The sequence below is a fragment of the Gekko japonicus genome, unplaced genomic scaffold, assembly GCF_001447785.1.
Source record: "Gekko japonicus isolate JY-2015 unplaced genomic scaffold, Gekko_japonicus_V1.1 scaffold989, whole genome shotgun sequence".
Classification (NCBI taxonomy): domain Eukaryota; kingdom Metazoa; phylum Chordata; class Lepidosauria; order Squamata; family Gekkonidae; genus Gekko; species Gekko japonicus.
The window spans coordinates 200,098-255,223 of record NW_015167080.1 but is presented as its reverse complement, the minus strand read 5'-3'; the positions used below and the strand labels follow the sequence as shown (position 1 = coordinate 255,223).

Below are 55,126 nucleotides of genomic sequence, written 5' to 3'. Positions count from 1 at the left end.
CACACAGCACTGGGTGGATGCGAGGCTGCACAGGTGTCGCCGCCAGTACCTGTGCTGCCACGTTCTGCACCAGCTGCAACTTCCGGTGCTGAATCAAGGGTAGCCCCACGTAGAGAGAGTACCAGTGGAGCCCCATCAAAGGTTGGGAGCCTGATTCTCTGACTCAGTCCCCCGCGATTCAGGTGCAGGCTGGATTCAGTTTTCAAAGTTCACACTGTGAAATAATCTCTTAAACATTTTTTAAAATTTATTTTTAGATGTATAACCCGCCCTCCCCAAGCGGGCTCAGGGCGGCTAACAGATGAGGCACGCATGCCCAGATTAATAGAATTAATGCCAAATAATACAATTAACACGAAGCTCTGATCATAAAAGTTTTTTGTTCATTTACATATTTGTATTCTGTTCATCTTCCAGTAAGTTCAGGATGATTCTGATTTTATTTTTGCGGTAAACCAAATCCAATAACCAGCCGGGAGGTCATGACAGGACCACGTGATCTTCGTATCTGAGCCTAGTCCAAGTATCGTACGATGTTGTGTGACTCTTCGTGTCTTGATGTTTGACATGTGTCAAATTTTCTCGCTCCAGCCAGAAATAAGCCTCCTCTGGCTTTTTGACCATCAAGCACTGATGCAGAATGCTAATGAGTTATGCTAATGAGCTCCGGCACCTCTTTTTCTACGAAATAACCCCTGTATATAATCAAAGTGCAATGGCTTTCCATCTGACTTCGAGAGTAATGATCCATGGCCTGATTTTTATGCTTCCATTTTTGCAGAATAAACAGTTGATTCAGAGAGGCACAGGGGCATATCTGAGATGTTGGGCTCTAGGGCATAATGTACCTGTTGCCTGCCCGTTGCATTGGTTGCTAGCAAATTTCAGGTTCAGTTCAAGATGGCTGTGGCTGCTTTTAAAGCTTTACACGCTTAGGGCTTTGTATGTATTAGGAACGTCTTCTGTGTTCATAATGCAACTCTATTGCTGGGATTCCACTTTGGCTCATAGGTATCCCCCCCCCCCGGTAGCTAGTTCCCTTGCGAGTCAAAAATAAGAGTATTATATATGCGGCTTCTTTTCATGTTAAACCCTTCTTGCATTCTTGCTCTTGGTCATGATAATGTTGGGTACACACAATTTACGCTTTGTGTTCATTACCTTTTGGGGGAAGATTTTTATAAGTACGGTGGGGCACTGTAACAGGCTGAAAAGCACTTTGACGTTTTAAAAATAGTCTTGGTGTATTTGTGAAATCCAACAGAGTTGTGTCTGACTTCAGTTGTTGTGATGGAGCAGAAGCTGGTGTGCTTTGACACTTCCACTCTATTGATGTCTAGATATCTGGTAGGTAGAGGCTTCCTAACAGAAACACAGAATATGTGCTAGGGAAACTTGAAGCTTGAGGGATGTACAAAGGTAGGGCTATCTTGATTCCTGTCTACACTGTCTCTTTCCATTTCACCCCTCCCTACTACAGTAGTTAAAATCATATACCTAGTGAGCTCTGGTTCTGCCTTGATTGTGGAATACAGCCCGTGATTTCTCTTCCCACAATGCTGCTTGGCTTTTTTCTGCCAGCGCACAGTGGAAGCATACTAGGAAGCATACTGTTCCACCTTCTACAGACTCAAACAGTTTAAATGAGACAGTGGGCTCATGATTAGCTCGTACGGACCTAATGGAAACAGCAGGGACACCAGCAATCTGCTAGCTGGGGTTAAAGGTGTACTGGTGCGTAAATATTATGTGCGTAGGAAATCAGTGCATGGATTTAAGAGCCCTTTGAACAAGTATACCAATTTATGTGGAGTCCTGGCTGTGATGAGGGTGTTTCTCAGGCTAAGCCTCTGTCTGAAATCAGCCCCACACCTGGATTTTAGTTCAGTCACATAACTTTTTACAATGCATAGTGAGTGTGATGGGGCTTTTCCTAACAGAACCTTCCAAACCTGTCTTAACGATCAAGGTGGAGCATCAACACAGTTTGGTGTAGTGATTAGGAGCGTGGACTCCAATCTGGGAGAAGCGGGTTTGATTCCCCACTCTTCATGCAGCCGCTGATGTGACGTTGGGTCAGTTACAAGTTATTTCAGAGCTGTTCTCTCAGGAACAGTCCTTGAAAGAGCTCTCTCAGCCCCACCTACCTCACAGGGTGTCTGTTGTGGGGAGGGGAAGGGAAGGAGATTGTAAACCATTCTGAGACTCCTTCAGGTAGTGAAGGGCAGGGTATAAATCCAATCTCCTCCTCCTCCTCATTATGTTTTTTAAATAAAGATTTTATTACTTTTACAACACTTTAGGGATGGGCGGGATATAAATGCGAATAAATAAATAGATAATAAAGCTACTGGGATAGGGGAGTGCAACTCTAATACACTACAATTCTATTGGGGAGTGGGAGAGTGGAGCTAACAAGGTGACCTCGATCTAGATTACATGTATATATAACTATATCACCTACTAATGCAAAGATAGCATTACAAATAAAAGTTTAAGAATAAAGATTAGCTTTGGATATCGTTTTAACAAAAACTGCAGTTAAACATCTATTTTAGTTTCAGAGTCTTTTCTTCTTGCGTTCCTCCTCCTCATTATTAAAAGAGTTAAGACTCTTTGTCTTAAAGGTGCCATCGGACTCTAACTTTGTAATAGATTTACACGTGGATCTGCTTCCACTCTCCACCTTGAAAGTCATGGATGTAGCCCAATGTTCCCTCTAAGCTGTGGAGTCTTGTGAGCAAAAATTCTGCCTTGTGAGCTACTGGCATTAAAGCTGTGAGCAAGTGATTTGGCTACTGCATGAATTAGTTGGATGTAGCCTGAAGTCATTGTGCAGGTTAATGACAGTAATATGCTTGGCATGGGGAAATCTGCAGAGGAGGCAGGGGCAGTTCTTGAAGAGGGCAGGCTTCTTCCTGTTTCATTGTGTGTGTTCACTGTTGTAGGTGTAGCAGCCAGTGGGTGTGATTTTCAGCATACAGTTCCATTAGCTAGACTGTTCTGATTCATTCTTTTGGCACCATCTGTTCACTAAATGAAGGAGGGGGGGAGAAGGTGGAAGAAATGGCACATGATTATGTAATAATGAGTGTGTTAGAATGAATGACGCTTAATTTGTCACTTGTGGTTGTCTGATGTTCAGCTTTAACAGTTTTTATATCTGAGTAGTGAACAGCACAAACCACGATGCAGGCAAAACCTTCCAAGATGTATGTTTTGAACTGATTTCTCTTCTAGGGTAACTACCTTTTTATCTATAGGGTTATTTGCAGAAATAAAAATCCTGCTGTCAACGACTTGGTTAGCCAGTGTAAAATATCCCCACCCCCCTCAAAAAAGGTAAGGGGATAGAATCACAAAGTAGTTGTAACGATTTAACTATTTTGTGCTTTTTTAAAACCATGCACGCAGCAAACCATAGCTGGCTTTTGGCCGTATACGAGAAAGGTATTCCAAACCTGTGATCTTTTTAGCTATCATTTTTTGTACTTTTTCTCCACTTTGGGAAAAAGAGATGGCATTTACACAGTAGCAGTGATTGTGGTGGTTGAAACTTGGCCAGTCTTGCCTTTCTTTGTGAGCATACCTTCTTCGTGTGGAGAGCACATGACTTAACATCCCAATATGTGTATCTGGAGTTACTTTGGCCCAAAGACCACGAGTTGTTACCTGGGAGATTTCTGCTGGTTTTAACCTTGACAGTGCACCTGATTTTTCTCAAATTAGCAGGCAACATTCATCTTTTAAGACTGTCGGAGGATTTTGCACAGGTTGACCAACTGTTACTTGATTATTGTTCCTTATAAACGTAACAGCGTTGGTTTGTTGCTGTATTTATAAAGTGCAATTGGACATTGTTTTTATTGAGACAAGCAAGTCACCAAGCTGACGTCTGTAGTAAAATAACTTATTCATATTGGAGCAGCTCATCTCTCAGGGTCATCGCTTCCTTTTGTTGCTAAAACAAGAGAATCCATTGATGCGTTCTCATTTTCTGCTTAGAAAACAGGTGTGTGTGTGTGTGTGTGGGAACTTTCTTTGTTATAAACCAGGAGGCCGGTTCCGTGTGCATTTTTAGGTTTTGTTTTTGTTTTAAAAATGAAAAATGGTTGGTGGTTGGTGGGAAAGGATATGAGATACAAAGGGGGCAGTAGCTTGACAACAGAGTTGTGTTCAGACTGTTTCGATCAAGGGAGTGTGTGAGCCAGGGAAGAACTGTGAGCTGCAGCCCCTTCCCCGACCCCATCAGGATACAACCTTGGGGAACAGGTCACAAGTGAGCAGCCCTCGCCAGAAAGCGACGATTACTGATAGGAGTGGGAGACCATTGATCTATCTCTGTGTGAGGCAACTGCTTATGTTGAATAGGTCAAGATGAGATGGGGAACACAGAGCTTGGGAGAGTCTCCTCTAGTGTCCTACTTTAAGCGGGAAATCTTTGCCTTCTGACAGCGTTAACTCCTGCTTGATTTTAATTTTGGTTAGACTCGTGAATTTTAACTGTAGAAAATTGGTGAGACTTCCCCTACCTGTCGCCTTGTGGTGACAGGGAAGAATGACATGTCAGCTGGATTTCAATTAGTTACACCTGCGTTAGCTCCATATGTCTTAACTTTTCTTCTCTTGGCTTTGGCGGCATCCACCGTCTTTAAATGTCAACGCTACTCTCCAGATTGATCGAGTTGGTTTTCTAAATTGCTGAATGTGCTGAGAACAACGTCCCTTTGGTGGCCGTAGTGTTAATTTTCAGTTTGTTTTTCCCCCTGTCTTTTCAGGTCTCTGGATGGCAGACTCTGAAAAGAAATGCAGTTTTAAGAGGTATGCCTCCTAGCAAAATGTTACTGTCTGTCTACCATCTTTCTGTCACATTTCTGTCTTTCCCTTCCTCCAAGAATCTCAGAACAGTGTACACTTACTCCTTAATGTTATCCTAACAACAGCTTTGTAAGGTAGGCTAGGCTGAAAGATAGTAAATGGCCCCAGTTCGCTTAATGATCTTTATGGCTGAGTGTGGTTTTGAAGTCAGGGTTCCCTGATCCTGCTCCAACCACTACACCACATTGTGTTTTACCATGCGAGTTACTGGAAGTGTTTGGGAAGACTCTACTTAACTGATGGTGGTGGTGTCTTATTTCAAACCAGTGAAATATGAAACAGAAAGCAGAGTTAACGCAACCAAAGCTGGCCCCTTTGGAGGTCTGATCAGCGCTAAAACAGAACAGTTTTCCCTCTCTCTCCTTGAGAGACACGTCTTTCTGTTATAGTCACTTTAAACCAAAGCACTGCTGTCATCTCACCAGCCAGAGCCAGTTTTAACATGAACACCAGACCCAGCGTAAGTTAGTTTTATGTCGGCCTCCGACATTATTGTATGGCAGCTGTGCTTCATGTTAAGATGCATATTGACAGGAATCCTGCTTAATCTGAAGCATCTTGGCACTCTTCCACAAAATGCTATTGAAGATATCGATGTCTATCTAAATTATATACATAAAATTCTTGAGCTTTTTCCAGCGGATGCATCCTTCTGCGTAAAGCTAGGGAATCCTTAGCAGCAAACACTCTTACTCTGGTCACAAGAAAATATTGACAGAGTCTTAATATTTTGGAGTACTACTGATTTTTTTTTTGGGGGGGGAGGGTGTCTAGTTAAGCTTGCAAACTTACTGAGAGTGGCCAGAAGTCCCAATACAAATCATTATCGTAAGGGTCAAAGGACAATAATCCATCTGTGTAAGAGCCAGTCTCCTGATTTCCATCATTCCATCACCCTCGCTAACGTGCCCAAGAAACAGAATAAGAAATGGACGAAGCCCTACCCCAGTGGTGTCCCTGAATAGCCCATGTTGGTGTCTTGGATGTAAGTGAGTGGGTGTACTTGGGAGGAAACGTTATAATGAGAGCAAACCTCCCCCTACCATTCTTGACAGTGGCCTCACCTTCTCAGGGGTGGCCAAACTTGTTTAACCTAACAGCCGCATAGAATAAACGTCAGATGTTTGAGAGCCGCAAGACATGAACAAATACTACACACACGTTTTTATTGAAAAATATGCAAGTTTGCTTTTTATTAATATTAAATTAGACTGTATGAAAGAACCACATGCGGCTCCCAAGCTGCAGTTTGACTGACCCCGAGATGCTTGGTGCCATCGGTAGGCCCTCCTGCCCTGCGCAACCCCCTGCCACAATGGTGGGCACTGAGCATCAGGCCAGTTTCTCCACTTCAGCAGCTGGAATTGCCTTCTGTAGGATTGGAAAGGTGAAAGGCCAGAGCGGTGAAATGTGCATCCTCCTCACGGGTGGGCATTTTGGGCTTGCAGAAAATGGCCTGTGAACTGTGCCCTGGCACGCAGTTTGGGAATTGTTGAGCTTCTGTGTGCCCTGCTTGCTCCTGTTAGAAAGCTGCAGACCATGACTTTCATTAAATCACCTTTTAATAACCATGCTTTAGAGCAGGAGTCAGCAACTTGTAACTCAGTATGGGACTGAGTATGGCACTTTAGAAAAGAAAATGAATGTTTTTAATGTTAAGGTATAGTGAGGAGATAGGTTGGGTGCTGCTCTGTTATGTAATGTGTGTAAAGGGAATAGCAGGCAAAGATGTTTATGAAGACTACAAGGCTTCATAGAGAAGCTTTACAGAGAAGGAAATGATAGAGGTGAATGGTTGCCTGTAATCCCAAGTGCAAACCATGTGTAGATTTATGGCAGTGCACTAAAACAATCATGCAGGGTGCTCCTGTAGACATTTATTATATATTGTGAGACCTCGCATGTGCCACTGCCTAATAAAAGAGTCGCATCAACCCGAGTTTGAGCTGCCAAAACGATGGATTATTAATCAGTATGTCAATTATCAGTAACGTTAAGCTGTATATTTTCATTTGTACAAATGGCTTTTCTTATACAGGCTGTTTGTTGATCTCTTGCTCTGTGTTTTGACGTAGTTTGGCTCTTTAATTGTAAAGGGTTTGCTGTGACCCCCTGCTTTAGAGCGCAGCGTTTCCCTGCCAGCTGTGCTATGTCAGCCTCAGGCATATAAATGACTGTACACACAACACGAGTCATTAAGTAGATGCCAACATCTGGCTTTTGATGTATGTTTTCATACTGGCACAATATGTATCTGGTGCCGAGCAAAATATCCCTTTTGCCTGGCAGTATGAAAAGCCAGAAGAGGTTTTGCATATGGAAAAGTGAGCTTCTTCCATGATTTAAAGTGCTTGTTTTATTCTGAAGTGATCTGAATTTTTTATCAGATGTAGATTTTCGAAGAAAAATTGGAAGTAGTATTGACAGGAGGAGAGTTTGGAAATAAAGCATAGTGGGGTGGGTACGCTGACTTTGCAAGATGCCCCTTTGGATGGGGAGGGGCTAGGAACTATGCAAGGTCGAGGAGCTCTGTTCAGTCATTTGATGTGTGCTTGCAAACACAAACCAGACTCACCTGAGGACTAAAAAAATTCCCTCTTTCAAAAACAGAAGAGAACGATGTATCTAAAACCTGTGACAGATGTCAGACTGTTTAGGATTGCTCATGCATGGAATTCCACAAGAACACAGCCTTGGATGTGGGGTAACCTGCTAATATTTGATGTTTTTCCTAACCCTCAGCTGGGGCTTTTTATTCCCCTGAAGCACCTGAGGTTTCTGTTTTTGCTAAATCAGCCAGGATTGTGTTGTGCATTTTGAGGACTGGAAAATCTTTTTCAGTGTTACATCGAGGCATCTGGTATCTCGGGTCCGCGGCACATGGTTTGTGTCCTGGGTACTCTGTAAAGTGCTCTCCTAGAGGAAATACTGCTTCACACAAGATGTAATTGAGCTCCTGGATTGAGTGCCCAGAAGAATGGTGATGAATGAATTCCTGCTCTGTAAAGCATTTTAAAATTCAGTAAACAAAATGTAGTAGTAGTAGTAGTAGTAGTAGTAATAATAATAGTGATAGTAGTAATAATAATAATAATAATAATAATAATAATAATAAGGAAAGCTTGGGTCACAGCTGAAGTTTTTGTAATGAACATGTGAACCTCCTTTCAGAACTCTCATTTATTTATGATTTATTTATTTATTTAAACAGCTATATCCAGCCTTTCCTTGAAGTTCAAGGCAGTTTAAAATAGTAGTTAAAAGCATTTTTCAGTTTAAAACAAAAATAGCAAGCCCCAAATCTTTCCCCTCTACCCCACCTTTAAAGATGCCTGCCCAGTTCAGACCCTCTCAAAAGCCCTGGCAAACAGGCAGGCCTTGCAGGACCTCCTGTAGATCTCCAAGGAGCCCCCCCCCTTCACATCTTCAGAGGGCCCATTCCATAGAGCCAGAGCCATGATGGGAAAGGCCCAGGCTTGGTTTGATGCTTGATGGCCACTCTAAGGGGTTGGTAATGTTCAGTTGTATAGTTTCCATTATGCTGTGGAGCTTTCTTATACTGGCTGTTTGCTGATCTGTCTCCAAATTTTGACATAAGTTGCCTGTTTAATTGTAAAAGGTTGCAAACCCTGGCCCGGGAGGTTGAGTGACTGCCACAAATAGCAGGCAATGTGGACGTAGATTTATAGCTGTATTCAGACATTGTGATAAAACTTCTGCCACCTCTGGTTTGTCTGCCAGATGTAAATGAACAGGTCCTCAGTCCTTTTAGCCCTTGCATCTAAAAAAATAAGAGATAAGTGTCTTCTGCTGCTCAGGATTCACAAATCAATGAGCCTCTAAGGGTACAAAAGGAAAAGGAAATAACAGATCTCAGTTTGCAGGCAAAATGTAGTTTGTTCACCGCTTGCCTCCTGACCTCTACCCAGTAGGAGGAGATATTCCTTCTGCTGTCATCTCTCTGGCCACGAAGGCTGCTCTTGTTCAACAAGCTGAGTTATTAATTTGAGTGCAAGCTGTGGTTAGTCACTCCAGAACACAGTTTGAGTCCAGTGGCATCTTTAAGACCAGCGAAGTTTATTTCTGCTTATAAGCTTTTGTGTGCATGTATACTTTTTTTCCCCACAAAAAGCTTATGCCCAGAATTAATGTACACAAAAGCTTATACCCAGAATTAAACGTTGTTGGTCTTAAAGGTGCCACTGGACTCAAACTTTGTTCTGAATCTATCTCCATGTTAGTAAGTCTAGTTTTGAAACTCTGCTTGCCACCAATCAGTAAACCGGTTTGACGGACTGACTACATTCAGATGGCAACAAGCCATAGGTTGATCAAATCTCTGGAGTAGGTTTTTTGTGTGTATGTGTTTTATAGTACAGTCCAGGAACTGGTTGAGCTGACCTCCCTTAGGCAGATTGCAGAGAATGTAAAACTTTTTGTATCGTTTGTGAGTTCTTTAAAAACTTTCAGAATAATTTGTGGGAGGTCTCCTGCAAAATTGGGGAATTATGTTAATCCTTCCATTGTTTAAAAAAATTCAGAATCTCCCAAGTTTGGCTTTTGCCAGGAGCTTTTATATAATTACAAACATACGAAGCAGGAAAGGAATATGGCAGTGTGGAGTTTTTAAAGAATCTGGGTGTGCTTTTTTGTGTGTGTGTTTGTGTGGAGAGCCTATTCTCAGATCCAAAGACTCGAATAAATTTAAAATCTTTGCTGCATTCAAGTTAGAAATGTGTTCCAAAATTTAAAAAAAAAATTAATTACGGTGTTTTCTGAGTCAACGAGTCTCAGCAGCTCTTACAGAAAAGCATCTTAATTTGGTGACACCTGCAGTGTAGGAGCCCATTGCAACAGATGGGAAAACCAGTTTTCCCTCCTGTTTTAATTATTTAAGTCTGCATTTCTCTTCCAACGGTGCACGTTTTTCCCAGTGAGAGAACGTGAGCAGGTTGTTTACATTTTGCTTCTCTTAGACTTCAGGAGTTCTGGGAAGTAATTTTCTGAGATTTCAACTTGGTTTTTTTTTTATTGCTCAAGAACTAAATGTGCTAGTCAAACTTGACTACTGCCTTCTTTAAAGTAATAACTTTGGTTGGGCCAGTTAGGAGTGGGCTAATTTGTTTTCTAAGCACAAAGGTTTTCAGGCTTTTTTACTATCAGACTTCCCAAATTTCTCCTTGATGAAAGGAGAGAGTAGGAAAGAGAGCAATACATGCCAAACCCACACACGTCTCCTTTTGAAAACGAGTAAATATTTGTTATCTCTTACAGACAGGGGTCATTTCATAGAAAAAGAGCTAGGGGAACTCATTAGCATAACTCATTAGCATATGCCACACACCCCTGACATCAGGGGCCCGCGACCTCACCCGGGGGAACTGTGTTCCCCCGCGTTCCCCCCCGAAATGACCTCTGCTTACAGACTTGTGCATGATACAGCAAAATCACATAAATAAGCTTTTAAAACCACCTTTTGGTTTGTAGGTTATAAAATGTGCAGCCTGTTCCTCCAGGGCAAGCTTCCAACAATTCATCACCCTAAACCTAGTGATTCCACATTCCTTGACCCCGTATGCCTCGGTTTCTATCAAGCCAGTTTTCACTGACCAGAAGTCAACTGCAGGTTATGTCAATCTAAGGGTGTGACAGTGACAGATCCACTCATATCGTTGCACACAAAATGATATTAATCATAGTTTGAGTTGTTTCACTAGACCCACTCCTGAGGAACACATTGTATTTTGCGTTTTTGTTCCTGCATACAATGTCTGGGTGTTCTCTCCTTAAATAGCAAGCAGGGGAACAGTGAAGTTCCTCGGAATAAAGTGCTACCATAGCACTATTTTTTGGGGTATGCATGTAGCAAGTCTGCAGCGTTCAGTGGTTAGTGTTTGTGTTAAGCCAGCTCTCTTAAAACAATGCTGCAGAATTGCTGGGTTCTTCTTTGGCAGTCACCTGGACAAGATTCTAGTAGAGACGAGAGATAATAGAACAGCCATGCCTAGAACCTTGAGGCATACAAACAGGCGGCAATTCAGTCGAGCTTCCTTTCGTTCCCAACATGTCTTGCCCAGATATAGACAGGATCAGTGAAGACCCAACTGAAACCAGCCAAGATCCATCTATAAAAGAGGAGGTCAGCAGTAAAACTTAAGCAACCTGGCCCTAGAGCAGACAGACTTGACAGGGCAGGGAAGCAGTCTAAGGCATGACGCCTTCGATCTTCCAGTGGGGGGATGGCTACTTCAAAGAAAAACGGACCCAGTTCCAAGCAGATGCTTGGACCATCAAAGTAGTCTCCAAGGGCTATACAGTCAACTTCTTCAACCTCCCACCAGGTCGCTTCATACTCTCTCTGGTCTCCAAGAGACCAGAGAAATGACAAAGAACCTACCAGGCTATTCAACACCTTCTCTTCATACAAGCCATCAATCCAGTGCCACTTTCAGGCAAGAGATCAGGCATCTACTCTCTGTTCTTTACGGTCCCAAAGAGGAATGGAAACTGGAGGGCCATTCTGGATTGAAAGATCATGAAGATCATTTTCAGTTCAGAGTGTTCACATTTGGCCTTGCCATGGCTCCAAGAGTCTTCTCCAAAATGCTAATAACTCAGAGAGAACAAGGGATTCATATTCATCCTCACTTAGACAACCTGCTCATCAGATCCAGTACCAGAAGCAAGGTGCAACTTGATATGCAAATGACCATTCAGTGTCTTCAGGACCACAGGTTTATGGTCAACCTTCAGAAGAGCTCCCTCTCTCCCACCACCACCTAGAACATCTGGGAGTCTTTATTGACACCTCCTTCAGTCATCTGTTATTACCCCAGGCCAAAGCTCAAAAATAAAAGAACTGACAAATTGTAATTAAAGCCAGTCCACACCACTTGTGATCTTGGTCAGACTACTGGGGCCGATGATTTTTGTTATGGATGCTGTGCAATGGGCATGTCTACATGTGCGACAACTAAAGCGACTTCTGCAACCCTGTCAGTCTCAGATTTTGTGAAAAGAAAATCTACTAATTTGAATGTCACCCCAGGTAAAAACCAGCCCCCTGTGGTGGACCAAGCCCTCCAACCTACACCAAGGCAAGGTATATTGGAAACAAGAAATGCTGCAGATATTTACAGACACCAACCTCTCAGGATGGGGAGCAACACTGGACAACAGACCGATTCAGAGCACCTGGACCAGTTCGGAATCCAAGATGAACATCAGTCTCCTGGAACTGAGAGCCATATGGCTAATAAGAATGGACAACATCTCAGCCAAGACCTATATCAGCAAGCAGGAAGGGCTGGGATCATCAACTCTACACAAGGAAATTATAAAAATATTATCCTGGGCCGAGAAGGAGCTGTCATCAATTTCAGCAGAACACATCAAAGGGTCGGCTAACAACAAAGGAGATTGGCTCAGTGGACAGACCATATGGGATGGGGAGTGGTCTCTGAAGAGGGAGTTATTTCTTCATATCACTGAATGATTTGGGAACCCACAAGTTGGTCTAGTTGCATCTTCAGAGAACCGTCAACCAAGGTGCTTCTTTACAAGGTTTTATCACCCTGGAACAAAAGCGACGAATGCACTAACATCTCTGTGGCTCAAGGAACTACTTTTCACTCCCCCCCCCTCCCAGTTCTTCCAAAGGTACTACAGAAAATCAAGGATCAGCAAGCGGATGTTATTCTGGTGTCTCTACATTGGCCATGCAGAGCCTGGTTTTTGACACTTGAGGAAATGGGGGTAGAATGCCCCTGGAAGTTACCAGTGTCCTCAGACGTCCTGCAACAGGGCCCCATCTGGCATCCAGACCCTGGCTGGGTTTGGAAGTTGACTGCTTGGAAGTTGAGAGGAGACACTTCCTACATTTTGGATATGACTCAGGTATGACAGAAACCTAATTGGCATCTAGAAGAAAGTCTACTAACAGTGTATATAACACTTTTATTGGAAAGCCTTTATTCACTGGAGCAGGAGGAAGAATATTGGCCCACAACCCTTTGCTTACCTCCATTCTATCATTTTAAAATGATTTTAAACAAGGAAATAACAGATAAAAAAATTCCTTGTAACAGTTGAAAATTATATGACTATGAAGAATTGGTAATCATTGGTTAACTGAATAATCAAAACACAATATTGTATCGCTCATAAAGCTCTATCTATAATTAGTATTAAAAGTTCTGTATTTATCCTCAAATTCACTACTTGGTCTATTATTTATATGGTTCATCAATTTCACCATAATAGCATATTACTCCAGCTTATATTTCCAGTCTTCAAGATTTGGGCAAAACTCCATTTTCCATTTAGCTGCAAATACTACTCGTGCCACTGTTAACATATATTGGAAGAGTTCATGCGTTGCTCTCTCACTATTCGTGGGAAGAATTCCCAATAGCATAGTCTCTGGTTGCATAGCAAATTTAATGTTCAAAATTTTGTGAATTTCAGCATGTAGTTCTTTTTAGTATTTACTGGTCTTTTTACAAGACCACCGCATATAATAGAAATGGGGTGTCAAACATGCGGCCCGGGGGCCGGATCAGGCCCCCAGAGAGCTTCTATCAGGCCTGCAGTGGAACTGGCTATCTCCTGCTTTCAATTCTGCTGCTGCTGCTGCATCATAGCTTGCTTTGCCAGACTCTCTTAATCACTCAGTCATTTCATGTTTTAACCTGGGTCCTAGACTCAGAACTCTGAGCATGAGATTTCTGTGGCGAATGTCAATAAATCAAAAGTAGGTTTGCAGCTTACAGATACACACTTGAACAGCATACTCAAGATTGCAACAGCACAGACATTTTGATGCAATTTCAGAGCAAGAGGTGTCATTTATCAGATACTGTTAAATAAACAAAATATTGCAAGAGTGCTAATGTTTTAAGCATGTTTAATTTAAAGTTTTTAAAAATCTTTAACTGTATTTGTGTCTTTTATAAAGTTTATATCTCTGCTACTTGGCATTACATTTTATGACACTCATGGCCTGGCCCAACAAGATTTCATTTATGTTAGCTCCGGCCCTCATAACAAATGAGTTCGACACCCCTGTAAGAAGGTACCATCAATCTCTTTATACTCCCAGCATTTTCCAAAATAATTTTGTCCATTTTCTCTATATCTTTTGAAGTGATATACAGCAAAAGAACATCCTATACCAATTTTCTCTTAAGTGCCTGACTCGCTGTACATTTTATATTCTTTGTCCACAAATTTTCCCATTGTTGAAATGAGATCTCTTTATCAAAGTTTCATTTCACCATACACATCTTGACTTATTCTGTTTCTGTGTCATATTGAAGTAACAATTTATAAATGTGTCCTAGAAGTTGATATTTTTTATTCAGTACTATCTTTTCAACATCTGTCAGGTTTCTCAGTCTGTCTCTTCCTCCACACATTATTTCTTTAAGTCTCAGTGTCAGTTGGAAATTTGTTAACCATTGTATCTTTTCCCCTTCTGCACTAATAGTCAGCCAGGGTTTAATTTCCCCTTGTGTATTAATCATATCTTGATATGTTACGAAATCGTTATTTTCCCTCTCAGATTTATCATAATAAGCATCTATTGGTGGTGATGTGGGTGGACTAATTCATGTATTTAATGACCACCAAGTTTTCAGTAAACTGTCTCTAATAACATTACTTTTACATTACTTTTTATTTCAAATTTTTCCAATTGAGATTCCTGATAAAACACTTGAAGAACTGGCAAAGTCAAATAAATGCATTTATATGGAATGGCAAGAGACCAAGAGTCAGATTTAAAGTATTGCAGGATGGGAAGAAAAGAAGAGGCCTAGCTGTACCTAATATCCAGCTATATTACCAAGCAGCTGGTTTGGTATGGATTTCTGATTGGATTAAAAATCCATATGAAAGACGAAATTGGAAGCCGCTGACCTGACGGAAGGCTCGCACAGTCATTTTTGAATTAAAAAACCTGGAAGAGTACTTCAAAAAGCATGAATCTGTTGAAGAGATATGCAAAGCGGAGACATGGTCTTCTTTGTCTACCTTTGTCAGACATTTCAAGATTAATGCTCTCAGCTCAGCAGATGGTGCCATTGGTTGATGGGTGCTGCAAAAATATCTTGAGTGATGACGACTCCATCTCACCCAGTAAATGAGGGCACTGCTCTGGCAGGCCCCAATCAAGATGTCCTCCACCTCAGAGGGAGAACGGACCGTTGGATACTCACCATAAAGGGTCCTTCTCCTCTGAGGAAAGGAGGGCATCTTGTCCCTCCTGGAGTCATTGCTAGGAAGATGTCATGCAGATTCCTCTTCTTGTCTTGGCCTTCCTCTCTCCTGTTCTTTTCCTTTTTTCTCCTTGATTATACTTGGCTATAGACTGTGGCTGGAGTTGGCTAACTGGAGAGGGTGACTCCCACAAGGTCAGAGACAGGAAGCTAAAAAATTAGTTCCCGTCTCCCTTAATCGAATGGTGGGAATCACCCATTCAAGATGTTCTCCTTTCCTCAGAGGAGAAGGACCCTTCATGATGAGTATCCAGAGGCCTGTTAGCACACGTATTTTGTGATAATAACAGCCAGTCTAGAGCCAGCTTGGTGTAGTGGTTAGGAGTGCAGACTCTAATCTGGGAGAACTGGGTTTGATTCCCCACTCCTCCACATGCAGCTGCTGGCATGACCTTGGGTCAGTCACAAGTTCTTTCAGAGCTCTTCTCTCAAGGGCAGTTCTCAAGAGAGCTCTCTCAGCCCCACCTACCTCACAGGCAGTGTTCCCTCTAAGCTGAGCTAGTGTGAGCTAGCTCACAGTTTTTTAGCCTCCAGCTCATACATTTTTATCCTAGCTCAGGAAGGATGGCTCCAGAGCCAACTAATGTACTCACAACTTTAATGCCAGCAGCTCACATAGTTGAATTTTTGCTCACAAGACTCCACAGCTTAGAGGGAGCATTGCTCACAGGGTGTTTGTTGTGGGGAAGGGAAGGGAAAGGAGATTGTAAGTCGCTCTGAGACTCCTTCAGGTAGTGAAGGGTGGATCCAGTCTCTTTTTCCTTTTCTCTAGACAGAGCTTTTGTCATGAGGAATGGGAAGCCTGTGGCAAGTTTTTCTCCACCTGATTTCACTGTGAAGCAGTATTCACCGTCACTTGAAAGGGTGCCCCTAAGCAGTCCTACACAGAAGGAAGGTCCCATGTTATTCAGTGGGGCTTACTCCCAGAGAATCATCCTTAGGATCACAGCCTCTTTGAATCTCCTGCCCAACATCAGTGGTGACTTGGTAACATGAAATGGGGAACTCGTTGCATGATGGCCTCCATTCACATGTTGATCTGAGCTCTGTGATGTGACTGGGAGGTAGGACGTTTAACGTGAAAATGCCAGTTCATGACATCAGAGGCCAAGATAGCCTCTTTGACGAAGAATAGTGAGCTCAAGTCCCTTAGTTTTAAACACCGAGAGAAACATTTTGACTCTAGCGTTGGCACACCAATAGAACAGGCCGACTACTGGTGTTGTGGGGCGATCAAAGAAAGATTAGCGAAGGGAGTCTCCTACATCCGAACATGCTTCTTTGGTTTGTCCATTGTGCTTGTTTCTTCTCAGAGCAGTTGGAAACCAGTTGCATGAATACCTGGCACTGTAGTGACCGACATAAGTGGATCTTTAGGAAAAATCTAAGTTTAACCCTCACATTTCTGGCCTCAGTTTCCTGAATGAGGTGGTAGATCAGCATCAGGCCTGTACCATTTCAGAGTGCGGGGGTGGGGGGAGTATGGTTCTTCCAAATGGACAGATACTTTTCACATAGCCCAAGCAAACATAAGGTAGAAGTACAGAAAGGCTAGGCTAGAGTCTTCCTCCCTGACCTGCTGGTTTTGTGTGGGCAGGGATATTCTTTTTCATGGATGGGCTGTGAAGAAGTATTGGATTGTGCGAGGGCCCCCCCCCCCGCAGTTTAATGTGGTATCATACTCTTCCTTTTTACTCTGATCTATTCTTGTGTGTCTTGTCTTTCTTTGTAAAGGTAGTGAGTGTGATGTTAAAGTCTGTCTCTCAGTTGATGTAAGCCACTTAGGAGATAACTGTTGGGAAAGCAGGATAGAAATGTACCACTTTTGTTACAGCCCAGACAGTTCATCTGCTCTCGGGAGAACCAGCTCTCTGTTAAAACCTTTCCCCAGCTAGTTAACAAAGAAAGAAATGTACCTTCTGGGTACCAATTTTTATGCTCCTTGTTCTTGTACTAACCTTCTCCTATCAAAGTCTTGCAAGCAAGAAAGCTTATGGCAAGCTTGTCCTGGGTGTCAAGTGTTTCAGCTAGCCAAATGCCATCTTAGAACAAAACCTCGGCTGTCTTGATTATCTTACAGACACCAAAGATGCTGACGAGAAAGATTAAGCTTTGGGACATCAATGCCCATATAACCTGTCGTCTTTGCAATGGTTACCTTATTGATGCTACCACTGTAACAGAATGCTTGCATACATGTGAGTATGGAAATCTCTGTTTGTATAGTGACATTAAATTTTTTAAAGAAAATGTAGGGTAAAGGTGTTAGAGCTAAGTTTTTTGTTTCTGTTTTTGCTGGGTGATGGAATAAGATATGAGTATTTCATGTTTATTTTATTTCATGTTATTTCATGTTTATTCATTTATTTACAGAATACATACTCTGCTTTTCTGCCTACTTAGGGCCACCAATGTGGCTAATGGTTAAAAGCGAAACATTATAAAACTGTGATAAAACAAACCAAGAAAGATAGGACCTGCTTAAGTGTTGTAAATCTGGTGCGTAAGGCAGAGAGGGCCTTGCTGTGGTTCTCTCTGCCATCTGAGTTCCAACTAAGCAAAATTCAGGTTTGTCTTTATCCCAGACCTCACTGAACTTGGAATTCAGACATCTAGGAACAGACAGTGGGTTTGATTCAGACTAAATTGGCAGGTTCTGCTGATTCCCCATTCTTGCTGTAGACCCCCTTGTGCCATTTGTCAAGGTCCAGTAGCCCCCCCCACCCCCACAGCATTTTATGCAGATCAGTGGGCTGCAGGGGGAGGCGGCAGGCGAGGCAGGCCAATTCCATGATGTCTTCGGAAAACTTAGTCTGGGGTCCAACCCTGTTTGACTCCAGGAACATTTTTAGATAAAGCATTTGGCCTACTCAGGTATTACTTTCTACTGAGGAAGGTAGGCCCCAATTCTAGTTCCTTTCTGCTTGCAGAGTATAGATTCTGTATTGTGACATGGCCTCTTTCCTAGGAGCATGGAGAATGTGTATAAACTGGGTGAGCAGTACGACGTCAGTTAACTTCTTCTGCCCTGACCTGGATAGGCCAGGCAAGCCTGATCTCGTCAGATTTCAGAAGCTGAGCAGGGCCGGCCGTGAGAAGTATTTGGAAGGGCGACCTCCAAGGAATACCAGGGCTGGGATGCGGAGGCAGGCAATAGCAAACCACTGCTCTGAATGTCCAAGCCCCACTAGGGGTCGCCACACATGTACACACACACAAATACCCGCCCCCCCTCAAGTAACCTCTTTTGATGCTCTGGCATTATTGAGTGATCAGGTGGTGTGGAATGTTATTAAGTTTTTGGAAATGTTGGAGGGGAGGGGCAAACTGTCCTGAAAGAAAAGAATAATGGACACCAAGAGGAGATGGTGGCTGTAGCAGGCCCCAGTGTAACTAACGTCTTGTGTTTGGGAGAGCTCAACTTTTCTTCTTTCTCCCATCCGAAGCAAGTGAAGATACTACACTGATGGACACAGATGACTGGCTGATGTTAATAACATGTGCTTAAAATTTGTTTAGATTGACTAATGAAGTGAATGGATATTATGTAAGGAATATCTGAAAGAGTTAAACAGATGGTTCACGATCTCTCTGTCTGCCATATGTGCCTGTCTGCTAATGAGGCTGAATGCAGAGCTCAGTCCCATTTTAACATGATTTACTCATTCTCATTTAGAGGATGCCAGAAAGTGTTATAACATTGGCCTGGGTGGAGCCTTCCGATATCAGTCTCCTTAGTTACATTAGTAGAGACTGTGGGCAAAATGGAGAATAAACAATAGCTTTGTGACTCTAAACTTGCATAGACATAGCAACTCCTCCATGCGAGAGTAATACCATCAGTATATGACTGATACATTCTGCTTATATTCGGAGCTCCACCCTGCCATGTGTCTACTTCATTCATATATTTTCAGCCAGATATTAATGCATGGAAAACCTAGGTAACTAGTTGTTTCTATCCCCGTATTTCTTTGCGCCTTCTCAACGGGCTCCCCTCTAAGGGCTGAGAGGGCCTTGTTCAGGGAACTAGCAAATTCTATCCTTGTGCATGCTTTTTTGATTTGGAGCTTAAAACAGATGAAAGGTGCATTTTATTGTATGAGATGTAGATGGCACTGTTTAACTGCAGAAGCCAAGTTTTCAAAGCCACTATGGTGTTGCTGGCTATTGGAAGAGGCAGTCCCTCACAGAGGAGCTCTGGGCAGAGAGAAATGCTAGAAGCATCGTTACTGGAGGGAACTTCAGTTACCCAACAGAATGAGATGCCAGAATAATCTCGTCTGCTGTCGGAGAGAGCCCTAACCCAATTTTTGGCAAGTCCCTTATAAATAAGATTAGCTACCTATACAGAACTCAAATTGACACTGAATGTGAAGTAATAAAGTGCTGTCAAGTCGCAGCCTGTAGAGATGTTTGGAGGTGGCTTGCCATTGCCTGGCTTTATGTAACAAACCTGGACTTCCTTGGTAGTCTCCCCTCCAGGTACTAACCAGGGCCAGCCCTGCTTAACATAAGAACTTAAGAACATAAGAGACGCCAATGTTGGATCAGGCCAAAGGCCCATCCAGTCCAACACTCTGTGTCACACAGTGGCCAGAAATACCAGGTGCCATCAGGAGGTCCACCAGTGGGGCCAGGACACTAGAAGCCCTCCCACTGTTGACCCCCCCCCCAAGCACCAAGAAGACAGAGCATCACTTGCCCCAGAGCCCCTATCTATACCTTGTGGCTAATAGCCCCTGATGGACCTCTGCTCCATATGCTTATCTAATTCCTTCTTGAAGCCGTCCATGCTTGTAGCTGCCACCACTTCCTGTGGCAGTGAATTCCTTGTGTTAATCACTCCACCCTGCTTAGCTAGATAGTGCTATCCTGGGCCGTCCAGATCAAGGTCTGTACTAGACACATGAATGCAATTCCACACTGCTTAAAGTTAAAACTGAATGAACAGCTCCCCCTCTCCAGTTCTTGGGTATTCTTCAAGTCCCTGTTAACAGACCAGTGTGCTGGATAATTTCTTTATATCCTGAAAAGAACCAGAAGTTCGTTGGAACCATGCAATATTTTCTTAATGAACATAAGTACTTTACTGGGTGCTTTTGCTTGTTAAAGCTGGAAGGTGAATACAGTGTAATGCGTACTGTTTTGTATATATACACACTTTTGTATATGTTTTGGTTTGTACGGTTTTGGTTTGACTTGGCTGTACTGGTAAAGAGGTTTTGCACGGTTTAAGTGCTTGCTCAAAAGTAGGGCCCTTAACACTGTATCCCTGTAAACATTCTGACCACCACGAATTCTTCTGTAAACAGTCTGCAGGAGTTGCTTGGTAAAGTATCTGGAGGAAAACAACACCTGTCCCACATGCAGAATTGTCATACACCAGAGCCATCCGCTACAATATATTGGGTAAGTAAGGGTGTGAAATGCACAGAGATCCACTGGGCTTGCTTTTCTAGTTAGCAAGCCAGTTCATAGTTGCATTTTAACTCGTTCTGTTTCTCATTATTTGATTATTTGTTTATTTATTTAGTTGTATTTATACCCCGCCCTCCCCGCAAACGGGCTCTAGACTCAAACTGGTGTGAGAAATCACCCGTCTTTGCTTTTATTTAAGCCGCACGCATCCTAGGGTCAAGAGATGAGAGACTTCAGCTCTCAATCCAACATTCAGTGTTAACCGCAGACATTCTTCATGGCAGAACGTACTTTCTGACTTCTATTTTTCTTTCTTCTCGCCAGTCATGACAGAACGATGCAAGATATTGTTTACAAACTTGTTCCAGGTCTTCAAGAAGGTAAGTTGTGCTGTGCTCTTGAGTGAACGTTACACATGGTTAAAGCTCTTCTGGGTGGAGCTTGGAAGGCATGGAACTGTGGGTAATATGACATCATGTCTGATTATGTTTCCACTTGCTTTAGCCAGCAAGTGACTGCAGACAGAGTAATTTTTCATGACCATATCCTTGTTTGTGCATTTGTTATTATCAGTATGAGAATTTTGGAAGATACTGACATTTAGCAGTAATTCTTAAGATTTTAAGAGGCTTCGTTTATGGTGGAAATGCTCCCGTTTCTGGGTATATTGGATCCACATTATTGGTGTCACTTCACAAATTACAGGGATATGCCTGAAGACTGATGCATTTTATTGTAAATTATGTTAATGAGGACTATCAGATAGCTGTTATTTCAGATTCTGCAAGTTGCTGCAGAAGTGGTGTTGCCACAATAATGATAAACAATATCTGTACAGTCTCAGAATGGTTTTTCAGAGTCTTGGATATAGCAGAAATGAATGTATCAGTGAATGCAGTACAGGAAAGAAATGATATGTTCAGTAGTGTAAACATGGTGGAAAAATGGAATCCCTTCATGTACTGGAAGCTTGGAAGTACTGATATACTGTGTGAGAAGTATTTTATTTCTGTAATAAGTATTTTTTAAAAATATATAGAATAAAAGGTGGTAAATGTTTAGATTTCATTCTCATTTCCACCATACAGCAGTAAAGCACACATACTAAAGAATGGTATGTGTAAGAAACAGATATAAAAACAAAAAAGCCCCATTGGACCTTCTAAAATGTCAAGAATTACTGGTACAAGTGAACATCCCTCAGATCTCTGGTATTTAAAATACAACATGTTTTTAAAGATGGGAATCAAATTATTTTCAGAATATGGATTTCTGTGCTTTTCTTTTTTAAGAATAATAGTTTTTAAAATGTGCAAATTGTTTGCTAGTAGAAACTTCGTAAATTGTGAAGTCCAGTTTCTTTGTAGTTTAGTTCACTGGGAATACTGTAAGCCTTTGAGAATGCGTGTATAGTAAATGTCATTACTATTTTTGACTGAAAAGTTGCATTAAGAAAAAAATCTGACAGAAGTGGGGAAGACTCTTCCCTGTCTTAATTGTAAATCTTACCATGTACAGCTGGATTACTGCATGGGACAGAGAACAGTAATGTGTAATTTTTGGTCCAAAAATAGAATTGCACCCTTTGGGAAGTGGTTGAAGGTTAGAGAAAACGGGTCAAGTTGCTGCTAAGGGAATTAGCTGCAGAAAATCAGGGAAACATTAGAGGGGGCTCTTGATACATTTGCTGAAGCTGCACGAAGAGTGAACTGTTTACTTGACTTGGTGAAGTCCACTGATCTTAACAGAAGACACTGTTTTAAAATGTTAAACAGCGGAAATGAGGAAGCAGAGGGAATTCTACCACAAATTGGGCATGGAAGTACCAGGTGACATCAAAGGGGAAATGTGCTCGGCCAAGCAACATTTAGATTCTCACCGTAATGGTAAACAGGCTTTTATTTTTTTACTGTTTTTATGTGAGTACTTTTGTGTGTGTGTGTATGTGCTTGCAAACCTGGAAGTCATGGTGACTTCTGGTGACCCCTAGTGGGGCTGGGGTGTTTCTGAGAAGTGGCTTGATAACCTGCCTCTGCGTCTTGGCCCTGGTATTCCTTGGAGGTCGCCCTTCCAAGTACCTGCCAGGATCGGCCCCGCTTAGCTTCCGAGACCTGACGAGATCGGGCTTGCCTGGGCGATCCACATTGTGTGTGTTTTGCCGTTTTAAAAGAATCCTTGTGTTTACCAAAGGAAAGGTGTTTCTTGTTGGTTTGAAATAGTTTGTGTTTCACTGAATAGCCTTAGCTTAAGGAGCAGGTAGACCATGGCGTGTATGGTATGATGAGTGTATTTTCCCATGGGTTGGAAACTGGGTTTGCCAGCAAAGCGCTGGCAACTGACAGGAGGCCTGGGTGGGGTGGGTATGTTTAAAACGCCATCACTCCAACGGTGTGACATCACTTCTGGATTTGTGCAGGAAGTGATGTCATACCGTTGGAGCAACGGTGATTTCCCCAGCATTTCCCTTCTGCCACCCTATGAAGTGGTGGAGGGGGGGCCTGGGGGCTGCCAGCCAGTGGAATACCTGGCAGGCCTAGTTGAAAAGCAGTGCTTGCGTTGGCTTCCTGACTTCCAAGGGTTCATAGCATGCTTCGAATACAATACTTGGTTTTTTCCATCCAGCATGTTTATATGGCCCATTTGCTGCTGAAGTAGAGGACTTGGCCCTGGGATCCTTATATGTAAAGATTTTCTGGTGTAGAGATCATAATCGATTCAACAGGCGCTGGGATTTTTGTACTTCCCTTGGCAGGAATAGAGGCATGCTTTATTCACACTGCTGCAAGAAATGGGTTAAAGCAGTCTGTGCAAAGGGGGCATTTAAGATTAGGCATGCAGATTACTACTCCAGCATGATTTATCGAGATACTGATGTTGCACAGATCACGCTGGTGTTGCGGGTTGCTCTTTAGCCTCTGGAAGAGCATTACTCATTAATTAATTAAAATATTTGTATCCTGCCTTTCCTCTTGGCATTGAGGGTAGTGTCCATACTGTCCTAGTTGCAAGGCTTTTAAAATGGGATTTAGTTTGTAAACATAAAATATAGGGATATTGCATTCAGACTCTAGGAAATATTGGTTCCTCAATTAGCAGAGCGTAATACTGAGACCTGGTTGGCAATTGATCTTTTATGATGAACTGAGCAAGGGCTGAAGGGCTCCATGCACGGATGTACTCCTAAGGAGAAAGGGCTCTTAAATCCTTTCTCTGCCCGCATGAATACCTGCAAAAGCCCCTGCAGAGTCCTTCCTCAGTTGCTTATTACCATTTACCTGTGTCTTTGCTTGCATGGGGGCGTAAGCAGTTGAGGTACATAACAAAAGAGAACCGCCTCTGTTGCTGGAGAAGATGGGATAAAAAGCCCTTTGCCCCACAGTGTCTCAGTTTGGCAGGCAGTGTCTCAGGTGTATGTCTATGTATAGGGCAAGAGCAGGGAGGAAAGGAGGGCAAGGCTTGAAATCCTAGCTGAAACTGTGGGTCTGTTAGGAGCGAAACTGGAAATTCTTCCGGGGCCTGATTTGATGTTGAGCCTCCAGATTTCCCATTCCTAGTAGGGTGGTGGTGGAAAGTGCCATCAAGTCACAGCTTATTTATGTTGACCCTGCGGGGTTTTCAGGGCAAGACGAACAGGGGTTGCTTGCCATAGCCTGCCTCTGCATAGTGATCCTGGACTTCCTTTGTGGTCTCCCATCCAAGTACATACCAGGGCTGACCCTCCTTAGCTTTCAAGATCTGACAAGATAGAGCTAGCCTGGGCTATCTAGTTCAGGGCTTCATTCTTAGTAAAGAAGAATTTTAATGGTTGAAATATCAAAGAAAACTTTGATAGCTAATGTGTTGTCATTGAAGAATGCATAAACGCATGTTGATGAGAAATCTGGAGGATTTGCTAGCAAACTGTTGACATTCAAAGCAACAAAGGCTTAAGCAACAAACTATTTCTGTAACCTTACCTGAAATTAATAGTCTTGGAGGCTCCTGTTTTTGACTTCTGAATGCCCAAGTCCATGGCAATAAATAAAGCATGCAGCGACATATCAAACACACAAAAAACCGTTTAGCTTGAATGGCTCTCTTAGTATGCAGTCGACACACTTGCTTACTTAAAAGCAGAGAGTGAATTTGGCGTCTTTAAAGTCTTCCACTTCATCATAAATGTGCTTTTCTTTCAAACAGGGGAAACAAAAGCAGATGAGAATACGAACAAAGAAACGTCAGAAGAGAAGCAGGAAGAAGATAACGATTATCATAGAAGTGATGAACAGGTATTGCTTAAAAGTGGGCTTTTATTTGAACAGGTGTTTCCCCTTTGTGAACAGTGCAGCCAGTTCAGAGTAGCATTATACTTTTACAAAAATAGTAGTTTTAGAGGCTTAGGTAACTTCAATATTTTGGAATGTTTGATTTTCTAAAATTAGTACTGTGCTTCCTTGATGCTATGATAACTTGGATATGTCACTCCTGTTTCGTGTGAGGATAAAACCATTCTATGTTTTTAATTGCTGGGTCTCTGTTTTTTGTCTATATGTTTTACTCTTGGTACTTAATTTAATTGTTAGCTGTCTTGATGACTCTGATTGGGGGAAAAGTGGAATATGAATTCTGTGCATAAGGAAATAAAAAGAGCCTGCTGTACTGGACCCATAAACTCCAGTATGCTGCTTTCCACAATGGACAATCGGGTAGCCTCAAAAGGCCTGCAAGCAGGGCATGGAAGCTAAGAACTCCTCCTGTTGTGTGTGCTCCCCCCAGCCCCACATCTAGAATTCAGAGATGAATATGAACACTGCCTCTGAACATGTGTTTCACTCTCAGTGATCCTCAGTGTGGTATCTTTGCCTCCTAAGGCCTTATATCATAGCTGAAACAATATCTTATTTATTTATTTATATTTATTTTTCACATTTATATCCCACCCTCCCCAGTGGGCTCAGGGCGGCTAACAAGGGCAGGACAACAGCCATGCCGAAGGTAAAAACATATAAAAACATAATAAAACATTCAACATTAAAACCACAGTGCTCACTCCATTAGGATCCATTACTAATGTCCCAAGTTGCTCGCTCACAGCTTTCATGCCAGTCGCTCACAAAGTAGAATTTTTGCTCACAAGACTCCTCAGCTTAGAGGGAACATCAGAGTAGTCATAAACTATATAGCAGTCCTGAGCAGTAGGCAATGCTCCCTCTAAGCTGTGGAGTCCTGTGCGAAAATTCTACTTTGTGAGCTACTGGCATTAAAGTTGTGAGTGAGCGATTTAGCTGCTGCATAAATTGGTTTGCTCTGGAGCCCTCCTTCCTGAGTGAAGACAAAAAATGGGTGAGCCAGAGGCTAAAAACTGTGAGCTAGCTCACACTAACTCAGCTTAGAAGGAACACTGGCAATAGGATGTATTTTATGGCTGTTTTGTTGATTATGCGGGGACAAAACCAAATATGCCATTGAGGTTCCTTTCCCCGCTCATCCTCTTCCTCCCTCCTCTTTCCTCTTGGCCTCACGACCCTCTTGCAAGAGAGTTGTGACTTAAGGTTTGGAAATCATTGGTCTATAGAATTTTCGCTGCAATACAGTGAACATCTTCATACTTAATTGGAAGGTGAATATTCATGAAGTTCAGAGTTCTCCTTTCTCAGTTTTTACTGCTGCAAAACCAGTACTTACACAAAACCAGTACTTACACATTAACAAACATGGGCTGTTTTTGCTTTTCCCCGACAGGTGAGCATCTGCTTGGAATGCAACAGCAGCAAATTACGTGGATTGAAGAGAAAATGGATCCGCTGCTCGGCTCAGGCCACAGTCTTGCATCTAAAGAAGTTCATTGCCAAAAAGCGGCAGGAGCTGCCGGGGCTCGCTTCGGGGGGGGGGGGGGGGGGGGGGGGAGGGGTGAGCTTGTGTGTGTGTGTGGAGGAAATTAAGCATACCACTGTGGACTTTTAAGTTTTTTTTTTTTTTTTTTTAAAGAAACTCACATCAGAAGTGTTTGGAGATTATTATTTTTTTTAATTTGAAGCTTTCTGGTAGCTTAACAGCAAGTGGTGACATGTGGAAATATTCCTTGGGACAATGCCCATAATATCAAAAAAATGACCACCTGAAGATCTAGTTCTGGGGCTTTTCATCTTCAGTCCTATTGTTCCTCAGTTGCATCTTGATGCATTTATAATGGAACCTCTAGGGGCACAGGGATGTAGAGCGCCTTGGCTTTAGCGGCTTACCGTAAATGAACCCCAGCCTTTCTGTTCATCAGTGATATCTGATAAAAGCAGCCAAAATGATTTCAGGCTTTCCTCTTCATCCTGAAGGTTATATAAATTTGCTTCCAAAAGAAAACCGATATCACTGTGACCACCCCAGAATCCTGATGAAATAGCTGGATATTGTGTGAGAAGCCACATGGATGGTGATTTTGGCCTTGCTGATTTTGAGCATTCATGCATTGGGGGAAAAAAAGTTTCTTGTCATGCCAAAATAGCCTTGAAACTCAACCTTCAGTGTGGTATAGTGGTTAAGAGCGGCGGACTCTAATCTGGAAAACTGGGTTTGATTCCTCACTCCTCCACATGCAGCCAGCTGGGTGATCTTGGGTCAGTCACAGCTCTCTAATCTGGAAAACTGGGTTTGATTCCTCACTCCTCCACATGCAGCCAGCTGGGTGATCTTGGGTCAGTCACAGCTCTCTCAGAGCTGTTCTCTCAAGAGCAGTTCTCAAAAGAGTTCTCTCGGACCCACCTACCTCACAGGGTGTCTGTTCTGGGGAGAGGAAGGGAAGGAGATTGTAAGACGCTCTGAGACTCCTTCGGGTAGTGAAGGCTGGGGTATAAAAATCAACTCTTCTTCTTACAAGGGAGGACGCTCTTTTGTTCTGCAGGTTTGTGACTTTACTGATTTTTGTTTCAAAAAAGGGCTGTCTGTTCTCTTGGGGATTCTGCTGGGTCAAACCAGTGGGCCATCTGGTCTAGTATCCTGTTTCACACAGTGGCCATCCAGTTGCCCTAGAGGGACAATGTACAGGGTCTGAAAACGTTTTACTGCCTCTCAATGTAGATCTTCTCTTTAGTCCTTGTGGCTGGTAGCCATTGCTGTACTGATTCTCCATGAATCTGCCTTGACTCCCCCCCCCCCCCCCCCCCCCCAAATCTGGCCTTTTGTCCAAAGGCAGCATTTTTTTGAAGGGGATTTTGTTTAATGGATCAAAGTTTAAGCACGAATTAACTGGTTCCAGAATGTTGGTAATATATCCCCCCCCCCCCAAGCAGTCTTAAATTGTGATGTGGGTAGGAATCTCATGTGCCTGACACATCCGTTTGCGTCCCCCTTCATGGATAGGCTTAGCTATTATGTCAATGGGGTGGAAAATCAGGGATTTTACTTGGCGTGGGGAGGCAAGAAACAGAGAAGGGCTCTGGTTTCTGAGCCCCGTGGTACCCTTTCCTACAACAATCATGGCCTGCAAAGCCCTGTCCTGTAAGCTAAAGCCCAGCCAAATATAGGACCTCCATTCTGCACTTGTTCATCCCATTTAAGGTGGTCCTGGTTCATCACTGCTGCTCCTGGTGTCCATTGGAATCCTGTCTGTTTTGCGCTGGCTGTTTCCCCCCGTGCTCTAGGGCGGGATGCCTGTAAATGTACTTTTCCAGTAACAGTTACTAAACAGTTGCTTCTACACGCTTTCCTCAGGCCTTCTCTTCACATTGAATCCTGGCCAGAAGCCAGTTCTACATGAACTCAGATCTATCTGCAGGAGTGCTCAGAACTCATTGCACACGCACTCATTTTGCTAACCAAAGCCAGAGCTGGGAACCTTTTTCTGTAAGGGAGGGGCTTTGGGTCCTTTGTAGGGGAGGGGTGCACACATCACGACCCAACGTTTCATTTTTCTCCACACCAGCGGAGTGTGCAGTTTTAAGTCCCGAAGCAAGTATGTGCAAGACTAGTAAGTGTCTGAATATTACTTCCCCGCCGCGTGGCTCAGATTCATTTGTTAAAATATTTGCATTGCACCTTGCCTGCTGACTGTAGCGACTCGCCAGAAACAACAAGACTGCAGCGGTGACCCACAGGCAATCAAAAGCGGTTGTGAGGATGAAACAAAAACCAGACAAGGACAAGATTAAATGAGCTGCCAAAGGCCCACCTAGAAAAAACGGCCGTACGTCTGTCAGAAGGCCAGTTGGCTTGGGGACTCCCCGTGCCCACTTGGGAGTGGTGGCCCAGCATGCTGCAGCTGCCACGGGGAAAAGGATGGGCCTGCACTGGTCAGAGAGCTCCAAGAGAGGGCTCCACCAGGGAGGAGACCTTGGCAGAACCTGAGATGGCGAAGGGCTCTTAATGGGAGAGATGGCCCTCCAAGGAATGAGCTATGTAAATATTTTGTAGCTTGGTTTAGATCGCACACCTTGCTGCTACAGGGTATTCGATTGTCTTGATGTAAATTGATCTTTTTTGTGTGTGAAATAAACCTGGTCTTTTTTCTTTTTTTAAAATTAGCTGGATATATTATGCAATGAAGAAATCCTGGGCAAGGACCACACTCTCAAATTTGTAGTTGTTACAAGATGGAGATTTAAGGTACGTCGTCGTCATCGCTGGTAGATCAGTGCATTTAACATTTTAGACTCGGCCTGTGAGTATTTGTGACTTAATTTAGGGGTTGTGAACTAGCGGCCAACAGGCGGCGTTCAGCCTTTCTCAGATTCCTTGTGGCCCAGTGCTGTGTAGCGGTTAGAGTGCCGATCTACTGGGGAGACTTGAATTCAAATCCTGACTCAGCCCTGAAGCTCACTGGGTGACCTTTGGCCAGGCACACTGTCTCAGCCTCACCTGTCTCACGGGGTGGTTGTGAGGATAAAATGAATGAAGGGAGGGGCCGTGGCACAGGGGCAGAGCATCTGCTTGCAGTCAGAAGGTCCCAGGTTCAGTCTCCAGCATATCTAGTGAAAGGACCAGGTAGTAGGTGATGTGAAAGGCCTCAACCTGAGACCCTGGGAAGCCGCTGAGTAGCCAGTGCTGACCTTGATGGGACCAACGGTCTGTTTCAGTTTAAGGCAGCTCCACCTGTGAGAACCGTGTAAGCTGCTTTAAACCTCTTGGAGGCAGGACAGAATAAAAATAATACTTCTTTCACTTCATTTGTATCTGCCTTTCTCCCCAAGAGGGACCCAAAGCCGCTTCCATCGTTCTCTTCTCCTCCATTTTATCCTCCTAACGACCTTGTGAGGTAGGATAGGCTGAGTGTGTGTGACTGGCCCAAGGTCACCCTGCAAGCTGCCACAGCAGAGTGGGGATTACGAATCTGGGTCCTCTGACACTGAGCCCCACTGACTCTCAGTAGATCTCAAAGTATATAATTGACTGGCCCTCCATGTCCCAGGTCGAAGCTGCAATGTGCAATGCTTCTCCCATGTGAATGTCAAGAATATCCTGTAGGTCCATCCTCCTTGCTGTCATACAGGTCTTTGGGGTGTCCTCTGACGGGAAAATCTCCTGTGCTGGGTTGTTTAGGCGTGAGGGAGCTCCTCCTTGACCGGTGGTGCGGTGGGGAAGGTCTGTGCCACTGTTGGGATGCTCTGACCTTCCAAGTAGCTTTGCTGTGAAAGAGCTAAAAACCCAAGGCTGAAAATGTTTTGCTTTTGCTGACATTCCACATTTGAATAAGCTTCTGTTGGCCTTTCCCTCAAGCGAATGTGTGTTTGTTTTTTTAATCTTTCAGAAAGCACCTCTACTGCTACATTACAGACCCAAAATGGACTTGCTGTAAGAACTATTCTGTCCTTCTGGACGGTTTTTTTTGCAGAGACTATCATCAGGCACCTTCTTCTTCTTCTTCTTCGTGCATCACGCAATTCACCCGTGATACAAACCAGCAGAATCCATTCCCGAAAACAGTAGCGCTTTCCCATCCAGCCATCCTTCTGAATATTTCTCCTAGAGATGCATTAAACCCGACTTTGTGGACAGGAAAATATTTATACTTTTTTCTACAAAAAAAAAAAAAATGGAGATTGCAACTCAAGAGGACACTACCAGCATGGAGTTTACAGACATCGAAAACACTCCCCCCCCCCCCCCACGTGTGGCTTGGTTCTTGGCTGTCATTCTTGCAGTGACACCCATAGGTTAAACAACAGCAACAAAACGTCGCGAAGGAAATAATTTAGGATTTATTGTCGCTTCACAACTTAATGGAAGGGTGGTATATTTTATTTTGCAAGGCGTTCTGTCTTTTATACCTCATATCCATCTTGTCTTTTGAGTACACCCTTCTTTAGGATATTTAACAAGATCTAATGGCCAGCTGTTACCTTTTGCTGTGTTACCGCTGCTTCTGGGATTACGCCCCTTTGTCTGTCGGGCTCGTTTGGTTGAGGTTATTGGAAGAGTTTCAGTTGGTGCTTCTCTCCTCCCCCTACCCCAACTTCATTGCCATCTTATCCAGTCACATCCTCAAAGTGCGGAATGCTTAGGAAGAAACTCTCCCTTGCGGTGTTAAAGGGGCTTTGCAGACTGAGGGGTTTGCCTCTCCCATAAGTGAAATGAGCTGTTAGCAGCCCTACTTACTTGAACTCCAGTATTGTTTCTTTGAACAGCTGGCTGTGTGAATGAATACTGCAGCGTATTTTCTGTGGCCTGCGTTAGGGCATTGACCTTCTGGCTGCTTTCAGTTTCCCTAATTTAAGACCGTTTGCATTCAGCTGGATTCTCTGCTGAACTGCCATTCTAGTGTCAGAATGAGTTGGTAATATGATAACTTCCTGGCCTTTAAATCTGTAAATCTGGGTTTGTTTTTAATCCAGTCCCCTCCACGGAATGCATTACACCCCCTAAACAAGGCACACTCTCTTTCTGTAAACAGTTGATACAAGGTAGTTTGCTGCTTTCCTTTAAGCATCCTGAAACTCCGCCCCCTCCCCCTCCCCTCAGTGTGGATATCTTTGGAAATGATTCCTTCAGTTTCACAGTATGCCCCAAATGAGGTGTGACATGCTACCCTTCATTGGCAAAAGACATGCAGGGCAAGAGTGGGGGAACCTCTTTCATCTGGGACCGTGGTTTTGAAATCAGCTGGTGTGGCTGTACCCAAGAACAGGCATGCCCATTCTCATTTCTGCATGTTCCCCAGAACACAGGCATGTGTTTTTTCCCCTCTCACTCGTGCTCGCACAGGCACATGGAGGCATGTGTATTCTTTGCATGTACACAAACCAGCCCTTCCTCCTTCACGCACCAGCTTGGTTGCAGTATATATACACAGCAAGGAGGTGAACCGCTACTGGGAATAAAAGGCAAGAGGACTGTCCTCGTTAATGTCTCGCGATGGTTTGCTGGAGTGTAGAATGCTGTCTTGAAACGAGCTCTTGCCCCTCTCTTTTCATTATAGCCCCACTTCTGATTAACACGGGTGGGACTGGGGTTTGGTGGCTGGCAGGGAGTAGCCACATGAATAAGGGTTCGTGGGGAGGGAGGTGTGTTTCAGAGAGACTGGCAGAAGAGCAAAGAGGGGGGTCGGAAGTTCCCCATCCTTGGGGGTCTTTTCTACCTAGGGCCTTCTACCCGAGCAGTGATCTAGATTGAATCTTTAGCGTATTTGCTAAATTTCTTCTTTTTCTGAGCTCCTTTGCTCTGTGGTCATGGGTGGTCCGTTGTTGAGCGCGCCTAGGCCAAGGGTACGGCAAGGAGTTAAAATCTTTGGGGCACGGCCTGTGCAGTAGTCTGAAGTAGGATGCAGTGGTTTCCCCCCCCGGAAAACCTTTGAGATCATCTACTCCTATTTTACAGACTCTCCGTTCAAATCCTATTCTTTTCCATCGTCTTGTATAAATGGTGCCACCACCAGAAGAGATCCTTCAGTTTGGCCAATAAGGAGTAGGTGTTATCACTTCCTTTCCTTGTTCTGGTTATTCCATTTCCAACTCACTAGGATAAAGGGGGTGGGAAATCACCCTTCTTGGAAATAGCCAAGCGCTCTTCCCGGATATCAGAAGTAAACAGGAGTCTTGTGGTGCCTTGAAGACAAACAAAAATGTTATTCCAGCATAAGAGTGTATGTACTTGATCACCCTTCTTCAGGTGGCCACGATTTCAGATTTTTATCTCACTATGAGTATTAATTAGCTTAGCAACATCTGGGACTCCCCACCCTTCACAGAGATTAAATAATTTAGTGCAACTAGCACGTGGTCTCGATAATTTTTACATAATCGCATTTCAATCCTCTTGCGTTTTTATGTCCAGTTGACCTTGCTGTTGCAGTGTTTTCCCATCCCTCCTGTATCAGATGACAGGATAGTGAGGATCCATGTAGAATCTGAACAAGTGGGTTTTAGTGCATGAAAGCTTATGCTGGAATATAGTGTCCTGCACATTAGAGTGCTGTTTGTTTTTGCTGCAAACAGACTACCCCTTCTGTATGATTCTCAGACATCCTTTTCTCTGCCCTCCATTGGCGCATTACGATTTCAGAAGCCCATTTCTCCAACGATGACTTACGTAGCATTCTTTTTCTCCCATTACAATGGCTCAAAGGAATCAAATAGAGGATCCGAAGGGGCAGAAGCTGAGCAAGTGTGAAATGTCAGGACGAGTGTGCGAAGCTGTAGACTAGCAGTAGCAGGGAGGAAAACACGAAGGCGCTCTTCTGGGCCTCATGTCCCATTGAAATGAATGGGAGAGGAAGCATGTTCTAATGGCCTCCCATTGACTGCAGTGGGGCTTGCCCGGGAGATTTTTCTCATTGGATCGTGCCTTTTAACATTTAGTTCTATTGAGGTGGTATTCTTAATGGTAAAGCAGTTGCTTATTTGACAAGGCTTACTGCTGGCTGCTGTCCGGAAAATACCTTCTAAGATGATTTTTAAGAAGTTTTATTAATGGGAAGAACGTAGGGGTTTTTTGGGGAGAGTATGCATGAGGCCATCAAAAAAAACCCCCACAACAGTACAGCCTTAAACTTGAGTTTTTCCCCTAATTTCAAAGGCTTCGTGGTGCTATCTGAACATGCATTGGCTAACACTGCTTCGTGAGCCTTAACCTGGGAGGCCCTGCCCAAGAGTCACTTGATTCAGTTAAACTTTTTTTTTTTTAAAGAAGGGGTTTAATGACTATATACAGCTATTCAGTCTACCTCAGACTAGATACACAGCCGGATTGTTAAGACCTTCGCCATCGTGAAATATGGAATATGGATCTTATCCTGTGTAACTTAAACTGAGGTATTAAATAGTACCAAGATGCAAAATACGAGCCCACGTCTCTTGACTGCAACAGTCTACGGAACCTGTATTGCTAAGTTTCTAGCAAGTTTTTGAATCACTTGAATTTGATACGGTGCTATATAAATATATTTAAATATATATATATCTAGTTGGGTGCATGAAACCAAATCCAGCCGTTGACACCTAAGCTGGTTTTATTGCTCTTAAGTTTATCTCTGCTTTTATAACAGCCTGATGAGGACAGCCAGGGCAGAAATTGCTTCCCCTCCCCTTTTGTTTTAAACAGCTTCTCAGAATACCTCTCCCCCACCCTCCCTTTCTGTGGAAACTGTGTTCCTTGGGGTGTTTGTGGTTTAGAAGACCTAGCTGGGCTTTTTTTTTAGAAAAGAAAAGAAAAGAAACCAGAACAACTATATAGAATTAGTTCCAGCAGTGAAGATCCTTGTGATACAATTTGTCTCTCTTCTGTGAAGCTTTTAAGAGGCAAGATTGCCTGGTGGCTTTGTTGGTGAAACATTCAGTTGATCTTCTGGCTTTTAAGGTCTTCAAATCACATTTGGCTTGGGTGACTTGGGCTCGCTTTGGCCACACGGAGTTTCTCCTGGTCTGTAAAAGCGATATATAAAGTTACTGTGAAGTCTTTTTTTTTTTTTAATGACTGCTTAAAGCTGGTAAATAAATGCAGTAAAAATAGTCTTGTTGCATTATCCTCGGCAACAAAGAGACGAACATAACGCAGGTTCATGGTCTCGCTTGGTATACCTTTTCTTTTAAAATAGAGAAATCAGAATATATAATATTGAATTTTAAATAAGATTTTTGGGGGTTTAAAAGTTAACTTTATAAAATTATTTATTCTATTTTAAGCCTTCTATCTTACTTTTTACCATCTAAGTATTTTTTTTTTTTTGGTTTTGATGGTCCAGCTTTATTTATGGGCATATAAAATGAAATTGTGAGATGTTTTTACAAGCTTCTTTCTTTTTTCTTTTCAGAGCCAAATTACACATTACACTAATGGGCAGCTGGTGCCAAAAATGGCAGCCGTAGACATACGCTTTCTTGCCTCTCTGACCAACCAATCATAATGTCTAGTAAAATTTACCAGTGTGCTCCGCCATGGTGAAATTCTGTTTCTCCTCCCTCTTCCTGCAGCAGAGTTCTGGGAGGGCAGGTTAATTGTGCTGGATGTCATGGAGTGGTTGGTGGAGGAGGGCAGGAATGAGATTAGAGTGCCACTGTTTTCATTGGCAGTTGCCGATTTACGTATAATGTCTCGTTTGGTCTCGCGTTTGATTATTTTTTTTCGTGTACTTTTTTGTATGGTTAAAGAGCATTGTTTTATGCTTTTTGTGCAATAGTTTTGAAACATGCTTTTTGTTAGGCATACATTTTAAATTGTAAATGTAGCATCTACTAACCGCAGCTCTGAGAAAGGAATGTAGGTGGGTTTAAATGTACATTCAAATGGTCTCTTCTGGGTTGTTTCTTTTTTTATTTTTCCTGTCCTGTTTCTTGGGATTTTAAAGAGTGACATTTGGGACTTGTGTCTATGTGCAAGAACTACCTGTTAGCAATATTCTGAAAATGATCTGGCAAGAAATCTTAAATGTGAAATGTGGAAGCAATCGGCAAGACTTGCAGCCCATATGAATTTTTAGTTCACGTCTGGAATTGGTATGTCTGGTATCTCCCCCCCCCCCATTTGTTTCTGTGTACCATCTAACTGGGAAACCTTTTTCTTTCTTCCTTAGTGGTTGTGCAGGGCTCCAGACACAACATTCTAACCTCTGGGGAAAATGCAAAAGTTTAAAAAATGATCAGACGTCAAAACTTACGATGGTGCTAATTGTTTTTGTTCTCAGTGGGATTTGAGCCTTTTGAAAGCTTATCTGGCTCTTTGTTGTTTTCATAACAATATAATTAGTCTTGAGAGATTTATTGTCCTGTTTCTTTTTCCAATGGATGATAAATCTATTCTCATAGATAAAATTTATCCGCAGTGATCTGAAATCGAGCTGTTAAGTTCAATGCAACAGGAGAAAGCCAACCAGTTTGTACATCCACACGATAACTATTTGATAACTTTGTATATTTTCACCCGTACATAAAGAAACGCATTTCTTACAGACGGCAAAAACTGTATTTTACAGGGAAAATAAAAATCCGGTTTCTGTATTTCCTCAGGTAATTGCTCAGTTTTAAACATGTCACATGATAACCTTGTATTGTACGCGCTTGCCCTTGGATTTAAATCTTTAGGAGATGGGGCACAGGAAGGCAATTGCACGGCAGAACTGCAAAGTGGATATGTTCACTTAGAAGTCGAAATGTGCACTTGGAAACACAATCTTTTTCTTAAGAGGCATATTGTTGGCTTAGCAAAGCACTCCCCCCCCCCTTCAGTGGAGTGGGTATCCATATCCCAGAAACTTGTTTCTAATCTTGGTGGTTGTCATTGGTAGTCACTTCCGTCTTGAGCGGGCACAAACTACACCCAGAGGCAGCTCACAAGGGCTGGAGTTACATCTACGCAGTGACTCGGGCTCGGGAACCGGAGTCTCCAGCAGTCGTTGCAAGTCAGCAGGCAGGCCTGTGGTAGAAGGATGGTGGAAGGCTGCATCCTGTTCCGCTGGCAAAAGCGTTTGCGATCCTGGCTAGGGGCGCAGTAAAGCAAAGGTTAAGCACCCTCTCTGGCACTCTCCTTTTCTGCTGCAAATTTTACAGCAGATAACTGGAGTCGAGTCCCCAGGCCTAGGGCTACTGCCAAACCTGTAGTTCTGGCCAAAGACATCTGCCGATATCTTAACAGTTTGTGCTCAGGCATGGCACTGAACCTATCAAGGGTGTCTTGTAGGTCACTGTTTTCATATAACATTTGGAGCCAGTAGTTTATGTCAATGGGTATATTGAAGGTAAGGGTCTTAATCTCCTAAGGAAAGTTAACCAAGGCGCATTGTGCCCACCTGCTGGATAATAAGGTATTGCCCAGTACCTTACATAGAGGTTGGTGATGGCGTAACAGCCTTGAGATGAGCAAACCTTTAATCTGTAATGAGAAATGTAGGGTTATGGGACAATAAGCCAGTGCAACCATTTAAGCCTTTATCCTCACTTATGTGGCATAATAAAAGATACTGAAAATACTTGCCGTTTCAAAAAAAAAAATCATATTTTTGACTTGGTTTCATTTGAAAGTTTACATTTTTTTTATGCTTTGTGTTGCTGTGTAACTTTTGTACTATTGGTGGCTAGTTTTTGTCTAAATACGCCTTTGGGGGGATTATTGCTTAATGTTTTGATTTTATGATAGTGAAGCTTGTATTCAGTGTTCTGCCAATTAATATTATATGCTTGTAATAAAAGCAAAACAAAACAAAACACCACAACAAAAAAACCCTGCCAGTTCTTGTCTCAGAGTTAGGAATGTTTAGCAGATACAACACAGTCTTGGTTCTTTTTAGATATAACAGAAAACCACAGTTTGTTTGAAACTGTTTACTAATGTACTGGGGAGAAATAACTCTCCAGTTCTACTTTTTTGGGCAGAATGCAGAGAGAAGAGGACCAGCGGCTTTTAGGGGTATTGTTACCTTCACATTAGTAAACAACGTAAACAAAAAAAGCACCTAGGGTCCATGTTCCCTCTAAGTTGTGGAATTTTGTGTGCAAAAATTCTACTTTGTGAGCGACTGGCATTAAAGTTGTGAGCAAGTGATATGGCTACTGCATAAATTAGTTTGCTCTGGAGCCCTCCTTCCTGAGCTAAGACAAAAATGTGTGAGCCGGAGGCTAAAAAACTGTGAGCTAGCTCACACTAACTCAGCTTAGAGGGAACACTGCCTAGGGTACAAAACAGTCCTAGAAAAATAGACTGGTTTTTTTGGTATCAGGGTGGGGTATTTTGCCTCAGACAAGGCGATTGGGTGTTTTATTTTACCCCCGACAACGAAAACGTAGGGGTTAATGCCCCCCAATACAAGGGAAATCCAGGGGAGCATTGGCTGGATCTGCACTGGCTTTTCCGTTTTAGCAAACTCATGTTGGAACAGAAATTCCCTTCTGCGTCACATGCTGCTTTCACTTCCTTTGACCATCGGATTTTGACCAACCTTCTGCATGGATTTAATGGCTGTTTTATGGCCCTTCAGGGGTGACTTTGCAGTCGGTACGGCATTAGCCCAGAGTATCTGAATGTGGTGCAAAGGCTAGATGCAGAATCACCCATTGTTCTCTGGAGAGATGCAGCTTCTCTTTCGGAAGAAAGACAACCCAATAACATTCTACAGAACTTATGTGGACTATTAAATGTGTAAGAAGAAAAAAAGGGATCTCAGCAGCAGAAACATTCCACCTTATGAAATTATGGATCAGGGCTTCTGGGTCTGTGAAGCAGGCTCTGGGAGTTATGAAACAACCTGAGCAATAATTGGAAATGGAGCTTTTGGCGTGAAACACTTGGCTATCCTGAGATACTTGTAAGTTGTCTCAGGGTAGAGAATACACCCCAAATATAACTTGTGTCAATTTTCTCAATTTGAAAATATGTCAGCTTTTCCGGTTGCAGAATTTTATTTCCCCTAAGTGCTCAGCGGAATTCATTTATTGGCACCCAAGTGCACGCAGCCTACTTTTGAAGTTCTGATACACTTGACCTGGCTTCTCTATGTTGTTTTGCTGTTTTCTTCTTGACTTAACTTGGAACGTTCTTCCAGCATCATAAACTGCAGACAGGTGAGTAAATTCTGGCCAGGAACCCGAATCAACTGCTGACATGCCATGTCATTGACCACCAATGCCTTAACTGTGAGTCTGTGGCGTGCGGTTATACATCAAGAGAAATTAAGGCTCTTGTGAGGCCAGACACCTACAGAGGAGGCTCCCCACTGCATCTCTGCATGGTGTGACCATGCTTCTTTTCAGTGAGTCTACATCAGCTGTGATTGGCTCATTCAGGCAATTCGTACAGATGCAAACAGAATGACCTGCCCCTAGAGGTTTCCTGTTGCTTCTTGGCAAGCCATTCATGAAGGAAGACACGGTGGGCTTCTCATAAGGTGAGTAATGATTTTCCTATGTGGACGAAACAAACCTTTACAGGGGTGGTTATAAAGCATTCCTCTCGATTCAAGGAAGACGTTGGATCTTGGCCCTAGCCATTTGGAGAACATTTTAGTGTGAATGAATAGATCTTATTGAAAATTAAGTAGAGAGCCCAGCATGGTGTAGTGGTTAAGAGGGATGGACTCTAATATGGAGAACTGGGTTTGATTCTGCACTCCTCCACATGAAGCCAGCTGGGTGACCTTTGGTCAGTCCCAGCTCTTTCAGAGCTCTCTCAGCACAAAATATGTCTAGCTCGCCACCTAGTGGTGCATAACACTCATGAGTTAGAACTTAAGGCTGCCAGACAATCTTTGGATCTCCTGGCTATACTACACACAATGCCATACGTTAATAACAACAACTGAAAAGTAAATTTTAAAATTTGTACTACTGTCATTCATTACAAACTTTCTTATGCATTGATACAATTATATTCATCTGCTGGAAACCAGAATTGCTGTCTTGTGAAGGCCAACAAACTGGTGGATTTCTTAGTGAATTTTCAAAAACTGTGTATGATAATGGCAAATGTGCATTCTGTATTGTTCTGTGTAATTCTTATCTGCCCAATGTGTTCATTTTTTTCTTTTTTTAAACCCCCCCCCCCCCTTCTGTACTGTGTTCACAGTACTAAGTTTGTGCTATCGGCCTGTGGGATTTGGTTTCAGGCTGGCATACACATTGAAGTTGTGTTATACCAAGCCATGTCTCTGGTCAATCTTTCTCAATATAGTCTACTCTGACAGGTAGATACTGAGGGCTGAACACTGGACAGAGCATGTGTTCCACCAGAATCATGACCCTTCCCCACATTTTGCCTTGTGATAGACATCTCAGTATCTTCCAAGGGGAGATGAAACCCACTTTTCTTGCTGTTCAAAGCACTGAGGTATCAACTGGTAAAGGTTTTTTTGGGGGGCCAGGCTTGGCCCATTATTCTGTTTCGAGCAACATCCAGCAATCACCTGCTGCAGCTTCATAAATGTGCTTGTGGCATATTTATATTTCACCGCTGTTTACATCCCCCCCCCAGCGAATTATATAGATTATGTATTATATTCATTGTCATCTGTTGGTTTCTCACAAAATAAGGATTCACAAGTTAGCTAACAGGCGAGGGACTTTGAACAGATGGACAATATTAATTGTAAGGGAGCCATTTTGAGGCCTTGTAGATCTAGGAGTGATACCGGTACTAGAAAAAAACACTCTGAGGGGAGGTACCGTGTTTTCCCGAAAATAAGACAGTGTCTTATATTAATTTTTGCTCCCAAAGATGCGCTAGGTCTTATTTTCAGGGGATGTCTTATTTTTCCATGAAGAATACGGTATAGCAGGCGGCAGCTTGTCCTGGCGGCGCGGGCTCTCTGATTAAAAGAGACCTTGCACTTCCTGGCTGCTCTGGCTGCTCTGCGGCCAACAGTGAGCTGTGCGGCCGTGCCCGCCGCTGCGGCCCAGAGTCCAGAGTTACGGTAGCTTTGGGGGGCCTTATGTTCAGGGGAGGCCTTATGTTCGGGGAGGCCTTATTATCGGGGAGGTCTTATTTTCGGGGGATGTCTTATATTTCAGCGAGAGGCAAAACTGTAATTAGGTCTTATTTTGGGGGGATGTCTTACTTTCGGGGAAACAGGGTAGTAGCAGAGGCTCACTCTGATTGGTGAGTCGCCTCCAGGACAACGGAAGCATCCAGCAGGGGGCTGGGGGGGGGAGGAGAACTGACAGTGGGAAGGGTGGTTAGAGTGGTTTTTTGGGCTTGGAGAGAGAGTGAATCTAATGGAGGAGGGGGCCTTTTGAGTGGCTGCCTTCAGAGAGAAAACACTCAGTCTGGGAGACAGTGGCAGGATGTCCCAGAGAGAGGGGCAGAGCAGAGACTGCTGAAGGGATTTGTCAGAGTAAAAGGTCAGACCCAGGTTAAACAAGAGACATCCACTCACACAGGGACTAGTTGGGATTCAGAGCCTAATCAGGGGAACCCTGGTTTATTGGTGGTATAAATTCACTTGTTCATTGCCAACGGTTTGCTCTCATAAAACCTTTTCCCCATTTCCCTGCCTTTCATTAAGAATAAATCTTTCCTCTTATTTCATTTTTAAACCCTACTATTGGTGCCATTCTTTCATACCTGTCGGGAAAGGTTTGGGCTCCTGAGGTTCCCTTTACCTGAGAAGGGTTCCTCACAGAGGCCTTGTAGATCTAGGAGTGATATCTCAAAATTCAGAAGGCGATGTGCAAGGGAAAGCCGACCCAGCCTTACCACGTCTGAGGCAGGAGTATAGCTTTCTCTGTTGGGAGGTTTTTTTAATTTATTGTGGTCTGCTGTTGCCCTTTGCAGTAAAAGCCAGAAATATAGGTCCCCGCCCCAGGGGATTTACACTCTGAAGAATGAGGGTGGGGAATTTATCCAGGGAGGGGAGAGAAGTTGGGAGTGGGAAAGGCAGGATGGAAATGAACCACATTAATATGCAGGTTCAGCCTTGAGAGAGACGGCCAGAAGGCAGTGTGCACATCTGCTTTCCAAAGCATTCGGGGAACAAAACAGACTCCTATGTGACCTCTTCCAATATTTGTTGATGTGTGTTTTTTCCCCAAGCTGAGGATTCAGGCTGCTTTACATAATACTTTCCCCTATATGACTGTTGAGTTCCATGTAAGGAGAAAAATGTATACAGAGACAGAGTAGCTTCCAAATGTGTATTCGGAGCAAAATAGATTTCTCTGATAAACTCCCTCCCTCCCTCCCTCTATCTGTAGGATTAATCTCTGACTATGTGGTTCTCAATCCATGCTTCCAAAGGTTGACTGTTGCTTTACTCATCTTTTCCTGGATCTCTGCTTTTTGAAGCCAAAACGGTACATACGCTCTTTATGAAGAGGGGATGCAAATTCAGTATCTAATGTGCACATCTTTTCCTTTCACAACACCTAGTATGAGAAATGGACAATAAATTAATAGATGCAAAAAGGCTGTCAGTTCCAAATTAGATTGACTGCGGGGGTACCATGGACAGATATTCCTTAGTATAATTTTTGTTAGGAAGAGGGGAAAAAATATGCAGGTATACCCTTGTGTAAAGTGCCGTCAAGTCGCAGCACATTCAGAGGTGGTGTGCCCATTGCCTGCCTTTGCGTCATGACCCTGGACTTCTTTGGTGGTCTCCCCTGCTTAGCTTTCAAGATCTGCTGAGATTGGCTAGCCTGGGCCACCCATTGGGGACCCAGTTCATCTCGCAAAAGGAAGATTTCGGTAAAGCGATCCTTCATATTGAATTGCCTTTAGTCTTGGAGTGTGGCTTAACCTGTTAGGGCTTTTGAGTTCCCGGGGTCTTTGTTGGCCAAGCAAAGCTCTTGAACGGGGTATAAATCCACTATTCCACCACTGATTTTCCAACCATCTACCTTATATGGTAGGGGTAGATGTCGCCCAATAGAGCTGGGAAACACCTCTCCTGGCGCTCCTGCTATGAAGAACTTGGCCGCCAGTGTGGGACGTCGCGTATCTTGGTTTTTATGTAAATTATCAGAGCACCAAATTTTATGTAAGATATATTGTTTTATTGTGTTGTTTTGCTTGTTATGCATACTTTTAACTTCAGCATGGCCGTCTGTTAGCCGTCCTGAGCTGAAGGTTGGATAGGGCGGATATAAATCCCAGAAATAAATAATAAAATAAATAAATAAATAATTAAACTTGGTAATCCACTGTTTGGCATTCCATTAGTGTGCATCGTCTCACTGTTGGCACATCTGGTGTAATGGGTGTTTTTAAGCTCACTTACCTGGGGTGACCCCCCAAAGACAATTGTTAGATTACTAAGAAATCACACGGCAAGTTTATGGGACACCATTGCAGCATGTGGGAACCACCAGGCAACAAAGATGGAAAAATTGTCTTACACAATTGTTGCTTTCTGTACCCTGTCAAGTTCCATGCACTGCTTGGTGTAGTGGTTAAGTGCGCGGACTCTAATCTGAGATAACTGGGTTTGATTCCCCAGTCTTCCACTTGCACCTGCTGGATGACCTTGGGCAAGCCGTAGTTCTGATAAGAGCTGTCCTTGAAAAAGAGCAGTTTGTGTCAGAGTTCTCTCAGCCCTACCCACCCCACAGGGTGTCTGTTGTGGGGAGGGGAAGGGAAAGGAGTTTGTAAGTCGCTCTGAGACTCCCTTGGGTAGTGAAGGGCGGGATATAAATCCAATCTCTTCGTCTTCTTCTTCTTTATAGATGTAGAGCCTTCCAGCTGCCAAGAGCAGTTGTCATCATCGTTCTCAGATCCAGGTGCCACCTCTAATACCCAGACCAGCAGCACACTGGAGCCCGCTAAGCTGCAAGTACACGGCAGGAAGTCATGTGACAGGCACATGACAGGAAGAGGAGCCAATGTTATGACATCACTTATGGAAATGGGAACTGATTAATCAGCATTCCATATGCACTTGTAGCCCAAAGGGGGAGCAGGAAAGAGAGAGAAGGCGAGGGGGCGCTTTTGTGAGGAGGGGGTCTCTGAACCAGCCTGTGCAAAAAGAATAATCTCTACCACCGGGTGATCTCATCTTGTTCTTCTGCTGCTCCTCTCAGCATGCATACAGACACAGGCAGGATGTAAAGCATCCTTGATTTCTAAACAGCAAAAGGAAATCTATTTTATTAGCCAGTAAGATTTGCGACAAGTGTTGGCATTTAGACTTGCTTGTACCCTCAGTATTCATTTGGCAGATTCGGATGCCTTCTCCTATACCCATTGTCAGGTAGTCCTGAGAAGGACTGTTTGATTGATTGTCTCTATGTGTTTAGTGTAGCCAGGAGATCTGACAATTGTCTGGCAGCCAGAAGTTCCAGCTCTTTAGCGTTATCCAGGGTGCACCATGAGGAGGCGAGCTAGAAATGTGATTGTGATGCAGCCTGCCAAACCATTTTCCCTCTGTCACAGGAACGTGAGTGTCGTGCTTTCCAGGGAGATGTGTTGGAACTCTTTGTACTCTCCCCAGCTGCGATTGAGTGGACTGAAAATCTAGATATTAGTATTTAGGGGGATTTCCCAATCAGTCTGCAAACCGTTGTATCAACTTGGTTACATATTTTATATTATATCCTTCCTGTGTGTAACTCTGACATGTGATAAATAGCAAAAGGGGAAAAGGCAGCTGTATTGGAGCCTATGTTTTAGATCTGAAAGTTTTGGGGTGATTGATATATGGGGTAGAGAGGAAAGTTGGGTCGTAAGTGACTGCAAAGGGCTCAGTTTGGTGTAGTGGTTAAGTGTGTGGACTCTAATCTGGGAAAACTGGGTTTGATTCCCCACTCCTCCACTTGCAGCTGCTGGATGACCTTGGGCAAGCCATAGTTCTGTCAGAGCTTTTTCTCAAGGACAGCTCTCGAAAGAGCTCTGTCAGCCCCACCTACCTCACAGGGTGTCTGTTGTGGGGAGGGGAAGGGAAAGGAGTTTGTAAGCCGCTCTGAATGAAGGGCGGGGTATAAACCCAATCTCTTCTTCTTTTAAATTGAGAGCCAGAGTGGTTGGTGTTGTTAGAATGCTGGGCTAGGATGTGGGAGAGACAGGTTCAGAATCTTCACCCTGTCATGAAAGTTGGCCAGGTGACTTTGTGCCAGTCATTCGCCGTCTAATCTACCTAATAGGGATGTTGCTGTGAGGATAACATGGAGGAGGGGTGAATGGTGTTGCAAGCCATTCTGGTCCCCGTGGTGGTGGTGGGGAGAAAAGGGGAGCATAAATACATTTTTAAATGGTAGATTGCACATCTGCATATAAACCTTAAAAGATCAAAGATCTGTATGATTTTTCTTTCTTTGCTAATAGTAGATTTAAGTTGGGAACCACTAGAGATTCCTGTGTACAGGAAGGGTTTCTGTCCTCGAAGCATGACTTCTGTGCCTCCCACTCCACCTGCAAATTCCCCCTGACGTCCTTCTCCTGGGGGAAAGGGGGACCCATCGGAACGGCTATGGTTGGGAAATTAGAGGTCTCCAGGGGAGGGGAGAATGGGTAAAAATATTGTCCGCCTTCCATTCATGAAACTCCCACCACTGTTTCAAACCATTGCGTTTGTCTTGGCAACAGGCTCTAAAAATGACTGAAAGTTGGGGAAAGGGTGGGTTAGAAACAGTCAAGTTGCAGCCGATTTATGGTGATCCCATAGGGCTTTCAAAGCAAGAGACATTCAGAGGTGGTTTGCCATTGCCTGCCTCTGGGCAGATTTGTACACAACATCCAATCAAAGTCTTTGGTGTGGCATTCAGGTTTCTATGTGTTTCACCAGCTTCCAGTAGGTGGTGGTATTGCTACGTGGAGTGATTCTGTATAGACCACTCAGGATACAGGAACCTCAGTTTTCATTCTTTAAGAGAGATTTCCTTATCAGCTGCTACTGTAGTGAGTCCCTGTATTCTGGGAGAGTAGGGAAACTGGAGGCCCATGCCTGGCAAAACAGAACTTCCACTCTGTCTCCCCAGAGACTACCCAGTGATGGTGATGGACATTAGATTCACAACTGACAAAAAGAAATACCACTTCACATGGTCTATAACTTATGGAACTCCCTGCTGTAGGATGTAGTGCACTGGGAACTCACTCTGCGGCTACTGGAGAGCCACTTTTGTAATTACCATCAACCCAAAGAGCCACATTTCCTTCCATTCCTGGCATGAGGCCTGCACCTCAAGGAGGCTTGTAGCTTACCTGTTCCTCTGGCAGCGGCTGTTTCAAGGTGAGAATCATTTACAACCACCAGGCAAAGGCCTAGCCCAGTTTGGTGTAGTGGTTAAGTGTGTGGACTCTAATCTGGGAGAACCGGGTTTGATTCCCCACTCCTCCACTTGCACCTGCTGATGTGACCTTGAGTCAGTCACAAGCTCTGGCACAGTTGTCCTTGAAAAAGAGCAGTTTGTGTCAGAGTTCTCTCAGCCCCACCCACCTCACAGGGTGTCTGTTGTGGGGAGGGGAAGGGAAAGGAGTTTGTAAGCCACTCTGAGACTCCAAGTGAAGGGCGGGGTATAAATCCAATCTCTTCTCTTCTTCTTCTTCTTTCCTGAAATTTAGGAGAGATGCCGAATTGGGAAGCAGTGCTCAGAAAAGCCCCACAAGTGGCATGTCGAAGAGTCACAGGTGGCTCTCAAGCTGTTGAGTATCATTGGTGGCTGCTAATTAAGATGGGCTAAGTAGAGTCTTAGAGGATAGGTTGATTAGCCAAAATGGTAGTAAAATGGAGCTGCTGTGTTCAGAGGGTGAATATCTCTGAATACCCATTGTTGGGGTATAACAACAGGGGCAGGCCTTGGTTTCTGTGCGCTGCTTGTAAGCCTTCTTAGGGTCGTCTGGTTGGCCACAGTGTGAAACATAGATGGATCATTGACCCAATTCATCAGGTTGTCTTTTATGTTTTTATGTCCCTGGAAATGGGGCTGGGGGGGGGGAGGTCTAGCAGAGCAACCACTCATGGGAGTAAGAGCTGCTTAAGGCAGTTAGGCGGGCCAGAGGCATTGGCCAGGCAAAACCCTGCCTTTGTAGGTCATCTGCGGGCACATCAAAGACATTTCATCTTCCCAAGCGAATTGGGAACTGGGAATCTCCAGTTCTAATCCTGGTGGCTCTGGACAAAGCTGCTGAGAGTCACCACAGGTCCCCAGACGAACTCACATTGTCTGCTCAACACAGCAATTAGACCCAACCCGGGGTGAAAATAAGTTTCTTAGCGGTCTTTGCTTGCTTGAGGCAAATAGGTGAGAGGAGCTGCGGTGGCTCAAGTGGTTAAGACGCTGAACTGCAGGCTGTAGAAGGTCAGTAGTTCAGCAGTTCAAGCCCCGGGTGCCGCAAGACAGGGTGAGCTCCTGTCTCTAGTTCCAGCTCCTGCCAACCTAGCAGTTCGAAAGCAAGAAATTGCAAGTAGATAAATAGGTACCACTTCGATGGGAAGGTAACAGCGTTCCGTGCGCCTTGGTGTTTAGTCATGCCAGCCACATGACCACGGAAATGTCTTCGGACAGCGTTGGCTCTTCGGCTTTGAAACGGAGATGAGCACCGCAACCCTAGAGTCGGATTCGACTGGCTGTCGAGCAAGGGAACCTTTACCTTGACCTTTTTACCACTTTATTAGCAAATACTCGATCCTGACTTATTTCGCTGTGAAATTTCCTAGTGAAATAAGTCACCCTAACAGAGGAAGTCAGAACCAGTGTGGTGTAGTGGTTTGAGAGCCAGTTTGGTATAGTGGTTAAGTGCGCAGACTCTAATCTGGGAGAACCGGGTTTGATTCCCCACTCCTCCACTTGCACCCTGCTGGATGACCTTGGGCAAGCCGTAGCTCTGTCCTTGAAAAAGAGCAGTTTCTGTCACTTCTGAGCAGTTCTCGAAAGAGCTCTCTCAGCCCCACCTACCTCACAGGGTGCCTGTTGTGGGGGAGGGGAAGGGAAAGGAGTTTGTAAGCCGCTCTGAGACACCTTTGGGTAGTGAAGGGCGGGGTATAAATCCAAACTCTTCTCTCTTCTTCTTCTTCTTGAACTAGACAATGAGGTAACTGCGAGTTAGGTTGTGGGAAACCACAACCCAACTTGCACTTAATATATGACCTGACACTCTCCTTAAAAATAGTGTAGGGGTGTGTGTGGGGGAGGGGAATTGGCTCCCACACACTTGAGCCATAGGAATACCATACCCTCTTTTCCTAACAAGAATGCTATATCGGCACAGCAGTGCCACAAATAATCTTATCTTGAGGCAAAGAATATTTTTTTGACTAAGCTTGTTTTTCTCTCTACATGTCAGTGTTCAAAATCTTTTCATGTCTTGACAACCACAGCTGTAAAGAATCTTATCTTCAGCAGTGCATACATTAACCTCCTCATCCCCCCTCCAACATATTAATGATATTATTTTCTAGTAGCAATATTTTAGGAAAGCACATTTTCCTTGCAGGTTTCAGAATCCAACAGGGGGGTTCGTTTCAACCTTGTTCGGCTTTATAGGTTGCTGTATACAAAACATCTTCAAAGAGGAACAGACTCCATGGTGAAGCCATATGTAGGTTTGACACTATCAAGCTTTGGCTTGATAGGGACTGGGAGTTGATAGCTTATTACAATAAATAGCTGACCCCCTAATTCCTCTGACATAGGTTTGTTTACTGTCTTGACTGTTTTCTGTATTGTAATATGACTCAAGGGGTGAAGACGCTGAACTGCAGGCTGGAAGGTCGGTAGTTCAGCAGTTCGAGACCCGAGTGCCGCATGATGGAGTGAGCTCCCGTCTCTGGTTCCAGCTTCTGCCAACCTAGCAGTTCAAAAGCAAGAACTTGCAAGTAGATAAATAGGTACCGCTTCGGTGGGAAGGTAACAGCGTTCCGTGCGCCTTGCTGTTTAGTCATGCCGGCCATGTGACCACAGAAACGTCTTCGGACAGTGCTGGCTCTTCGGCTTGGAAACGGAGATGAGCACCGCAGACTGGCTTTCGAGCAAGGGAAACCTTTACCTTTACTTAATGTGACAGATCTCTGGTTTGGAATGCCTGGCCTTCTGGCCTCTGCTTGCAATAATTCCCTCCTTCTATTGGAACCTCTGTAATATCTGCAAACTGAACACGGCACTTTATGCATCTGATGAAGCGGGTTCTTACAAAAATTTACACTACAATACATTTGGTAGCTTTAAAAGGACCACAAGAGTCTGTTGTTTGATTGCAGCAGATTGCCATGTGTTTGCAGTTGTGTCTGTTTGGTTACATGTTAACAGTTTTGGAATACAATTCTTTTAGGAGATTTTTACTCCCCGCTACCACAGGAGCTCAGGGAAGCGTACATCATTCTCTTGTCCTCCATTTTACCCTTATGACAACACTGTGGTAGTTTAGGAGGTTTGCCAGCCTCCAGGTGGGACCTGGAGATCTGCTATTACAATTGATTTCCAGATGACCAAGTTCAGTTCTCCTGCAGAAAACGGCAGTTTTAGAGGGTAGGCTCTATGGCCTTCTACCAGGCGGAGGTCACTCCCCTCCCCAAACCCTGCTCTCCCCAGGCTTCTCCCCAAAATTTACAGGTACTTCCCAACCCAGAGCTGGCAACCTTGTGGCAGAAAATAAGTATAAAGATGTAGTGTATTCAAAGCTGCCTTGAATGCATGATATGTTGTGAAACATCTAATTGAAGTGTAATGTAAAGCTTCGTCCTGGGCTAGGATCCAAATCCATCCAATACGTGTTACTAGCCCAGGGAGCACCTAACCAATCACCTTCTAGCAAGCTCCCTGAGCGGGAACTAATATGATTGGACCTTATCTCGGCAACCTCATAGGTTGATATTTGTACAGTGGGTGTGGCTACATTAGCCGGGAATGTTTAAAAGCAGGACAGCTGCAATGTAAAGGCTGTTCTGGCTATCAGATGTTGACCCGTGTTGGAGTTGTGTTCGAGTTGAAGAATAAAGTTGTGTTCTTGCTGAATCACTCTCCGACTGCTTTGTTAAGTGAGCGACTTAACAAAAGACAACAGTTGTGAGAGTCTGACCCACAAATCAAGCGGTCACCAAGACTTGCAAAGAAAAAGCTTCCTATGTATTACAGTCTAAAGCACTACAACATCATTAATAAATCGTAAGAAAATCCTCATGCCTAAGTACATAATCAACGTCGTCTCCGGATTATATAACAACGTTTCAAAACTGGATCTTCCTCAGGAGATATTGGAGTAGTACAAAAGCTCTCTGTTTCATAAAGAGCTTGACAACAAGTCATAGGACGCTGATCTCAGTAAATGTTCAGGTTCAAATATGCTGCTAAGCGTCTAATGGAGACACCTGGGATTTTTTTGAAACGTTATATAATCCGGAGACGACGTTGATTATGTACCTATGCACAAGGATGTTGTAGTACTTTAGACTGTAATACATAGGAAGCTTTTTCTTTGCAAGTCTTGGTGACTGCTTGATTTGTGGGTCAGACTCTCACGACTGTTGTCTTTATACTTATTTTCTGATTGGGTCGTGTTTGTCCATATTTATCTTGTAACCTTATGGCAGAGACAGCATGACAGGCCCAGGGCCATCCAGTGAGCTGTCATGGCAGGGTGACAGTTTGAACCCGGGTTTCCCTGACCGTAGTTCATGATTCTAACCGCTATAGCATGCTGGCTCTTACTAGGAACGTGGCATTCTGTTCAAGGTCTCCTGAAGATTGGAAAGTTCAGATGCAACAGAGACGTTTGCAAAAGTGTCAACTCTGATTTTACTTATTGACGCGTACCATGATTCTAGGCCTGAGCCTGAGTGGTATGGCCTGTAGGCCTCAAGAGAGCCTTTACCTCCCACACAGGCCTCAGGCCTTGCTGCCAGTTTTCCTGCAGGTCTACGTTTCCCAGGCACCCTTCAAGCCTCAGGAAATGGAGAGAAAATAGTGGGGAAAGCATGAGCCAATCGCAATTGAGGAGGAAGAGCCTTGGGAGAAAGTCTATGAGACCCTGCCCAAGATGTGGGGCGGCAGGGAAGCTGCTTTTGGGGGGAGCTAATCCCTCGCTCCAAGGTGGGGAGGTGAGTCAGTCTGTTTGACCTGAAGGGCATCAGCTATTTACAGTCATGTTAGGGGACTTCACTGTTTTCCGGCCAGCGTCTTTCCTTGGAAGCTTTTGCCCTCCCTGTTTTCCTTGTGTATAACTGTTCTTTTACTTGGCAGTGGTGAAAAGTGCTATCAAGTCACAACTGATTTACGGCTGCCCTGTGGGGTTTTTAAGGCAAGAGACGTTCAGAGGTGGTTTGCCATTGCCTGCTTCCGCGTCATCACCTTGGTATTCCTTGGAGGTCTCCCATCCAAATACTAGCCAGGGCTGGCGAGATTGGGCTAGGCTGGGCCATCAAGGGCAGGGTCTTCTTTTACTTACCCTGTTTTTAAAGCATTTGTTGAATAAATTAGTTGATTGACTCTTTTGTTGTCTCTTTTGCACCTCCTATTTGGCTATAGAACAGGGCATACCCTGACCAAAGAGAGAATTGTCTGGGGTGCTCTGGACCATTCCCAGTCAAGCCTAGAATTTGAGTGAGGAAAGCCAGTTAAAGCCCTTCCCTGCTGCAGAACTGAAGGGGGCAGGAGAGGGTGTGTGGGGGGTTGGAGGGCTCCTTGGAAGGGACCCCCCATCCACCATTAAAACCCCACACGGCCCTGCCCCTTCCTGTGAGATCATGCTGTGAGATTCATCTCCAAAAGCATTCTAAATTTGAAGTGACACCATGATGGGATCTCAAGAGATCAGGTACAAGGCAATGCAGGAGACGCCAAAATACGATGCGAGAAACAGGGTGAGCATAAGATGTTGATGATATGATCCCTTGGTCAAATGGATTTGCTCGCTAAATAGAAAATGAAGTGCAATAAAGTGTCCATAGTTTCCCCCCCCCCCCTGAATATGTCAAGCTTATAATGGCTAAAGAGCCATGTTGGTACTGACAGGAGGATCGCATGATGGGTGAGTGGGGGTGTCCTCTCCTGGCTGCAGAGATGCCTGGCCACATTGAAGGCAATAAAACCAGCGTTTGTCAAAGCAATCCAGGAGTGACCATCTGCCTTCTAAATCCTGGTTTCTCTAACCAGGATTTAAAAAAATAAATCATCGTTTCATCTCACATCTGAACTGAACCAGTATCTCAATGAGGAGACAGCTTCCATGCAGTTCAAGGCTGCAAATTTTTTGTTTTACTTTACTTCATGTATATCCTGCCTTCCTTCCCAATGGGCACCTGGAGTGGCTTACAACAACCCCCCCTCACAACCTTGTGAGGATAGGTTATGCTGAGAGTGTGTGATGGACCCAAGGTCACCCAGCAAGATTCTGTGGCAGAGTGGGGATTTGAACCTGGGTCTTCCAGACTGCAGTCTGATACGAACCACAGTACCACATTGGTGCTAGGAGGAGGCGCTGTTGCTATTTCTAGTCTGTCAGGGTTCAGAATGTGGAGGTGTGCTTTGCGAGCTAGGGTGATGCATCTGAAGGAAAGCTGGTTTCATACCCGGCCCTCCACTACCCGAAGAAGTCTAGGAGTGCCTTACAATCACCTTCCCTTCCTCTCCCCACAACAGACACCCTGTGAGGTAGGTGGGGCTGAGTGAGAGAGCTGTGACTGACCCAAGGTCACCCAGCTGGCTGCATGTGGGATGAGTGGGGGACCAAACCCGGTTCTCCAGATTAGAGTCTTCCGCTCTTAACCACTACACCAAGCTGCATCTCTGGGATTCTCCCACTGTTCTTTTTTTAAAAAAAATTGTTTTAATTGGGTTTTTAGAAACTTCACAGAAAGCAACATAATCATTATATATGTTACATCTATGTCACAATATGACAGTGACTAAACCATAAACCATAGCCTAACTTAGTAGAAACTACTTAACAGAACGCACTCAGATTTGTCATTTAAAAGGGAGTATTTCTTTGAGTTGTCTTGTGAGTTTGAAGTCTTCTTATTTGTTTGTTCTATGATTTTCTGTAGTGGGGGTAGTCTATGAGTATAACCATTTATGATATATTTGCCTTGATGGGAGTATATCATTTGTTACCGTACACTCTAGAACCGGGGCCCATATCCGAGCAAATTTAGAGTAGGTTGGCATATTCTTGTTCGCTCTGTTCAGTGAATCTGTGATTTTTGCCATTATGAATTGATCCCAGATCGTTGGCGGTGTAGGTGATTTCCAAGCCTGCTGCTATGGTCAATCTAGCTGTAGCAAATAGTGTTGAGGTGAGTTCTTTGATGTCACTAGTCGTATTGCCATTTCATAAATCCAGTAGGACCACTTCTGGTCTGCATGGTATTATCTGTTGTGTGATTGCATTTATCTGTGTTATTACTGCCTTCCAGAATTTTTTTATTTCTTCACAGTCCCACCAGCAGTGAAGGTAGGTCCCTATCTGGCCACAGCGCTTCCAGCAGGCAGGATGTATTGTTGGATTCATTTTGTGTAATTGTTGTGGTGTAAGGTACCACCTTGTTATCAGTTTAAAGAATTGTAGTTTGATGTTATATATTGGGGATTTGTTCGCAGGAGATGCCCAGATATTTTTCCAGTCAGGTCCTTGCAGGTTCAAATTAAGTTCCTCTTCCCATCTTTGATAATTGAGTTTATTTAAATTCTCCTCCTCCAGTATTATTTTGTAGATTTTTGAGAGTACTCCTTTTGGTGTTTTCTGATAGAGGAGGATTATTTTTTCCAAATTTGTTAGATTCCGTTTAAACATTCCCGATTCACCTAGCTGTTCTATTAAATTTCGTAACTGTAGATATTGAAACCAGGTGGTATTTTCTCCAATTTTTTGATCAAAATAGATTTTGTCTTGTATTTTCCCCTTTTGTACTAAGTCCCAAAGACATCCCATTCCCTCCTTTTTCCAATTTTCAAATGCATTGGGTAGCATACCTTGTGGGAACCACTCTTGGTTAGTGTAGATTGCTAGTAGTGATATCCCCGGGGGGAGAAGCTTCTTCCTCTGATCCCATGTTTTATGCGACGTTGACAGCAATATATTATTTTTACACGCTTTCGGTCTCGTTACAGTGTTTTGCCAATTGTTAAAGTCTTTTTTGTTTATGTCGATAGGGAGAGCTCTAAATAAAAACAAAAATTTGGGTATGATAAAGCTTTTAATTACATGAAGTCTGTCCATTATAGAGGGTTGTAGGGTTTCCCATTTATTTAATTCACTCTTTATATTTAAAAATAATTTTTGGTAGTTGTTTTTGAAGAAAAGTTAGGGATTTAGGGGAATTTGCACCCCTAGATGTCTCCAATTTTCTGTGACCCATTCATACGAGTACAGCCCCTTCAGAATTGATGTTGTTGTCTGCTCCAGATGAATAGGGTATATCTCCAATTTTGAAGAGTTAATTTGTAAGTCTGATACGTCCCCAAATACTGACAGGGTGTGTTGTATCGCCTGTAGAGAGTCAGTTGTATTTGAGACATAAAGTGTCATATCATTCGCGTAGAGATTTATATGGGATCTTCCTTCTATTTCTATTCCCTTAAAATGCTGGTTAGTTCTTAGATCTCTGGCCAACGGTTTTATTGCAATTGCAAAGATTAAAGGTGACAACAGACATCCTTGTCTCATTCCCCTTGTTAGCTGGAAAAATGGCGAATCAGTGCCATTAACCCATACCTTGGCTTTATTTCTTGTATATACAGCGTGTAGCAACCATAATAATTTGTCTCCAAATCCTAACTTTTTAAATAGCTCTCTCCTGTAAGTTGTTTCTACCGAGTCAAACGTTTTTTTTCAAAGTCTATTGCCAAAATTAACGACTCCCTTCTATTCTGTTTCTCATGGATGATTATATCAATAGTTCTCCTTATATTATCCGTTAGTTGTCAGTTCGGAATGAAACCCGTCTGATTTGATATACTCTGTGATAAATGTTTTTAATCTATTGGCGATAACTGTCATAAAAATCCCACCGTTCTCTCACCATTCTGGGATTCTCCCACCATTTTCAGCTACACATCACATCCAGTGCCACCCTCCTTGGTCCTCATGCTTTGGGATGCTGCTGCTCATATACTGGTAGCGACAGGTGACCAATGCTCCTTGGAGGTATCCTTGCTCCCAACAGGTACAAAGTGATGGAAACATTCTATGGGGTTTAGTTTTTTAGTGCACCACATTCCCTGTGGCGGGACACACTTCGGGAATCATGGTAGTAACATCAATTTATTTATTTGTTTACTTTATGTTCTGCCTTACTGAAACTCAGTCAGACCGCATAAAACAACCAATGAATGATGCAATAGGACTACGATTACGAAGCTACAGAACGGTCCAAACAACTCTCTAAGGCAAAGTGCGCTATAAACCAGGAGTCCCCAGTGGTAATTCCCATAGGTGCCATGGTGTCCACCAACTTCTTTCTTGGCGCCTGCTCAGTGTTTGTAGAAAGTGGAGCCAGCTGAGTCTTCTGCCCAGCAAGCCTTCTGATTGGCCACTGAAGATTTGATTGGCTGTGTGGATTTTTTAAAAAATGTGCTGCAGTGGCAGCTGCTGCTGAAGCAACAAGGTCCTCCACTGTGTGACCAAAGGTAAGCTACAGCAGCCATTTTGTGGCTGGCTATGCCTCCTGCAGCAGCCGCTTTGGGCAGCCGTCTTGTGGCTGCGCCCACCACACTATGTCAGAATTCTGAAGGCTCCCACAGGCCCAAAGAGGTTGGGGACCCCTGCTATAAACAATACAATGTGGAGTGCAAGGTACACAG

At 43.7% G+C, this 55,126-nt stretch overlaps 1 protein-coding gene across 1 annotated transcript; it reads left to right on the top strand.

Annotated features, from left to right (window-relative positions):
- Positions 1-4,775: 4,775 nt before the first annotated feature.
- Positions 4,776-30,569, top strand: PCGF3 (polycomb group ring finger 3). Its single transcript, XM_015412806.1, has 9 exons — positions 4,776-4,821; positions 17,236-17,353; positions 20,471-20,567; positions 20,901-20,956; positions 22,352-22,462; positions 24,756-24,844; positions 26,298-26,432; positions 29,070-29,150; positions 30,292-30,569. The coding sequence occupies exons 2-9, from the start codon at positions 17,245-17,247 to the stop codon at positions 30,337-30,339; spliced, it is 726 nt and encodes a 241-aa protein (XP_015268292.1). The 5' UTR covers positions 4,776-4,821; positions 17,236-17,244; the 3' UTR covers positions 30,340-30,569.
- Positions 30,570-55,126: the final 24,557 nt, after the last annotated feature.

Coding starts and splice junctions, on each gene's coding strand:
- PCGF3 (XM_015412806.1), top strand. CDS start 17,245: ATGCTGACGAGAAAGATTAAGCTTTGGGACATCAATGCCCATATAACC. Junction 17,354..20,470: donor AACAGAATGCTTGCATACAT/GTGAGTATGGAA, acceptor TTCTGTAAACAG/TCTGCAGGAGTTGCTTGGTA. Junction 26,433..29,069: donor GGCAGGAGCTGCCGGGGCTC/GCTTCGGGGGGG, acceptor TTTTAAAATTAG/CTGGATATATTATGCAATGA.